This window comes from Cygnus atratus, chromosome 1 (genome assembly GCF_013377495.2).
Source record: "Cygnus atratus isolate AKBS03 ecotype Queensland, Australia chromosome 1, CAtr_DNAZoo_HiC_assembly, whole genome shotgun sequence".
Classification (NCBI taxonomy): Eukaryota; Metazoa; Chordata; class Aves; order Anseriformes; family Anatidae; genus Cygnus; species Cygnus atratus.
Window position 1 is genome coordinate 104,871,824 of NC_066362.1, and position 72,089 is coordinate 104,943,912.

Below are 72,089 nucleotides of genomic sequence, written 5' to 3' on the forward strand. Positions count from 1 at the left end.
CTTAAGATTCGGGAGCACAAGACAGCATTCTCCATAAACAAAATGGTAAGCAATTATACATTTGCAAAACGTAGGTCTAGACTGTAGGTCTCTGCTCCAGTGGATATCTCTTCCCTGTAGAGCAGATTCTGTGTTCAGCTCGGGTCCTTTTTTTTGGGCTTGATCCAAAATGTCAGCATTAGTCGAAATCTGTTCAAAAAGTTTTGAACTTGACCTTTTCCTTTGTGAGTGGAATAGCTTTGGTCATTTTCACAGTTGTGTTTTCCCTCATATTGTTTAGTGTTCCAGGAAGTATAGGCCACTCAAAATTTACAGTGTCATATCCTCTAATAAATTTGGTAGCTTTATGCCCTATTACCCTGACTTTGGTCTGCAGTGAGGAAGCATGGACATTTTTGCTTTTTTTTTTTTTAATTATTATTATTTAAACAATGCATTTTGATGTACTTTTAATTTGCTAGTGTAGGACAATTTTCAGGACTGTGAACACAAGTGCATCAGTATTGCTTTTGATTTAAATGAGACCAGGAATAGGTCTGTCTAGGCTAGACAAAGTGTGGATTTCATGTCTCCTAAATGCAGTACAGTCTTTATTTTAATTACTAGCTAGGATTTATTTCACAGAAGGATGAGCATCTCCATTCTAATGATGAATCATTTTCTCTTTCTGTAATGATTGTGATTGCCTCATTATACTTTCCATGGTATATAATTTCTGTGTTGACACAAGTGGATATACAGCAAAAAACCTCACTCATCCAGTCAGCCTAGGATGCTCAAAACAGATTACCCTTTAAAGCACAAGTCTGTGGCACATATAAAACAACAGATGAAAACAAAATCTGAATATCCCCACTTTGAGGTCCCAGTTCCTTTAAAATAATATTACTTTAATGTTATTTTCTTTTCTGGATAGAGGGGAAAGACAATTCTGTTTTGTCATTAAATAAAATCCCCTGATTTAAAAGCCTATCCTTTATGTAGAGTCTCTAGCATTGTACTGGGGAAGTTTGTTTTTGAAAGATCTAACAGGCACTATGAACTGTCATGCCCTTACAAGATGGAATAAGCAGTACTTAGCTGCACGTTCATGGAAAATAGCAATGCATTTATCCTATTTATCAGAAAAAAAAATAATTAAAGATTGTGAGGTGGTAGGTAAAAGCTGCAGTTTTCTTTACAGCAGCCAACCATTTTGAAAGATGCTAGCTCACATTCACGCATTCGTTACTCCAGCAGAAATGGAGACACCACTACCTGCATCACTAGGAATCCCTGACTGAATGGAGCAACACGTCCTTTATAGCTAAGCAGTCGGGAAAATACCCTAATGATTAGCTGCTCATTTGATCTAAAATTTACAACAAGGGGAAAAAGGACTTTGCTTTTTAAGCTCTCGCCTTCCACACACTCACAGAATATTAATGTATTTGGAGTTTACGTATTATGGGCATCAAAGAAAACGAACGGTAACTCAATTCCTGTAAAGAATGATGTTGGAAACAAGCAATGTTTTGTGTTTGTGTAAATATTTTTATTACGGGCATAGCTTCTCAGCACGGACAGGGCAGCAGGCACATACAAGGACACGCTACCAGCACGACTTATCCCTTCACGAGAATAAGCCATAGCGGCAGAAACCCTCTTATGCCCTCTCAACAGCATTGCTATTACAGTATATACATAAACTACTACATAGTAGTAGCTACTTATGCACAGTAAATGGTTATACCACTGCCAACAGCCGCCACCACCCCACACCTCGGCCGCCAGGGCCCGGAAGTGACGGGCGCTTCACCTGCTGGGCGGGGCGCGCGGGGCGGGGCGGTGCCCGCCCGCGGGGAGTCGTGGGGCCGGAGCAGTTGGTGGCGGTTGCCCGCCCGCTCGCGCTGCGCTATGGAGCCGCCGCTCGCGCCGTCGCTGCCGTCGTTGGCGGTGCTGCTGCTGCTGGCCCTCGCCCTGCTCGGCCCTGCCGGTGGGCGCCGGGACGGGACGGGGCGGGGCGGGCGGGCAGGCAGGCAGGCAGGTGGCGGGGAGGGGAAGGGAATGGAATGGAATGGAATGGAGGGGAAGGGAATGGAGGGGAAGGGAAGGGAATGGAGGGGAGGGGAAGGGAACGGAATGGAATGGAAGGGCAGGGCAGGGCATGGGCTCTGTTGGGCTGGGAGAAGGGGCGGTAGCCGTGGTCCTCGTGGCGGTGCCGGTGTCCCGGCTTCTCCCCCGTGGCTCCGGGGCGGTGGCTGAGGCTCGGAGCCCTGCGGCGGGCGGCGCTGGGCTTTGTTCGCCGCCAGCCGGCGGGGGGCTGCCGCGGTTCGGCTCCCTCTTCCTCCTCGCCGCGTGAAGTCGACCTGCGGGCTTCATTTTTTCTTTTTTCTTTTCTAAATTTTAATTTTTGTCGCTCCTCTCCTTATTGTGTTCATCTTATTTATTTATTTATTTTTAATTAATCTTTAACGTGGTGGTGGTAGGGTGTGTGTGCGCGAGGCTGCCAGCAACGGCCGCAGCAGCTCGGGGCTGGGGAGGGAGCGAGCCATGCCGGGGGAATGGGAGCGAAAAGAAGGGGTGCTTTTAATCAAATTTAATAAAAAAAATTCGAGAGAAATCAGCGCCTAACGCCTCCCCCGACCCTGCATCCAGCCGCGAAGTTGGTCTTGGCGTGGAAGGGGCTGGGTGGCTCGCAGAGCCCTCGCTGCCCAATTGTTCTGGATTCAGTGAGGGCGGTCAGAAGCTCTGGTGGAAAGTTGAGGGAATTCGAGGTGGGAAAAAGCCTCTGCATTACACATACCCAAATTCATTTCATTTTCTTACTGGGAGAGAACAAAGGGGTAGATGTTGTCAAACAACAGCAACAAAAGCATGCCTGGCCTGTTTGAAACAAAAAGTAGGCAAACGCTTGGCTTGGTTGCTAGCATGAACTCGGTTGAACCGCGTGCAATGTCAACGCTTCCTTCAAGTGACTTCGAAAAACATGTTGTGTTCCGCCTAATGGTGGCCCGAATTTATGTGAAACTGTGGAAGGTGACAGAACACCTGAGGAGGTTAAGGTTTATGGCAGAGCATGCATCAGCACTGGCAGGAGGACAGATTTTGTTTCCTGTTGAAATGCTAATGCTGTGTTGATGTCACGGGGGAAATTACTCATGGGATCAAAATTCTGCCTGTTTAACAGAATGATGGGCTCTAATCTCATGCGTAAAGGGATATCGGTAGTTCTGCATTAACTCACTTTCTTTAAGCAGAAGTTGTGCATGAACGATGAATTACAAGTATTTAGTGGCTGGATTAGTGATTAAGGTTTGTACTGAAACACTTCGTGTAACAAAAGCTGGGGAAAAAAGCTTGTCTCGAGCACAATTATTTTATATGCTGTAAATGAGCTGCATTTCTGCTAAGATATCAAATGTTACAATGCTGTAAAACTAGAGATAATTATTATGATGAAACAAAACCAGAACCAGATTTCACACCTCAGCTTTACTGAAGTGTTACAGGTGTCTTCAAACTTCACTGTGAAACTGGATGACTTCCTAAAGAAAGTCATAAATATTCATAGTGTATTTTGATTAGGAATATTTTAGCGTGGTTATTGGGATGACTAGCCTGAAAGATGCACAGATTTCATAGTCCTCCGAAAGAAACAATTTAAAAAATTAGTTTATCATTGGAGTTGATCAGAGCTTCCTTGTGTTTTTTTCTCTATTAAATAGAATTAATATTTCTGTCAGTGGTCCAGACACACATTGTTTCCTTTGAGGAAACAGAGAGCAGTAAGTTGCCTTTCTTTGTATGGACCAAAGTTAGAGGAAGCCATTTGTGTGCAGTTGTGTGAAAGCTGTTGGCAATGGAGCATGGTCTAGCTGCTCAAGTCCTTACTTGAGTTTGTGGGAGTGGAGTAATTTATCGTGGTACTTCAGGGCTCCTACTGAAAGTTCTGGTTTTTTTCCTCCTCCTCTCCTGTAAGTCTAACTTTCCTTGTTTCCACCTTGGTAAAAGTAGAAGATTCAAAATAACTGATTTTGTATAAATCAGGAGGCTTATCTTGACTGTACAAAATAGACCCTCAGCAGGCAACCAGGCTGGGCTATTCTGTGTTGAAAGAGAGAAGTGTCTGGGTTTAAGCTGTCCCTGAACCCACCTCAGGGGTTTAATCTCTCTGCTAAGGTCAATTTCACAGTCATAAATAACCAAATTGGGAGCTTCCCCTTTCCCTTGCAGGAGGGAAGGAGTTCATCCTTGAACACTGGGATACAAGGGGAGAACCATCCTCTTCTACCCTATTGTTGTAACTAGCCTGCATTGATTCTAGCGACTGCCTCTGTGTTAGTTGGCTGTGCAACTGATAAATAACTCATGGTGGTTTCTCTTTGAGTTGGTGCTACTGCAATGTGACCACAGAACTGGTTGGTGTAGTGAAATTGAGTCTTCGGCTGCCTTGTGGTCATACAGTATGAGTTTGTATTTGGATCACTTTTTGTAATCATGAGACCTTTTCTAAAGCTATGTTACTAATTCTTCTCTATCTAAAAATGCACTCCAAACACTGTGGTAAGTGAGACTTGATGGCCATCTGCAAGGTCTGTTGTGTATTTTGGTTAAGTATGATTGGTCACTTCAAGTAGTTGGGGATTCCCAAAATGTGCAAACTCTCTTTAATCTAAATTAACATTGTGTAGCTGTCACCAACAAATCCTTTAGTAGGCTAATCAAAATGATATACTCTTCAGCTCCTGAATATTTTTTTAATGAGAAAATGTATATTAAACTGTTTTCCAAAGGGTAGTGCAGAATTTTGGTTTAAGGAGGTGGTGATTTGTTACCACTGGCAGATCATTTTGTTAGGTCTTATGGTTATGCAACTGTTTTTGATGCATTCTAAGTCCGTCAGCATTTGGTGGCTGGTACACTTTGTCAAGTATGGGTAAGAAGGGACTTAAGCCTGTTCATGTTTTTATGCAGCACCAGGATCTTACAGAAGCTTCAACTAGGAGAAATTTGACTTTTGCATTTTGATACCACAGGATCATTCCCATCCTAGTATCTTTATTGCTAAGCTGCATATGTTTGGTCAGTTGAGGAATAATTTTAACAATTTGCAGGGTTCAAGTTCTTCTTAGCTTTTCATGTCAGTGGACAGTTAAATGATGTTCAGTTCTCCTTTCCTAGATTTCCCAAATCGTAGTATTTTCAAGGCATATGAAAAACTTTAACCAGCAGTAGCTGAGGTTGTTGGGTTTAATTAGTTACTGTTGTGACATTAGCCTTGAGATTTGAATTACAATCATTTTGCTTTATCTAATCTTCTGTTTATCAGAAAGTATTCTATGCATTCAGTGTGCTGCTGCAAAAATGATTATAGCTTGTCACTTTGCTCTCCTTTGGCTGCCTCCCCTTGCTAGCTTCCCCTGCGTTGCATCAAGCATCAGCTGCCTGTCTTCACTTTCAGTGTTTGTCGCAGCATTCTCCAAAGCGGATTCCACTTCAGCAGTGGTAGTTTCATCTCTATATAAATGACTTCTTTTGGCTTCCATTGCTGTTTTCTTTCTTTTTTTTTTTAAAAAAAAAAGTTTCTTATGAGTACTTGTATGCTTTGCCTTTGATTCCATTCACGCTTCAAGAAGTTCCCTGTAACCTTGTAAGCATCTTTGGATCTGTCTTGCTATTGCAGTGTTTTAAAACTCATTTGCCACAGTGACCCAGGAGATGCATACGCAACAGGGAGTTTGTTTTTGGGGCCAGTATTGATTCATAGTACTGCCTAACTAATTTCATCATTTGTTGTTGCTTGCATGTGTTCATCAGCTTTTAATGTCAGGGACTCCCTTTTTGCTCATGTTGCAACTTCTGATTCATTTCATGAAGCTTTTAGATGCTGTGTGAAACATTAAATAAATTTCAACAATTGTGTGTCTCAGCAGCTTGTAAGAATACCTCCCCTGCCAATTACAGCAATTTAGTCACTGCTGGCTAAATATACAGTTAGCTAGCTTATGCTGCCTTTTATTTAAATTCATCTTTTCACTAGTTTGCATCTGACAGGGAGTGGTTATTAAAAGAGCCACTTCTGCCTGTTGTCATGGGAGTAAGTGGCAGTGAAGCTATAGTTATATGGAAACCCCTTTCAGTAGGAGCTTCATCATAGCAAACCCTCCATTCTTGCTGGTAATTTTATTTACTGCACAACTGTCTTAGTTGTGTGGGTGAATGGGTCTGAACTGAGAATCCTTACAGTTTTCATTACCTTTTATTACCTTTTTTTTTTTTTTTAACCAGTTACGATTGCCTGATTTGGAACAAGAAAGAGTTGTGCCAACAATCTGTCCTGCTACAGGGCAGGAATGAGTACCAGGAAGATGGCAGAAGAAGATGAAGTGAAGTGTGTGATCAGTATTCTCCCACGTGAGAAAAATATGTAACCCTGGCCCGGGGAGCTTTTTTGGGGAGTTTGACTACATCACTAAATCAGGCAATTGGTCAGTTGTATGGCTAGGTGTTACCTCAAGGATTATTTTTACAACCCGTTTCAGGTGGTAGCTGGCATTCTTCTGGCTCCATGGTGAGCCTCTTCAGGGAGGTCTAAAGTCAGAAAAACATGAAATTTTTGTAAGGTTTTGTAAGGTTGTACTGTTTACCTGTTCCTTTTCTGGATCCAACTCAATGGGATCGCTAGTCTTAGTTGTAAGCAAAGGATCAGCTGTAACCTCAAACCCGTGTGGGTGGAGTATATAAGTTTGTTTCTGGATGTCATGTGCTTGTTGGATCGGGTATTCTAAAACTGCAGTGTGATAGACAAGTGGGATCTGCAGCTCTGGTGGCTGTAGGCTGCAGCTAGTCCTGAGCTGTTCAGCAGTGACATGATTTCCTTTAGCTGCTTTTGAGAAGCATCTGAAGTGCTCAATGGTCACAAGTTTTGCAGTTCTGCTTGCTGCTACCTTTTTTTTTTTTTAATGTAGCACACAGAGTTGTATCTTTCATGCCCTGCAGCTAAAACCTACATTTGGCATGTTGAAAGATGATTAATCAACAAGAAATATTTGGTGTGTGTGTGTGTGTGTGTAGAAAGAAGGATGAAAATTTCTTAAATTCACAGCTGTTTTAACTAGTGTGGAGTGATATTGTATAGGTAGTTGAAATTTCATATATCTATAGATCCTGCATTTTCTGTTTTTTCCTTCTAGATGTATTAACCACTTAAGCTACGAGGAATGTTCCCTCTCAGTTAAGGTCTATAAAATAATGAATGTGTATACATATAATGACTCATTAACTTTCTGTCTATTTAAGGTGGATATTCTAGTTCTTTGAACACGTTCCTTTCTGGCTATTTCTTGCAGTGGGGAGGAGGGAGGCAAAAACAAGCAGTCACTTTAAAACACCACCACAACAAAGACAACTCACAAAGCAACAGCAACAAAAATATACTACTGAATAAAATAACTTTCAATCTTAATTTAAAACTTGCATGTGCTATGAAAAAACATGGCTCAGTAGCTCGGAAGACTCCAAACCGCTTTACTCAAGTGAAAGTAATATGGCTGCTCAGTTAAGTGCTTGATTGTACTTAAACTCCCTAATGCATTGACTGACAGATGTGCCTAATGCTTTCACACTGCAAAAGGGCTGCTTCATTCATCTTCCTTTTAAATGCCATCAAATTGGCAGGAAAAAAAAAGAATCATGTGACTTGATTGCTTAGTGGCTGTACAACCCTTCAGTATCAGTCGGGTAGCTGGAAAACATGTGACTTGCAGGGCTGAAAGCACAAACCAGCTGCTGCAGTTGGTGTGGACTGGTAGAGGAGAAGCAGGTTTTTGTATGGATAAAGGAGTGTCAGGATTTGTTGTTTTTTTTCTTGTTTTGTCTTTGAAAAAAGTCTCTGTAATGGTTGGACGCCATTTCTTTTTACTCTTCTAAATGGTATGTTGCGATGGTTCCTTAATGCCTCTTAAGTGCAGTGTGAAGGTACAGTTTCACGTTGCACCTAGGTGCATTAAAGATGTGGTGTGGTTACATCTGGTGTGACTGCATGTGTCCATCTAGGCTGTTGCTGCTTCAGTGACGGTTTTGGGTTCCTTCTTCCTCTCCTGCTGTCAGAGTCAGTGTTGTGCAGCTGATTGAATTCACTCAGCTGGTACAACAGAGGACTTACGGAGTGTGTTATTTTCTTACTGGATGAGTTCATTAAGTCAAGACACTCCGTGGCTGTGCAGTGTGGGGATGAGCCCTGCTGCTTACTCTGAGAGCTGGCAGCAGCCTGGCTGGTGTAGGTGTAACGCAAAATTTCTCTATGGGGGTGGGGCTCCATGGCAGTGTAAGCAAACCCTTACTGAGGCTACAACAGCCCCTCAGCTTTTCTGTGTCCAGCTTTGTGCTACTGAAACTTGTGCTTTTTTTCATGAAACCTTTTACTGGCATGAAGGGAGGTGACACTCAGAACTGAGGATGAGAAGGCAGGACCTCAGTAAGTCCGAAGTCATCTGGTTGCCTTTTCCTAAATACTGCAGGTTGAGCAAAGTCGTACTTGACCATTTGAACGTGACCAAGCATTAAAACTCAGAATTCATAGTGGTCTTCTACAGATGTTGGGCTAAACAGTATTCCCATGCTTAAAATTAATCTTAATCCCAATTTTTATTATAATAGCCCTTCCCTTTTTATGTGTGGCTGCCCCCCCACCCCATCCCCCAAGCATATCCTTTAGTTCAGTAATGAGATACAAACTCACCCGCTCCCAACTTGATAAGTACGTCCCTCTTAAGTAAGGTCATCTGCTGCTGTAGTTGCTAGGATACTTGGCTAATGACTTTGGGTTTAGCAACAAGAATAGCTTCAAGAATGTGCTGAGCAAGTTAGGAGCACAAGGACAGTTGGAAAAGGAAAGGAACATGGGGTAGAATCAAATGGGATATCAAGGGAAGAAGTGAAACTTGAGGGAGATGAGTAAAAGATCAGTAAAGCTTTAGCCCATGCTTTTTAGATTTTCCTTGTTGCATAGCTATTCCAATTGATTTCAGTGAATTGCGGTTGGGAATGAAATTAAGATCATGTTATGTATTTACAGGATTAGGGTTGTTTGTAGTTCTGTTTGAGTCTTAGAGCTTAAAAAAAAGTATTAGACTGTGAGAAAGAATAACTTCTAATGTTACTGTGCAGTATGCTTTAAACTGGGGCTTGAGTATGCAACTCTACATGAGCAACTTATTCATATGATCCTGCCACAGAACTCTTGTATTACAAGTAACGTCCAAACTGAAAGAGAATATTTTTGTCTTCAGAAAGGCAGTATGCTTAGCCTGTTTCATGTTGGTTTTAGTGCAGTTTTTCTTTATTTCCATTGTGTAACTTGACAGAGGATTTGGGGATTCAGGTGAACTCAGGTAGAAATTCAGTAATTTAATGGTTATTGTTGAATTGATTTATTTTTGTCAGATTTCTTAGACTAGGCTAATGCAGGATTGTTTCAGTTTCTGTTCAAAGCAGATACCTTTAAGATGTTGTTTGTGGAATTCTGAAGCAGAATCAGTCTTTTTGAGATGTTCTGCAGAAATTGGGAGCTTTGGCTGGCAACAGTCCTCCATTTCTGGAACTGGCCAGATTTCAGGTTCCGTGCTACTTAAAAACACATTTCTGTGAGTCTGGGGATTGGATAGTAGATAAGAAAGTAAGGCTTATTCTTAATAGCAGAGTCCTCTTTAATGTGGAAGCAGATGAGAAGTCAGAAATAAGCAGGGAGAAAGTAAATCCATGTCACCCTGGTTATTTAGAGAGTAAGTGCAACTGGGAGACTTTGGCTGGCAAATGTGCCTCCGATAAGTGGTTCTCCCAACCCTGGCTGCTCAGATGAAGTGAAGTTTGGAAAGACAAACCCACTGTTTGGAGACCCAGCAGGGGTGTAGTTGATTGTCCAGGTGATAGAACTTTGCCGGGATCATTCTGACATGGATTTTTTCCCATGTTGTGCTTTAAGTGCTCCTGCTGTTTCATCAGCTTTCTCTTTGTAGTTTATGGCAGAAACTTCCTCTGTGCTGGTAAACTGCTTCAGCTTGTGTACAGTGTGTCCTGAAAGCTTAACCTAGACCAGATCTCTGGGAGTTTGATCACTCAGCTTCATCCTGCTACTGGGGAGGCAGCTGAGATGAAATGTGAAACAGAAGGGTTTAACATCGTGCCTCTACTAATGCTATCTTGAATTGAAGCTCTTTCAGAAATTGCTTTGTGAATTTATTTTCCTGAGCTACTATATTGAATCTGGGACTAAATAGGCTAGGAAGGAGGAAACAGTGTTTGGAGTGAAGACTGGAAGCCAAATCTCAACTTTTTCTAGGCTAGTGTTTTTATTTTGAGATGTTTACTTTCTCTGGCTCCATAAACTTTGGATCCCTTCTGCATAGTAGAAGGGCTTCAGTAAGTTGTGGGACTGGTTAGCTTGTGGAGCGTTCACCTAGGAGATCAGAGATGCAGGTATGAACATCTGTTCGAATGTTGAGTCTGCTTTCTTCAGGGATTAACAAGTGTTCTGCATGGTGGACTTAGGCTAGTATAGGCAGGCAGGTTTTTATCTTCTCTCTAATCTTTTTTGATTGGGCCTTTTTGAGGTTTAAGTAAAGGCATAGTTTGTTAATGTTGATAATTTTAGAAATACTAGATTTAAGTGTTGGATGCTTTTGCTAAGATGGTGTGGTGGTGGGTTTTTTATTTTCTACTTACTATGAACTGAGCTTATTTTTGAAATCTGTACTGTAGCATTGTACAATAGCCATAGTTAGCATCAAGCACTGCTCTGTAGAACATATTAAATATTAACTTTCTAAAACTAGCTGGATAGTACTTCCTTTGTTAGAAAAGCTTTACGGTTTGCTTTTACCAACAGTTCATTGACTGCTTGCTTGTTTCTGTCCCTCCTTTCTTATTTCTCTTAGCTAAGATGAGGTTGCTGTGCTGGTTAAGTGATCTTCAGTGACCAGGAGTCTGACTAAAAATGTTAAGAAGATGTGTATTGAGTTACTAGGGATTTTGGATACTGTTCTGAAACATCTCATGAGAATCTGTGTGCTGTGGCTGTAAAATAGAATTTTAGAGTTTTATTCTCACATCAGAATTCTCCAAATCTGTTGAATTTCCCTCCCAAAGGGAAGACAACTACTTCTGTGTGTCCTTCTATTAAATCGTAGGTTTTTTTCTTGCCATTGTTTCTGTAATGCTTACTAAGCTTAAAAAAGGCTCCTTAGTGGCCTTTCTTCTGTGTTGTTCTAAGTCATGTCTTCGGAAAAACAGTGAATTTGAGAAAATATATGTGACTAGAGCTGGTTGAAAAGTTGAATTGACTCTCTTCCCTTCATTCACTCCCCCCCCCCCAGTTGATCAGCCTGATTTTTCTGAATCCTGGTAAAACTTCCTCAGAAACTAAGGCAAGGTTAACCCTGTCTTAATCTCTTTCAGACCTCATTATGACTAAGGGACATGATGTTCTCAGGATTTTGCCATGTGTTGAGGCTTGCCAGAAGTTCTAGGGTTTATGACGTGGAAAGATAGACGCAACGAATCTTCATAACACATCTGGCCCAAGTTCTTGAAAGTTTTGGCTATAATGGGCTTCTACTCTTGCTGTTTGAGGCAAGATGCTGGGAAATTGTGAGAACCCAAACCTGAAGCTGGGCTTTGTGGCCCTTGAGGATCACACTGGTAAAACTAGGATTCAGTTTGTGTTGCAGTCAGTTATGATATCATGGGAAAAAACCCTAAGCAAGTTCTGCAGCTTGTGGCCGTGCTGGCTGTACTGATGTGACTTGGATGGTGGGTGCTGTAAAATCACTAAAATTAGTAATATCAAAATCACTAAAAATGAATAATATTAAATATTCTTTTCACTTTATTTTTGGTAAGGCAACTTTTATTCCAGTTCTTCTGTTAGAAGCACCCTGCCTTGCAGAGATGTTCATTGGCATCACTTGAAGATACTAACTCTTTGTGGAGTCAGGAAGCAGAAGATTGTGAGATGGTGACTTCTGGGGATTTGTGCTATGAGGAAGGCTTACAATGTTTGTGTCAGACTGTGCCAGTAAGCAGTGGGAAACTCGCTCTGTTAGGTACTAGTTGGTAAGGACGTTGGTGTAAGTTGACTTTCCAAGTTTTATGGTGTTTTATTTCAGAAATGCAGTTTTGTCAAAGTGGATGTGGGGAAAAAGGGGCAGTTGGCAAATTTTGCTTTATATTATTAGAACTAACTTAAAATAAGAGACTCATTACAGTTGAGAGGCATATTCCGAAGTAAAATGAGTGGGGATTTGATTCTTGAGACTGAAGTCTGTCAAGCAGAAAGATTTGATCACAACTATGCAGACAAACATCACCTATAGACTATACTTGAAAGAAGTGTCTCTTAAGTGAATTTTGTAGCATGCATTTCTGATTGATACTTCTGAAGACCTCATTCTGTGAGGAAACCTTCATGCATTTACAGCCATTTCCTGTTTACGAGCTGCTATTGGCAAACCATAAAGTTTGCGGAGAGCCTGCTAGTACAGGTGAAGTACTGTGCAAATGTAGAATGTATATTGATCAACTATGATTTTAAGTGCAGCAAGATATGTGAGCTCAGCTCTTATTCTATGGAGAAGCAGTCTGTGCTTCTTTGCAGTTGTGTTCTGTAGCAGTTGCTATTTCAGACATTGGTTTGAACCTGGTGGCAGTCCTGCTGTTATGGTGTAGCTTTGCTACTCCTGCCCTCTCTGTATTTCTGTTGCCTTTGCCTTACCTTCTGTGCCAGCTGATGGTTTTTCTCACCTTGCCTGTTTAGAGAGGGATTGTGTTCAGTGGGTTATGCAACACTGCCATAAGATAGTGCTATCTGATTGTCGGAAATGTTCCAGTCAAGCTTAAATTTACACTTCAGTTTGTGTAAGCAAGCAGCCCCAAATTCCAGTGTATGCTGAACTCCTCACGTTTTTAATCTAAAAAATATTTATCATTTCTGCATTTAGTATTTAATGAAAATTTGTCTTCTGTTACTTGTGTTGGAATGGAGAATGCACTGTTACATTTGTTGTGTTTTCTGTTTTGAAAACTCTCTTAAATGATACTAAAAATCACTTTCCATGAAGTTTTATCACATATACCATTTTTCCTAGATTAAAAATTTAATAATGTAGTTTGCTAAACTGTGTTCCACCTGAGTGCTATTTAATGGTATGTCCAAATACTCATAAGGAACTACAGTTTCCTGAAAAATGGTATACTGTTTTGCACTCCTTTAGAAATAATGTGAAAAACTTGTTCAGTCAGTGACTTGCAGTAGGGTCAATTTCTCAGAGGTGGAATTATTTAATTTTCATTGAGAACCTTAAATCTAAATGCTCAGAACCAAAATGTGTATTGACCTCTTACATTCCTCTGAAACTTTTATAAGGGATAATACTAACTAGATCAAGGAATGGTACTCGTCTCTTCTTACCCATTCACAAAGGCTCATTCTTCTGATTATCCCTACTGAATTTGAAATGTTTTTTCCTTGAAAAAGTATTTGGGAATGATATATGTGCGTTTGGACCAATTGCATTTCTATGTTGATAGTTTTCAGTGTTCTTTTTTTTTGAGAATCTGTTACACGCTCCTATTCTTCACAGTGATTTGTTAGCTATAATTAAAAATCAGACAAGTTCATGTTAGCACCTTTGAATAAATGGGTTAGCTAACTTGAGGAATCACCATCTTTCTGGTATGTTCAAAGAAGTCTGGAAAGTCTGAAACTTGATCCATAAAACTCCGCTAACCAAAACAATTTAGGTTAGAAATTAGGAGACGTTTCTTTTCAGAAAGAGTAGTCAGGCATTGGAATGGGTTGCCCAGGGAAGTGGTGGGGTCATCGTCCCTGGGGGTGTTCAAGGAAAGGTTGGACCTGGTGCGTAGGGACATGGTTTAGTGGGTGACATTGGTAGTAGGGCAATGGTTGGACCAGATGATCTTGAAGGTTTTTCCAACCTTAATGATTCTATGAAATACAGATCTTTGCTCAGTCTGATAATGTCATACTAGCACTTAAATGCCACAGATGATCCTCTTATGTTTTGAGGAGTACACTAGGGGGGTGAACAGAAATTGAATCTTTCTGATTTGAATGGAAACTGGAGGAGGTGAGGCTTGGGGAAAGCTTGGAGACAATGCCATCCGATCACTGTGGGCATTAGCTTCGTATAGGTCTTTAATGCAGTTAACTGAATTGTTTGCATTGAGGGTGACCTCAATCATCTAACCTTCTGCTCCAAGCAGAGTCAACAGTGAGTACTTCAATCTTGCCTTATGTCAGCTGTCACTAAATCAACTGCCCTGACTTCCTTTTTGGTTCTTTACAGCTCATGTGCTAGTAGAAGCTTTTCTGGCCAATCCTGCAGCCAATTCACTTGCAGGATCCTTCTCCACAAGCCTTTATTCCTTCACTGCCAGCACTCCCACGTCCTTTTCCTTTGCCCCCAGTTCTGTGGTCAATTTTGACTTATTTCAGTTTGTCTCTGTTAATAGCATGAGTAGGTAGTGGTAATAGTTTAAACGAACAATAACAAAAACACTACTAGTAGTAGTAATGCAATGATAATAGTCCAAGAGTCATAGAAGGTAAGCAGTCTCTTAGCACACCTGCTCTGGCTAAACCTCCTTTGCCAGCGTATCTGGCAGCAGATGGGTGTCTCTTCTGCAGAAGGGGATCTCCAGCTAGTATTAACTGCTACTCCCTCCTAGTGCTAATGCTTGATTCAAGTCCAGCTGGCTCTGACATCTCCTTTGAACTAAGATGCCTGCTGCTTCTGCTTGTCAATCTAATATTGACCAAACAACGGACAGAGTGGAAATATAGCTTTATCTACAAGTGTTCTTAGGATCACAGAACCATAGAATGGTTTGGGTTGGAAGGGACCTTAAAGACCATCCAGTTCCAGCCCCCTTGCCATGGGCAGGGACACCTCCCACCAGACCAGGTTACCCAAAGCCCCATCCAGCTTGGCCTTGAACACCTCCAGGAATGGGACATCCACAGCTTCTCTTGGCAACCCGTTCCAGTGCCTTACCACCCTCTGAGTAAAGAATTTCTTCCTTATGTCTATTCTAAATCTACCCTATTTTGGTTTTAAACCATTACGCATTGTCCTATCACTACCCTCCCTGATAGTTTCTCTTCCGCTTTCATGTAGACCCTCTTTAGGTACTGGAAGGCCACTATGAGGTCTCCCTGGAGCCTTCTCTTCTCCAGGCTGAACAACGCCAGCTCTCTTAGCCTGTCCTCATAGGAGAGGTTCTACGGCACCTTGATCAACTTTTTATGGCCCTCCTCTGGACTTGATCTAATAAGTCCATGTCCTTGTGCTGCGGTACAGTCTGAGTTTCTAGAGTTCAGCTAGAGCTTCTCCACTATATGGAAAAGTGCAAGTTGAATAGTAACATGAGCTAGTGTGAAAGTGCAAGTTAGAGCTTATGTGCACTGTTTGTAATAATTTTTATTATGTCTGAGGCTATAATTCTACAGATGTGCCAAAACAATCTTATTCTTGCTGGACAAGGTTCTTGTGGCCTTTTATCTGTCACTGTAGTGGTAACATCCAAGTGACTACTTCATAGCCACGATGGACAGCAGCCTCAACGTACAAAAATGACTCCAAAAACCTGAACATGATAGCCAGCAAGGTGGACAAAACAGTGGATGTAAAAATGCGAAACCTAGTTCCATAACAAGTCAATGGAGAGTTCTACTTCCTGATTGTGATGTATGTTCCTATACACTTAAGGAGGGAAGCCTATACTTGTTATAAAATAAAGGGAATCTTGCTTCAGGCCTTTCAGCAAGTCTGTTTGGGTCACTATATAGATTATTTTACAGGGTTGAAGTGGGGAAATTCTATTCAGAAACATGTTTTCTTTAGTCACCCATACAGATAAAGATTACACAGCCTTTTTTGAGAAGTAAGTCAAGTAGAAAGGACCAACAAATCTGAAAACTCCCTGAGGTTTTTGAAAGGAATTCATTTGTCCAGTCCTTATAACTCATCACAAAGTAACTTGTCTTGATCTAACACACAGTCCTGGTTGGCTTTGTCACCGTTTCATGCTCTCATTTTATCAATGAGTGACTAGCTTTTGATTAGGTGACTTTTTTTAATTCATTCCAAATGCGTTATTGGAAATACTCTATATTTTCTGTTTTCAATAACTTGAAAATTTTCAGCAGCAGCCTTTTCATTTATTTAGCTTCAAATGGGACTCAAATTGCACAAAAAGACCTTTCAAACAAAGATGCAATTGCCTATGGGATATGATTCCAAACTAAGACTACCCGACTTTGCATTGTGTTCAGTAACATACTGCACAGAATTTCTTAAGCAGCAATAAAAGTTTGAAATGATTTTTAATGATAATTTGACATGATTTTTAAAGTTGATTTCTATACAGGAAGAAACAGTATATGATGGATTTGCTAAAGGAATTGGTATAATTTTTTTTTTTTCTTAAATGAACGTAGGAACTTCAAAAAAGTTGGGCTTTCATTGTGTCGAGATAAGTTTCTAAGATTTTAGCTGTCTGGTTATCTAGGCATTTTGGTTGTACAGAGACTGGTTTTAGGCATTCTGTTCTGGAAAGAATATAGTAATGTCTAAGAGAACATTTGCTGTGGAACTGTGAAGTGATTTTTAAAACATAAAAATATTTTTTTATAGGTCTAACGAGAAGCCTGAGTATAACTTCAGCTGACCAATCAATGTTTGAAAAAGCTCAAGGAGAAAAAGTTACGTTGCCATGTACTTTTGTACTCTCAGAAGAGGATGAAGGCCCACTAGATATTGAGTGGGTCTTGATACCAGCAGATAATCAAAAGAAGGAACAAATAGTAAGTAGAGACTTTTCTGCACGGTTCTAATTAAATTATTAAAGTAAATCAGTATATGAACTTTGGTAGTGACTTTTTTGACTTTGTTAAAATTTTCAAGGTGGGATGCTTGTGGTTTTAAATAACTTTGAAACACCAGTCATATGAAATGTAGTGGAAGTTTTGGAATAATGAGAATGTCATGATATTTTGTACTTAATCTAATAACTAAAGAACTTTAAAAATGCTTCAGAGTACGGAAAACTCTGCTCGTGTATGTGTATTATTTTCCTGGTTGGAAAATTTGAGAATTTTGTATTATGTATTAACTCTTTGTTAGTTATTAAGGCTGTCATTTCTTCTGAAGCCTTATCGGTAAGATGACTTTTTAATAGAGATTTTACAGAATGAAGATCTGAGCAATTTTAAACAGTTTTCTTTAAGCCATAAATCAGTGCTGACATCTCGTTACTTGGGCAGGTGTTGAGTTGGAGTGTTCATTAGACCATTGTATGAGGTGTTACTTTGAAAGTGGAGGTACTACTTGTAGAATCATAGAATGGCTTGAGTTGGAAGGGACCATCAAGATCATCTAATTTCCCGCCCCCCCCCCCCCCCCCAGCCGCATAGGAAAGGATGTCACCCACTAGATCAGGTTGTCCAAGGACCCATCCAGTCGGCCTTGAACACCTCCAGGGATGGGGCATCCACAACTTCTCTGGGCAACCTCTTCCAGTGCCTCACTACCCTTACGTTAAAGAATTTCTTCCTAATGTCTAATCTAAATCTAATCTTTTGGTGTAATACCATTCCTCCTTGTCCTATCCTGAGTAAAGAGTCCTTCTCCATCCTTTAAGTATTGAAAGGCCGCAATGAGGTCTCCTCTCTCTCTCTTTCTTAGGGACATAGTTTAGTGGTTTTGGTGGTAGGAGGATGGTTGGAGCAGATGATCTTGGAGGTCTTTTCCAACCTTTTATGATTCTGTGATTCTCCCAGCAGCTTTCTCTTCTCTAGGCTGAACATCCCCACCTCTCTCAGCCTTTCTTGATGGGAGAGGTGCTCCAGCCTTCTGATCATCTTTGTGATCATCTGTCATGGTTATTTTAAACAGTAGAAAGACACTGTTAGGAATCTGAAGATAATACTTTTTTCAAGTGCTTACATGCCAAGTAGATTTCTGAATCATATTTATTCTTTTATAGATAATTATGTATGCTGTAGACAGAATTTATAATCATTATTATGCTGCTATGACTGGGCGAATGCAGTTTACCAGTTCTGATCCCAGATCTGGTGATGGTTCGTTGGATATCCTGAATTTAAAGTCAGCAGATACCGGCACATACCAGTGCAAAGTGAAGAAAGCTCCTGGAGTTCAAAGCCAAAAAATACAGTTGACTGTACTTGGTAAGCAACTTTTTTTTCTTGAATTTGCAGTGACATTTTTGTGTTTATGCCATCTTATATTTGATATATAAAATGAAAACCTACATAGGGCAAAGGCATCCTGAATCTATCATCCCTTATTGAGACTTCAGGGTGGGCACAGACATTGTTCTGTTTTTTTTTTTGGGGGGGGGGGGGGGGGGCGCAAAGGGAGTAATATTCAAAATAACATGCACTTTAAAAAAATTTAAATCTGGCTTGTATTTCATATAAAACCTCTCCATACTTGCGAAGGCTTTGTTTCACTAACTTTCTTTAGCAAAACGGTCTGACCTACTAGAACATAACTAGCATTTTTGATTGTGACTTATTAATTCAATAATACTTTATTTATTAGTAAAGCCAGCAAGAACTAAATGTTCCATTGAAGGATCACAGGAGATTGGAAAGGACGTTACGTTGAAATGTGCGTCACAAGAAGGATCTCCACTTTTGTCTTATGACTGGAGAAGAGTATCTGGCACACAAGAACTTCCTGCCACGTCCACGCTGAGTACTGTCAAACTTTAATTTTTCAGAATTATAAATAATAAAGATTGTATTCATATTTTTGACATATTTTGACTTGTTAGCATCTCATGCATAGTTTTAGTATAGAGCAGTCTATAGAAGTGTCACTTCTGTCCTTTCACTGGATAATAAAACTGACATTTAAATTAGCTGTTTGAAGTTGAGAAAAATTCTTACCATTAAACTGCAGAACCATGTTCACCCCTGCATGAATGTTTTGACTTCTCTTGCTTTCTGATTCTTGGCTGCTTTCTGCTCAGATGGGCAGCAGGCAAGAGTCAGAATAGTCTAGACCAGTGATTACAGCTGCATTTGGGAAAGTGGAAATAAAAACTTGATTTTCATTAGAGATTGCACAGAAGTTCTCAATTTCTGATCAAGTGATAGAACTTCTTGCTTAAGAGGTTATGTGTCTTTAGGGGGAAAGTTCCTACGCGTAAAGGAGAAGGTTTTCCCTCTTACATTAGCTGACATCCAGGAAAGAATTCAATGTTACAAATTTTGACTGAATTCAGAATTACTGTGGTGGTGTTGATTTTCTTGTGAAAGCTTCATTGTGAAAGTTTATTAGTAAAGCCAGTTTATTAGTAATTTGTGAGTTTTGACTATGTGAAAGTTATTCTGGAATATTTATTAGAATTATAGTTCTCAGTACCAATTCTTGTTGGTCTTTGTAGTTAGAAAAATTTTAATCCTTGGGGGAAGGTATGTTCACCTTGCAGTTGGAGCAGTTTAAGAATCTGCTTACAAAGAGAAGTATTTTAATGTGGAGTGTGCATGGCATATAGGTAAAAGGGTATCATGATACCATGTGTCTAAAAAGTGGATGTCCAGGGAAGAGGGAACAGGAACTTGCGTGGTTCTTCCTCATAGCGGTCTCTTTATCCTCCCTTAATTTATGGTTCAGGAATTTCCAGAGGGAGATGTGGTTCCAGTTTAGTTGATTAGAACAACCTCTGACTTACAGGAACTTCTCCAGTCTACTTAGAACTTCTGTAGTCTCTTAGTATCTGTATATCTTAAGGGTCAGATGGCTCTTCATATACAGTTATTTTTTAAGCATTGTGTTGTTCTTTTTGAACTTTTGCATCCTGGTAGCGCTGTTTATGTCCTATTTCTTTTGACAATGAAGTTAGTCAATAATGTCTCTCTCTTTACCACTCAAGGCCTTAAGTTTCTGTTGTTCTGTTGTTATTCCTTCTTATGCATCCCAAATTTGTCTTATGTTTTGGAGAAAAAAATAAAAAAATAAAAAAATCAATTGATAGTGCTGGACAAGAATTATTTAGGAAGTATGCAAAAGTGGCATTTAATATAATGAAAACAACAGTTGTTTGGGGTTTGTGATTGTAGGTTTGGGAGCATTGAACGTGCTCTCAAGGACCTCTATGCTGCCTAACTTCAGCTGGAAGAGCTAAGTATATGTGTGATTCTTTGTTACCATGAGGTAATCTCTTGGCAGCTTTAGGGTTTAAGTGCTGGTCGCAAATCTATTAGCAATTTAAAAATCTTGCAAAGGTAGCTGTTAATAGCTTTGGAAGCCTTAAGGGAAATGTTCTTCCTGCTTTCACTCTATCAGCATAGCTAGACTTAACTAGTTGCCCATTGGAGTGCAAGGTTTAGGTCAGATTTGTCTTTCATGATGAACATGAGTTCTGCAGACATCTGAGCTGGTTGTGCAGAATTGGTTTCAACACAGAAGAGAAGAGGGTACCTCTGTGATGCAGTTAATCTCTTATATTTTAGTATTCTACATTAAGGTGAGAGAATTGGCCGTTTTAAGCATCTGTTTCTTTCCATTGACAGAGCAATCTGCAGGCTTAGTATTAAAGTCAAATTTTGTGGAATAAGTATTTTTGAAATAATAGTGTTCTGTGGCACAAGTAGAGTTTTGGATTTTTTTTACATGGTATTTTTAAGATTTCATGTATGTGCGGGAATAATAATTCTGTAGCACTGAATAGGAAACTAAACTTTGGTAAATAGTAAACACTTGCTTTCTGTTCCTTGTAGATAGAAATACGGGCGAACTTCTCTTGAAAAATGCGTCTCAAGAGTATTCTGGTGTATACAGTTGTGTTGCTTCAAACCGAGTTGGCGAAGATGAATGTTCTATTGAGCTGAATGTCACCCCTCGTAAGTGTTGACTGTATAGTCATACTGTGTTTTGTGTAACTGAATAACCTTGTTTCTCTAAATTCCTAAAAAGGTTTAAAACAACAAATAAACTGTTATGCAACTGATGGTTGCAGCTTTAAGTCTGTACTTCCCTCCAAATACTGCCTTTTTTATGCAGGAATCTGCAACTCTGTTGTCATTCTAAATCATGGATTGAAGCATATCTGATTTAGTGATATGCTGTTAACCTGGATCATGTGGAAACATACTGTTTTTAATGTTGAGAGAAAAGAAAATGGTCATATAAATTTAACACTGAAAAATATTGTAATTTATCTATTCTAGCTATAAATACAGCTGGTATAATTGCTGGAGCTATTGTAGGAACTCTGCTGGGTCTCTCCTTACTGGCTTTTCTCGTCTTCTGTTGCTGTAAAAAACACAGAGAGAAGAAGTATGAGAAAGAAGTACATCATGATATTAGGTAATGACATACCTAATTTCTGAGTAGTATTATTTGAAAATTAACTTTTAAATGTCTTTCTGTGAGTAAGATACTTAGTGGTTGAGATGTCTGTTTTAATTTGTTTATTAAAACACTAACAGTTTGTCTGAGAACTTGTTGTAAATATGTCATGTTTGTAATTTCAGTTAGGATCTTAAAGGCAACAAATGCTTCATTATTTCAGTTTAAAAAGGCTGCTGTGTTAGAATAGGAAGAAACAAATGGAAAACTCATGTAAGCTCCTGCATAGTAACATTGACTGAATTCTTGTTCTGCAACTGAATTTTTCTTGTATTCCAGAGAAGATGTTCCGCCTCCAAAAAGTCGCAGTTCAACAGCCCGCAGCTACATAGGCAGCAATCGTTCTTCTCTGGGCTCAATGTCTCCCTCAAATATGGAAGGATATACCAAAACTCCATATAGTCAAGTCCCAAGTGAAGACTTTGAACGTACTTCTGGTCAAAACCAAACCTTTCCATCTTCAAAGGTAGCTGCACCTAATTTAAGTAGAATGGGAGCTGTCCCAGTGATGATTCCAGCACAAAGCAAAGATGGATCCATAGTATAGAATATTAATTTAAATCCTGTTTTTTAATAGTTCATTATAAGTATTAGAGAACTACGGTGTTCCATCCTTCATTTAAACAACAGCATGCAATTTTCCTTGAAGAAAACAAAGTTAGTTTGAAAAGCCACCAATTCTCATTTTAAATTTAAAACTTATTAGTGTATAACAGTTGAACTATTTGCTGAAAGCACGGGAGTTCATAAATACCAGACACTGAAGGTGTTTGGACCTCTGGTAGGTTCCTGAAGAGACACTGTCTGTTAATGTGCAGCTCTGAATATGAAACAGTAATACACAATTGAAAAGTAACAAAACCATTTCGTATGTAGACCATGAAGTTCCTCAGAGTTCTTGAAATTTCATCCTCAATTTTGGAGTAATAGAAGTATTTTAATTTGGCCACTGTCTGAAGTTGCAGTGGGGCTGAAATACCGAGGATGGCTTTGAATTCTGTTCAGACTCTGAGTATTTATGCAGCTCTTTAACTTCGTAATGTTTATTTGGAGTGCTTCTTGAGCTTTTATTTCAGGGGCTGCCAGTTATCTGATTGGTTCAGTTAATATAATTGAATCTATCTTGAGTTTAAAATCTCAGTGGCTGGAAATGTGATAGGAGACCTTGTGAGCGCTTTGAAATTCGAATTTTACTGCAATAACTAGTTTTAGTCATGTCAGATAACTTAATATTAAGTTATCTGATGTAAGACATCCTATCAAGTTGTTAGTAGTGGTATCTAAGCTTTAAAATCTGTAGCTCAACTGTTATATTGTCACAGTAAGAATGAATATGTATCTCTACAGGTCTTAAGTTAATTGTAGCTTGTATTTTCCAAATCCTGCTTAGGTTCTAAGGCAGTGTTCTTACTTCTAATAAACCAATTACCTAGAAGTTTCATTGGGCTTTAATAAAGCTGTTAATTAACTGGTATTTGATATCTGTTCTCTTGCTCTCACAGTTCTTCAGAAAAATCTTCTCCACATTCATGTTAAGTGGTAGTTAGCCTTAAGATGATGATACATTTTTACATGAATTTGCAAGGAATTTAAAGCTTACTTCTCCTTGCCTGTTTAATGGCCCTAAATGTTCTTATTAATGGACATTTAGATTTTCACCACCAAAAATTTCATGTGGACAGAATTTAGGAGAAAATAGTTATCCAGAATTGCTGATATGAACATGTTTCAAGCGTCTATAAAAAAAAAAAGAAAGCCTTCCCAGTTTTGCTATCTTAAAGCATTACAGGAGGAATAGAACAATTCCTTATCTTAGTTTCACACCTGCTTAAGGACTTTGAATAGTTTCTGATTACTGAAACTACATATCTGTGGAAGCTAGATTTAAAGTTAAGTGCAGTTTGAATCTTTTTTTCCTTCCTTCCTATTTTCTTATCTCCTTCTCGCCTTGTGCTTCGGTGTGTGTGTGTGGGAGTCCCTTTAGCTTACTCTAGCTATAGATGTTAGGCTACTAATTATTCTGGAAAACTCTAAATGAGTATAGTATGTGGCACAGAGGTTGATGGAGAAAATATCTGAAAGAGCCTGTTGAAAGATGTTAGTATTGTTTGTATGTAGCAACAGTGAGATAAAAGATTTCTCCGAACTTCTAGGCTTAGTGTCAGCTTTCTTGTAGCTGCTTACATCTGTGATAAATTATTTGGCTTACTAGTAAATGTTTCCCCTATCTTGTAGTTATGTGCACCATTTTTGGTTGGCACTGTTAACATAGATAACATACCCTTTATACCGAATTTAGATACTTGAATGGCTACTAAGTATTCTAGACTCTAAAATTTTACATATTTTGGACTTTTTTAGATTGTAAACTGATACTGTTAGAGATCAGATTTTTTTATCTTTCATGTGTGCCTTTTCAATAAACTTTGCTTGATTGTATCTTCAGTTTTTAATGAAATTTCTGGTGCCTGAATTTACTGTTCGGACAGGTGCTTAGATGATGGTACAGTTTTTAAAACACGACACTGTGATCTGATTTTTTTGATTCTTATGTACTATTTATACCTCTTCATGCCTATTTTTGGATGTGATTTCAGTGACTCTCTGTATTGTTCTGTATTTCAAATTGTGGGTTACTCCTTCAATTGGTAGTTATAATGTGTTTATATTCCTGAAAAACTCTTCAGTTGTACTAATGAGATGGATGATTGACTCTCACTTGTGTGGTAAATAATAGGTTTAGTAACTGTGCCAAACTCAAGCTTATGAAGAACAATAGATGAGATGACATTTTGCATCCAATTACTGTGACAGAAGAGACTTTAAAGATATTTTGATCATAAACTGGTTGTTTACCTTGCAACTAAGGCCTTCCTTAATTAAAAGGGTATGGTTATTTGGATCATAAAAACAAGCTGAGTGCAAAACTAGAACTGAATCACAGACTGAGAGATAGCTAGACACCTAAGCAAACAGGCAACAAACCTACTGAATTTGATTCGTAGCCCTCTGTGAACATAATTTGAGATGAGGTGTGGTTTTTGTTTGCTTCTGCTTTTTTTTTTCCTGTCTTGAGACCCTGTGCTTTCCATCAGGTAAGCCCTAGGACGCTCAAATTTCTCACTCAAGCATGCAGAGCAGAGTTTACACATACTTAATGCTTTGTCAGATTGCACAAAACAATAAATGGACAGAATGGAAAGACAGCATGATATGCCCTCAGAGCCTCGCTGTTAGGCTTAGCAGCCTTGACAGTGTCTGTCTATTTATGTAATTGCATGGAAAATAAAAGGAATGGAATCTGACATAGTCCTTATCTGAAATAAAGAATCTCTGACTTGGGGTAAACTTTGCCTCAAGTTGCTATCATCATGCCTTTTTGAATGAATAAAACACTACAATATAAACTTAATACCACTATTATAAATTATTTCTTTAGTCACTAGATTCGTAACTTACACTGGATTATGATTCTGAAAAGCAGCTACTATACTTAGCAATGATTTTTAGTTGTGTAGGACGTGAATTGAGTAAGCACATGAGGTGTCAAATGTTACAAATAAACCTGCTAACAGAACTTTTCTAGGAAGTAGTGGCAGCTGATATACCTGTTAGAAGGTGGCATTCTTAACGTCTCATTTTATTTAAAAAAAGAAAAAAGAAAAGAAAAAAGAATGGGGGTGGGTGGGTGGTGATAGCATTATGTAAATACTCTAAATGAACTGGAGAAATTACTAGTTAATGTCATGACTGTAAACTTGCCTGTTGAGGACTACTATATATAGAAGAAACCCCTGAATTATAGTATGGTGTGAATAAAGTATTAGACTTGTAATACTGTAGAGGTTATGTAACACTTGTCCATACATTACAAGCCTTTTCATAAACTTCTGAAATGGATATTTAAAGATATTTGTGTGAACCTTCCTTACCTGAAAATGAATACTTTTGAATTATGTAGTGCACAGAAATGCCTTGTTGGAGAGGTAAAATGACTTTTGAAGCAAATGTACAGTGCATACATCTTTATCAACCGTGATAGTCACATTCACGTTAGGTGTATGCTTCCTGCTTGATAGTACAAGACTTTTTAATTACAAGCTTTCTCTGTAATAATGTGTATTGTATATTGCTGTTTTCCATGATAGCTTTTTGGTTTTGTTCTTGACTGTGTATGTTCTGGATCACTTTAGATCTCTGTGGCAGTCTAAAGACACAATTCTATTTGTATCACTTAAACCTTGTTTTATACACTTGATAGGTGCTTTATAAGGCCCTTTGGGTGTTGGTCCTCTAGCACTGAGGCACAGCTCAAATGAAATTGGAGCAATAATATTTCCTGGAATCCAAAATCTTATGTTATGCTTCTCATGCACAAAGCATGAACTTGAATATCGATATGAATTCCAGTATGAAGTTTTATATTCACATATTTGGGGGAATGGTATCATAAAATACAAGTATTGTTTGTGAATCTGTAAAAACAAATCTGAAATTTTAAAATGCTGTAGTTCCATGACAGACTCGTGTACTTTTTGAAATAAAACTGTTGGAGAAAACAGTAGTCTGTCTTTATTTTAAAGCAGCACTTACTATGGCTTCAACTTTACTCTTTCTGTAACTGGAAGCGAACTAATAAATATGGATGTGTATACCACACTGGAAATAATAATTTCTTGCCCCCCCCCGATATCTAAGTAAAAGGAAGTAAAACTTTTTATAGATATCTTAGAACATACACTTAATATGGAAATTCTAACTGTAGATAACACAGATGTAGTGATGAATTTAAACATCTGGGCAGCCTCAACAGGAATTCTGAAAAAAGCTGGGAAGGAATTTAATTTTTGTCCTGGTTTTATTTTGTGCAGAACCAAGTATTCCTGAATCTGATAAATTCTTGTTTTTTTAAATTCTTTAAGATTCAAACAAGTAGGCTTATATTTAAAGCATTTTGACAAAATACTTGTTTTTATGTCAACCAACTTGCTTTTTTTTTTTTTATTCAAGTAAAGATGACCTGGGACACCTCCCACCCCTTGGCCTTGCAAACCAATTGCTTTTCTCTCTTTGTAACTTTCTCAAAGACAAATGCAAGTTCTTCAGTGTTGTCTTGGGTGCTTACATTTATTTTCAGGAAACAAGGCCTGGCATGGGTTTGCATTAGTGGCATGTTTTGTATGTTAACACCATAATACCATTAGAAGACAAAATTGCTTACATTCATTCTTAATGAATGCATATCTTCATATGATAATGCATACTTGTGCCATGACATGTCATTTCTTTGTGTATATTTAAAATCTTCTTAATGTGTGTACAGAAGCATATGAAGTTAAGTGTACTAGCAGAAAACCTTTAATTTTTTTTATATTTCAGATTAAGATTTGTGCTTAAATACAAAAGGATACCTAAAAAAAATAAAAGCTCATATTGTTGTTACTTTATAGAACTCCTAAGAAATCTTTCTGCACCTTCATAATGTTAATTTCAAGACTTCTGTCCTTTCCTAATTTAGCAGTTTTTTCTCAAATAGAACTTTCATGCTGCAGCTCTTGTGCTGCTTCTATTTAGAGACAGGTGATTGTGAATCAGAGGAACTGATGAATGTGGGAATTCCAGCAAAGCAACTAGCACTTTGCTGGTAGTGTCATAAAAGAAGAGAGGATGCTCATCATGGAGTTCTACAAAACATTTCTTGTCCTCACATATGTATTAGACAACACCTTGGATAAAGTTTCTTAAAAGGTCTGTCTTGCTGTTTCTTTGCTGAATTTCTTAGACATCCTGGGTACTTTGAGCTTACTATTTCAAATTTTTCTCAGGTGGAGAGACTCTATAATTATGCTGATAGTTAATAAATTATTAGACTGTGTTACAGAAAACACCTAATGCCAGCTACTTAGCTTTGCTTTCTTGTCTGTAAAATCCACAAAACAAAACCTTTTGTACAGAAAATAGCTGATCAAGGAGTAAGAGTTGAATGAAACAAGCTATGAGTGTTGCCTACCTTTCCAAGTCTTACCATATTTTAAAATTACCTTTCACTTGAGGGATAACTGTAGATGATTACCCTGAGAGGAAAAAAAATGTTCTGAAAACAGGGATCGTTTAAAGAATTTATTTTTATGTTGTTCTAAGGCAGTGTTAGTGCCATGTTCCTATGTTGGAGTGTAAAAGTCAGAAGTTTTCAGCTGCCTAGTACTGGCCAGGGTGCTTTGAATAGCAAAGTTAATTCAGTGGCAGCAGCTACTAGTTAGTTTCTCTCACTAGCGGATCAGCATATTCATTGAATTATTTATCAAGCTTGTATTGACTAGATGAAGGACACTTCTACCATAATCTACCATAATATTCAGAAACAAAGGCTTTGCAACTTTTACTAACCTTGTATGATGTTAGGATTACTAGATGGTAGGAATGAGACGGGTATCTTTATAAAGAATTTGAGTAGGTCGGTTACACAACTTGATTACGTAACAATTTTAAAACAGCAATATTAGAATAGACGTTAACATCTGAAAGCACATCATTTTACCTTCAGTAATCTAATTTTTTCTTCAGGGTAAAACCTCTTGGGGCAGTATGCCCACTGGGAAGCTCAGAGAGCTGTGTGATGCAATGACAGTTGTCCCACTTCTCAGGGCTGGAAGCCTCGGTTCTGTAAGTGGCAGGCAGGGTAAAAGTTGAGTGAAGTAGCTGAAGGGCATGGGACTTCTTTCCAGGAGTACTTTTCCAACTTACAAAATGGGAAATGGAAAGTAGCAAGTCTGATCAGCATATTGGGAATTTTGTAGAACGGATATGATTTCTGGAAACAGAAATGAACTGTCCAACCTCTTGAACCCTTTTGCTGCTCTGGTTTCCGGCAATGTCTGATTTGGTGGTTTTCAGACAATCTGCGGCACCTTTTTGTATTTGATTTGTTTAAGCAGTCAGTATATTTTCACTGCTTAAAAATGCAGTGTCAGGTACTCTTCCTACCATGAATAATTTCTGCACCTGATGTCTCTGGTTATATTGTTACTAGTAATACTGTATAAAAAAGCAGTGAGAAATGGTAGGAGCTGCGGTAGACAAAAGTCTCCTGCACAGCCCACGTGGTGCAAGCAATGAGAGCCCAGGTTTCTTGGTGCTCACCAAACATCCCTAGGGATGCAGTGATCGTTTGGGTTACGTAGCAGAACTTGGTGTCAGAATTCAGAATGTGGTATCAAGGAACACTGTATCAGATGATAAAGAGCTATGAAAGTAACTTCATCTAGTACTGTTAGTATACTAGCTTCCAATTGTGTCAGTTTTGCCACTTACGTTCGTAGTGAATTGGGGAGAAACATCTGTCTTTTTGCGGGCAGTTACAAGTAAAGTAACATTTTTCCATAGCTAATGATTATTTAGCCTGCTCCATGATCTATAAGTGAGATTCCCATACAGGAATCTGAATCTCCTTATTTCATATTGTTTGCTAATATCTTAATTGTAAAACAGCAGTCAGAATTAGTCAGATTTCACCAAAGTTAAAAACGTGTAGCAGAGCTTCCATTCTCAGCATTCAAGGTCTCTGTCAGCAACTGGCAGCAGCATCAACTTGCAGCATCTTGCTAGTCCTGTGAATGGACGGTGTTTCTAAGAAACTGTTTTCTGAAGTGAAAACACTTGAGCTGTGCCATACTTAACGATAGGAGATTAAGATAAAATATTTACTTAAGATTTCCATTTACTAGTAGAATAGCTCAGGTGGGAGGGAAACTGATATCCTTAGACCAGAAATAAAGACAGCTGGTGATAAGACAAAACTACTGAATTACTTGTGACTTCTGAACAAGATGACAGCTCTGGGGCACAGCTGGTGGTTTGTGGAACTTGTCAAAAAGCTTATGTTGTGGCTGCTAGCACTGTACTTTTTATCCCAATAAATAGAATGTCCTTTTATGTCACTTCCAATCCTATAACTGTCAAGAGCAGAAACAGTTCGTCTAAGCTGTAAGAGCTGTAAAATATAAAATAAAGCTTGAAGTTGCTTTATTTAATATCTCCTTCCCCATTCCTTCTGTCCTTTTAGTACACTGACTTCTTGGGTACCAACAGCTTCAAATTGACTATTTGTTGTTGCCCTAATTTCGTCCTTGTATTCTATAATGTGAAATTGCTTAGGAATTGCAATGTCTTTCTCTTGCGTTAGACTTGAATGTTGGTTCAAGTAACTTTGCATAAGCTATTTAATTTAATTACCTTGTTATTATTACTTAAGATGGAAAATTCACGGTGTTTAAAACACAACTTGAAAAAGGTTGTCGTCTCCTATGCTGACTCTAGCCTACTCAAGAAAAAAAAAAAAAAATTTGTGGATAAATGGAGTGGTCTGAATTGAAATGAAGTAGTAAATTCTCTGTTTGACAATACCGATTGCCCTCTTGTGGCTGACCTGTAGGCAACTTTAATCCTTTTCTGACTGGCTAAAGGCCACTGTTCTACTGATGGTTGACTGTAGCTTACTAAGAAATGTTTCTCAACAGAAAGCAAAGTGACTCTTAAATAACAGAAAATTATTTTCTTCTTGTTTATTCAGGAGAATAATTTAGGTAAGAAAATTGTTATTCTAATCTGCATCAATTATTTGCAGACACTTTATTTCTCTGCATAAGCTCTGGCATAAAGCTGTAAATTGTACAGATGTCATTAAAAAAATGTACAGCTGAGGTATGAATATAGCTTTTGACAGTTTTGGCTTAAAATACTACTCTTATGTTACCCTGTTGCTACGCTAGAAGTAAAAACTTCTACATCCTTTTCTTAAAAAAAAAAAAAAAAAAAAAAAAAGGCGTAACTGAAACCTGATTGACTAGTATGGGTTAGTCATTGAAATATCTGTTTTCATGAGACTGCAGTTAAGGTCACCAACAATATTTCTTCATTTGCAGAGGTCCTTGGGGAGGGAGAGGATCTCAGACATTTTAATTGCATCTGTAGGCTTTTCTCAGGGGCAAGATAGTGAAAACTGTGATTTTTGGGAAAAAAAAAAAAGTACAGTTCTGATCATGATAGCCTTGTGTAATTGAAAGAGATTGAAGTTCTAAACATTAATTACATCTTAAAATTGTTGTTACATTTCTACTTCAAGTATTTTAGTTGTATTATTTAAATAAGATATACTAATATGATTTTTTTTGTTAATAGCGTGTGATATGGGTGGGCAGGCAGGAGTTTCCAACAACCTGCTAAGACACTTTATTCCTAGATGAAAGAGCTGAAAGGAGCTTTAGAGCCTTTATGCTCAACAGTCCTATTTTGCCCGAATTAGCATAATTTCCCTGCCCCCAGTTATACCTGGGCAAGCTAGGATTTTAATCAGCACTCTAAAAGGGGTATCCAACTGACGGTGGAAATTGGGTCATTACATTACACATGTGAATTTTATCCTAACAACATCCTGTGTCTGTGCCAACCATATTAACTAGCTAACTTGCTGCTGGCTGTATGGTTTGTACACGGGGTGAAAGTGCTGAAAATGCAAGGAACCTTAGGACATGCTTGGTGCTTGACATGGCCAACAGAAATGCTCTCACCTGCAGTAATAACAAAAGATTTCCAAGGCAAGGAAGTCTGTTTAATGAAGTAGAGGGTTAGGGTTGAGGTCCTGGCTATGTCATGATTTAGCCACGTGATCATTATTTTTTCTTTTTTGAATACTGACAGCATCTCCGTATTCCTCAGTTTCCACGTTTGTTAAAATGGAGACAATTCTGTTGAGTTACTGGGACTTTAGAGCTAGACTTTCCATCTCACCACCTCATTTTTTTAAAGCTATCCTTGACCAGTCTTTTTAGTGGTTATCAGCTACCCATCTAATGTTTGCTTTCAATTTGAACTGTCGAATTAAACCTTCAAATGACCAGCACTTAAAGGTAGTTACCTTGGTCAGACCATCTGTAGTTGTCCGCCCCCTACCATTTGCTCTTTGTTAATTCTGTCCTAACAATAATTGCTCTTCCAGTACTTCTGGCACTACTTGGGTATTTCAGGATGTAGTGAAAAGAATCGTAGGTCAGATCTCATTAGGCAACTTCTTCGGGGTGAAGGATCCCCCCAGACCCATTGCCAGTGCAAGGGGAACACTTTTCTTCCAGATGCATTGTCACAGAACCCAGGTTAGATGCCTGCTTGATCACCTTCACAGGAAGCATGCCTCTCTCTCCTTCCCCTGAACTGCATTTAGGAGAGAGTAGTCACGTAGACCAGTGTCCCTTGTTAGTCATCTGGGTCACTTGACGCTCCCTTCCCACCCTTTTCCTCTGCTGCTCACAGGTGTAATGAAAGGTATTCTCAAAATAAGGTAGTTCATCCTATCTATTTTGAAAATACAGAGTTAAGATATATTGAGTACTTCTCTTTATTGTTATTGATGTTGTAGTAATCTAGCCATGTATGCTTACACTGCCAGGCTGAGGTACATAAAGAGGGAAGTAGAGCTCCTTGTCATCATTAGCCCTGTCAGCAATGAATTACTTCTTGGGTTTGCCTTTCTATACATCTTTGCTTTACCTACAGCTCCCCACTTGCACCGATGGCTGACCTTCCACTTTCTTTCTATTGCTACCTGTCTATTTCTGATTGCTGGATTTATTTCACCATTGGAGCAGGATGGATTTTAGGCAGCTTTTCCCTTTTCTGTATGTTGCTATTGAACAAGCTTTTGTGGATGATCATAATTTTTTATTGTTCTTTTCTATCATAGTTTCTGTTCCTAACCAGTTTCACTTGTTTTGTACCGTTTTAGGTATTAGGTACTGTAAACTAAATATACGTAGTATCTTACACGGTCACCTGTTTACTCAGGTTAAACATAAAGCTGTGATCCCAGGTACCTGGGCAGACAGCAGTTTCTAATTAATCAATATTTGTCCTATGAGATCCAAAAGAGTTACCACATTTTGTTTATAAGTTACAACAGCAGTGGGTAGATAGATATTTGTAGATGGTGTTCCTTTATCACAACTGCATGAATAACCTCTAGCTTCATGCTAGGGTTCACTTGCCAGACTTTTCTTTTTTTTTTTTTTTGAGAGAGAGAGATTTACTTAAATGAGAAGGAGAAGAAAACAAAGACTGAAAGTATCAGGACAGTGATCTGGTGATCACTGTCTGGTGACAGTGACTGGGTGATCAAAAGCTATCATCCTGTTCCAGTCTGGTCTCTGTGCACCACACAGCAGACTGTTTTTCATAAGCAGGCTATGTTAATTGTCTCTAAACTCATTTGTGAAAAGGTGTCAACAGGACGGGCTTAATGGAGAGCCCTCCTTGAGTAAGCCCCTACTTATGTGCCTGTTTTATCCTTCAGAATAGCTAGATTTATAAACTTTTTGGCACGTAAGATCTATTTCTTCAGGCTTTTGCAATAGAATGAGATAAGATGAACTGTGGGGGGAGCAGGATAATCTTTTTTAGAAGACTTATGTTTACTAATTATTAACTGGATATATTTGAGAGCTGTTGATGAAAAATGTCAGAAATAGGAGTGCTATGTTAACTGTAGTGCAAAGACAGGAATACAGATTGAAAGGACACTTCTTGCCTCAGTGTACAATTCTAATTAATATGCCTCTTACAGAGTATCAATTAATTCTATCAAATACAATTTCAGGCTGATGGCAGTGTTCTTGTTCCTGTGGTACTAGAGTTGAGCATAGATGCGTTAAGTTAGGGTGGAAAATAAGTTCCAGGAGAGACAAACAAACAAAAAAAAAAGTTGCTAAAACCTTTGCAAATTGAGAGAATAGTAGATAAATGATAATTAAAATTAACTTTGTGACTATTGCATGTTGTTATCCCTTAAAAGAATAACTTTTGAAAACAGACTGTATAAACTGTAAACAGAATAAGGTTGTTGAACAGATCAGTAAATATGGTGATTTAGTGCCAAGTAGTACTTGGCCAAGTAGTACTTGGCACTGCTTTGAATTATGCTTCCAAGCAAGATTTGTGAAGGTGCTCAATTATTTTCACTATCATGTGCAGGTGAAAGATTTATTCAAAGTGTAATTCTAATTGAAATGTGACAGCTTGCGAAGAATGTGAGTTGTTACAGAGATAACCTGAGTCAGTTTTTCAATTAATGGTCTTACAGATGAATTGTCATGGAGTTGAGGCATGTTTTAAATATCTGTCAGTACTGGGACAGCGATACAGAAGCCTTTAATAGGCTGAAATGGAGTAAGAAAGTGGGATTTTTCCAGTAAATGCACTATATACATACACATTTGTGGATTGTTAATTAAGATTTGTTTTGTGTTAGAGTATCAAGTTTTGAAAATGAATATTGGTGACTGTCAGCAAAGTTTGAGTACTAGCAATGTAGAAAAAATAGCTTTGCAGCACAGAGTGGTAGCAAAAATGCTTAGTTATCATTTTTCTTAGAATATCAATCTAGAATATTAGGTCAAAGAATACAGAGCTAGTAAAGAACAGCAACTAGAACAAAGAAATTTTTAATTATGTTTTATTAAGTATGGGTGAGTCATTGGGTAGTTTGAAAAGCCTGTTTGAGTGTTTATAGCACTAAGCAAAAATGTGTGGTTCTTTGGTAATTCAGTTACTGGTATGAAACAGAAAACTGCCATCTAAGCAAACTTTCACAGAAACTTTACAAGTTGACTGTAGTGGGTGTATACTGGGAAATCCATGAGAATTTTCAATAACCTAGGTGAAGATACTAGAAAACTTATGACGAAGTTAAAATCACAGTACTTACTGGATGGCATGGAGAGCAATTTTGTTAGCTGCAGCCAACTGCATTGACTTGAGTGGGAGTTAAAGCATGTTTTAGGCGAAATATCAAATAATTTCTGTTAAAATTAACTAATAAATCAAGTTAGCTTGCTACACTGCTGCACTGGTTTTATGTAAGACACTGGTATGAACTCTAATCGGGATGACCAACATTTGGATGATTATCTGAATCATACATTTAATTACTGTATGTTGAAGTGTCTGGCCCCTCTTTAATATAGATTAATGATATTCTTTTTTTTTATAGTATGGCATCGCACACAAGATTGGTGACGTAACAGTGGTATAAACATGAAGAAACAGGCATCATTTTTTGCATGAATTTCAAGTACAGTGAAACTGAAGTTCATAATGAAGTACTGTTTTTTTTTGTTGTTTGTTTTTTGTTTTTAACTTAATCTCACTTTAGATTCAAGATTGTAAAGTGGGCTGTATTTGGTTTTGTAAGTACCAAATTTTCTTTTATATATATTTTAATGCAAAGTTTACAAAGTGACTACCAGCATTTTTCTTTCTAGTTTTGTATTTTAAAAAGAACGCACAATCACTCCCCGTTGCCCCACCATCACGTAGATTCAAAAATTCATCAAGTTAACAAAATCAACTCAGGTGGTAGAAATACAGCCTTAAGCAGTGGGGCATTGAAAGAGATTTTAATCTTAAATAGAGTAGTTTTTTTTTTTCCTAGCTTTCTGTTCAGCTGATATGATAGGAAGTATATCACCTATTCAATACTGTAGTGCTACTACAGTATTACTGTAATGAGGACTTGCAACCTGTGTTTGAAATGTACTGTATTTTAAGATTGTATATGTTTTCTAACAATAAAATGTATTTGAATGCTACAGTTAATGCACGCTTCAGCATAATCTGTTAATGCAGATGTTGTGGTAATTCATGTTTGTACACAGTCTCGTTCTTTCTGTTCCTCAACTTTTACCCTGCAAAAAAACTGGAGGAAAGAAGAGTGCACTCTTTAAACCAAGCTAGGTACATGGTCTTTTGTAGTCTGTGACATGAGATTTTGAGTACTGATTAAAACTTTGAGTTCATAATAAAAACATTGATCTACCTAACCATGTAAGAATGAAATCACAGTAGACTGATCCTGTGGATCAGAGGTTTTAATAATTCACTTTCTTCTTTGTTTTATTTTAAAGTTGTGGCTAAGATGAAACTGGTGGGAGCCTAGTACCCCACTGATATTCAGGCAGTTTTGAAAACAGTTATTTGGTTATTGTCACAGTCCCCATAAATCAGAGCAACTTAAGGACACTACATCTTTCTCTGCTCTTGAGAAATGCAGAGTGTATGTGCACATACTGTGCTTTTTTGTTTGTTTTTGTTTTACTATTATAATATGTAGTTACTAATTTAAAACTTAATCCAGTGATATCTGCTATGCTGTACTCTGAAGGCAACCATAAACTTTATTGGTGATACTGGTGCTTATAATGCTGAAAAGTATACTACTTACTCAATTATTTTTGCTTCTGTTTTTGTTTTTGAAAGGAACACAGCTAATTCTATTATAAACTCAAACTGAGATGCTTTTGACCAAAAAATCCATACAATCATTTTTGTCACTGCACATAGAAAGAAAATAAATTAAGAAAATAGTTAAAAAAAAAAAAAAAAAGGAAAGAGGAGTTTCTAAATGTCACAGTTGCTTAAGTAGCCATTTTTTTTGGAAGTAATTTCAAATTTTATTTAATTTCAATATTATAATTGCAGAAAAGATACTTTGCCTTTAAGAAACACCTATTTTTATGCCAAAACGTTACATTACTCATCCTCTCTTTGACTCTGTGCTGCCTAAACTTGTCTGTGAGCAAATCTGGCAAGTAATTAATCATGGTAAAATTCCACTGGGAAAGTTGCGTGGTCAAGAAGAACCAATTGCCAGTTTGGTTCCAGCCTGTTTGGTTCCATAAGACTGTCACATAAGACAGTAATATATAAATAAAACTTTTTTCACTAGAGTTTGCTCCAACTAAGATGAATAGATATTCCCTCCCACCCCCACCTCCCCACACACCCCATCATCTTAAGTGATTAACTGCTAGTGTTTTAGGAGAGGGGAGAAATGCAGGAATTACTGTGCAAGCTTATAGTGTCGGCTAGTTGGTTAAAAAATTAGTTTTGTAAAAAGAACTCAGGGAAAGTCTGAAACTTCATGCACGTAAGTATGTCCTTGGAGTGAAAGGAGCCATTTTTATACTCAAATTCCTACCTAAACAAACTTTTAATATATTTTGAGTAAAGAAAAATAACTGTTGCTCTTGAAGTTAAATGTGTGTTGCATTTGTTTTCTTCAAGAAAGCTAGTAGCTGCAGAACTACTTTGTCATGTCTAATCCACGTGACAGTACAGCTCTTCTTACTAGCCTTCCAGATACCAACACAGAGTCTTTCAAAAGGTACTGAATATTGGCTATTTAGTCCAGAAGTCTACCTCAGTGAGATGGCCAAGTAAATGTTAATTTTGTTACCGTGGTGTAAATGTGGTACAAATTTGAAAGCCTGCCTGATATTATATAGACAGGTTGAAGATTGAGACTAACTCTGTCTGCATTCTGCCATCGTGCTCATGCTTAGAAGGTAAAATAATGAAGCCTGGAGATCATGCCTGGATAGATTACTGTGACCTGGTGGCTGTTTATGAATTATATATGTCAGTAGGCATTTTTACTTGGATATGGTTCAAGTCTTCAACCTTTTATCTTTGTATCTAGCATGCAGAATAGCTTACATGGTCAGAGGGTGGAGGAAACACCCTGGCTCTTGTGCCAACACTATTAAATGAGAAGATCTTCTTGCCAGGGCTTGCTTTTCACAAGAAAGTTCAAGCAGCGCTTATTTGGTAACTGAGCTCTTGTCCACACCCAAAAATCTCTGTCTTTCTTTTTCATATGCGAGCTAGCTGACCTGGACAATTGGACAAAGCCTAAGAGCTGCCTATACTCAGCAGCCTGCATCTTTGCCACAAAATGGATGAGCTAACTTGCAGTGCTTTCCCACTGTCCCTGCATAATATGCAGGTCTATTGAATGTGAATTCTTGAATTGAGCTGTTACTGTACTCTATTTAGTTCAGACCTCTTCAGTATAATTTTTCCAACAGCCATTCTAATTATACGCATCTGAAAAATAGCACTGTGCTCATCCATTTTCACACTTGCTGGCATCTTCTCCACGGTTACCAAGCGTTCTAGTCATGCAGACCTTTAGATTTGATGTGTGCTTTGGAAATCATATGTTGCAATCTAAGACCAGAGTTGGTTATGTCGGATCAGACTGCCTGGGTGTTACACCACCTGGAGTCTGAAGCAAGCCAGATCCTTCATGAGATGAACTTTCCTGTGGTCTAGGGGCTGATCCAGATTCAAACTTTGCCCTACAGGCAATATGGCTGCAACAGGCTCAGAAATGGGAACGAGCTATGCCACCACAAGGCAATTTCACATTGCTACAACTCTATCCAGGCCTGAACTTATATCATTGTAATTATTTCCATAAAAATTAGAAACCCCAGACTGTAACTCTAGCATATGCATTTTAAGCGGCAGAACTCAGCATGCTAGAAGCTGAATTGGCCAAGCCCTTCTTGCTCTTGGCTTTTCATTCCTGGCCTTGGGCTATATCTTATCTTTTGTCAGCATAAGCATTGGTGCAGCTGCTGTGAACCACATCAGAGACATGATTTAGTTTAAAATTACTTACATATAGTGTAGTTTAGTTTTAACTCAGATATGTTCATCATTTCAGTTCACCAAGCAGCTGTACCAATATTTGTGCTGACAAAAGGGGAAGAGAAGGAGGCAGTGTGAAAGTGGAAACAGGGATCAAAGTACAAGAGAAAGGTGGGACAGCTTATTTCAGCAGCAGTGCTAAAAGTGCTCTGAGCGGTGAGTTAGACTAGATGTACACCAGAGATGCTGTCCAACTTCAACTATTCTGTGATTCTGTGGAATAGACACACATACCCAAATTCTCCCTGCATCAAAAATGGCGATTCTTAGCAGCCGTGTAAATCTGAAGGTGCTTGAAGGCTACAGTTACCTCTGCTTCCGACTCTGGTGATTCCAGGCACCCTTAACCCTCCTTGCCTGCTCAGAAACCAGCTAGTCTGAATGGGATGCAGGCTGTGTTGTATTGCACGTGCATCCTGTGGGCTACCACATGTACAAACCAGTCTATACAAATGCAGTTTGTTCTCAGGACATCCCGCCCCAGCCAGTGTTGGGACTAAACATGTCAGCAGAAGTTGCCACTTTTAATACTTAAAGGAGATGGTTGTTGATAATGCTAATGTTGTCCTCAATTATGAGCTTGCAAAAATGTATGCAGTTATTTTTTGTGACGGCAAAGTAATTCCAAGTCTCTCCCTAAGGCATCTGGTGAAATAGATTCACTTGGGCAAATCGCCGTTATCTTCAAGGGCAGTGTAGCTAGGTCACTGGTAGTGCAGTTCTCTGTGCAAACTCTAGGTCTACTGTTGTTTACAAGATGTAAAAGGCTCAAGTTCAAGTGAAGAGGAATAATTTACTTCAAACTCAGCTCCAGTAACGTGGAAGGCAAAGAGGGAAAACATTAAAAGAAAAACCAGCATCCCTCTCTACAGTGTGGTGTACCATCCAAATACTGCTTCCTTTAATCCACATACGCAAGGCCCAGCTCATAAAATTTAAACACTGACAGTAAGAGTTGAGTGTGGTTCATTCTAGTTCATTTCTATTCCCCTTATGACTCTCATTGTTTATGGGAAAATGTAATATGTTAAGAATTGCAAGTAATTTATTTTGAATTGTTTGCTTATATAATGCAGGATGCTTTAACGTTGAGGAAGCAGCAAGACATGAGCAGGAGCCTGAGCTGATACTGAATATGTCAACATGCTTACAATGCACTGTATGTACTCTGTTCTGCATAAGTAATTCCCCGGTTACAAAGTAAATTGCATTAATTAAAAATGTCACAACAGAAACTGAAAGTTTTGCTTGACAGAGAAATTATAATGGAATTACTGCCTTCTGTGTTAACACTGTCTCATGCTGCTTTTTTACCATGTCTGAGTGTCTAAATTGTCAATGCCAGGTCTCTGTCCTCACGACTGAGATGTCATTAATGCAACAAGAATGTGTTGTCTTTGCAGAAAAATCCCTGTTCCCTTCACACCTGTCTTTCTCAGCTTTGAACCTTTTCTATGTAGCCCTCTCTATTATCAGAAAACAAACTTTTTCAGAGGTTCTGATAGTCCTACTCTTCATGTTAATGGAAAAGGAGGTGGTAAATTTAATACATCTCTGATCAAATCATGCTTTAACATGGAAATGAAGTGCATGAAATCCTTGCAGAACTGTTTGAAGAATGCTGCATCTGAGTTGCTGAAACTGTGAAATAGAGTACTAACACACTGAGGCCTGTCCTGTGACAGGCAGAAGAGTTTCACACTTTCAAATCCAAATTTATATATATTTTATACCTGTGAGTATGTGACACCAAAACTGCAGAGTGGAAGCCCTGCAGTTAGTGCTGCTGAGTGCCCTCCAGGGCAGTTCTGGTCCCAGTAGTCACGGTGGGGTGGCTCAAGAGCTCTTGGACAGGCAAACCAGGATGGATGTGGCAGTCTTCTTTTCCCTTCAGCCCCTCTCTCAAATCAGAATCTTGCCCTGTCATAAGGTGTCTGAGATTCCAGGCAGTTCTTAGCTCTTGGTCTGTTGCCATGGACTATGTGGTACACAAAGCTGCTGTTACTTTTCTAGGACAGCAGGTGTCTTACATTTGACTCATTTTCATGTTTTTTTTTTTTTTTTTTTTTTTTTTAGTTCCTTGGCTTTTTCTTCTTTTAAAGTAAAAGGTGTCTTTTCTCAGCCCTCAGGGCTGTATTTCAGTGGCCAGGATTTAACCATCAGAGAGGTGTTTGTAGTTCCATAGCTACTGCTTTGGCATCACTGGAATAAACTAAGGATGGTTTAAATTAGCTTGGATTAAGCTTTCACTGGAGGAAATTTTGTGTGTTCATACAATTTCTATTATGCCAGCAGAACTATACGGAAGCAAAAATAAGCTGGTGAGTAGGTAGAAAATATCTGCAGCTCTTACACCTAGATCCAGAAGTGGAGATGCTGTTGGGAAGCATCTATGTAGAGCAAAGAAGTGGTAAGCAACAGATTTAACATCACAATTTCAATTCTAATGACTTGTGCAGAAGTTTCTGTAGAGCTACTATTGGTATAGTTTATATGGTAGTAAGCAATGGAAATACATAAAAAATCTGTATTTTTAGTGTGAAGAACCACACACGCTTTTGTACATAGCTGGTAAGAACAGGAAATTGTAGTAATTTATCCCTAAAAGTTTTGAGACATAAGAAAAAAAACATTGTAATTATTTTAGTAAGGCTTAATCAGCTCTTTTGGTGATTAAGATGGGTTTTTGTTTTGTTTTGTTTAATGTGCTTGCAATGGCAGGCCCTGAATCCCATTGATCCTTATGTGCCAAGCAGCTCACAGGGCTTGACCATGGTTGTGTGGTTTGATTGTACCACAGGCAGGTATTTAGATGCTTTGTGATCTGTAATAGTGGACACTGAGGCTCAGGGACTCAGAGGTCAGCTGAGCACCCTGCTCAAGAATACAGTCGTCATACATGTCCACACAAGGGACTAAGGTAGTATGTTTATGGCTAACTCCTTTTCAGTCTTTCTGGTGTAATATGTCCCCTTATGGACAGCCATTTCCCTGACTACTGATATTCTTAAACTCATGCTAGCAAGAAGGATATCTGACCAAAGGAACCTTTTTGTCTCCTGTAGCGAAATATTATTATTTGTGGAAAGAATGATACAGCTTGAGGCAGCATGGCCACCCACAAGGAATCGGTGCGGGACAATGGCCTCGCCATGGAACCAGTGTGCACGTATGCTTCTGAGCAAAAGAGAAATGGTCAGGGGCACAGGACTTCTGACTGCCCGGGGTGTGTGTGGTGGGGTTCCTCACTTCCTAGTGCTGCTTTGGATGCTCCAGTTGATCTCTCCAGACAGCTCTTCCATAAAATAAAATAAGGAATCAAGGCGGACAAGCTCTAGTGCAGGGAGCAGGCCTTTGCCCTCTTTTTCTTAGTTGTATGTACGTACCCTGAGAACTCCACTGTTCTCTTTAGTTGCAGAGTAAGGCCAACTGTTATTTGGCTTATAATACTATTTTTATTCATAAAATGCTGTGTACACACATAAATTGTTGTCCTATTGTATTATGCTAAAAAGCCAGATTTGGGCTTGTCAGTGGATTGCCTGAAGCAAGAAAATGTATGGAAGAGCATAAACAATACATTGTATGCTGATATTGGTGGTGGCTTTTCTTCCTTTGTGTGCTCTGAATGTGTGTGTTTGGCATTGCGCTGTCATGCAGAAGAATAAGGATTAGATTTGTCCTGCTGTGAGATGATTCATGTATGGAGAATGTGCATATTCAGAAAGAGAGAGATTTCAAGAGTGAATCATTGGAGAGGAGCTGTTGATAGGAATCAATAATAAACTGATAGCTGAGCAGGGAAAAGTGGATTTAATAAAAGAAATTTAACCTAAGTAATTTTAATCAAGCTGTTATGGTTGCTTCTCTGATCATTTCTGTTAAAACTGCTGTTCTTCATTCTTTTTGAAAATACATTTTGTAGGTATACAACTTATTCTTTGATTCTAGGTAATATATACATATCAATGCATATTTATATTAGATGTTATTTTATATGTATGCATACACATATAAAACAAATATTCATCCCCTGAGGTGATTTTCCAATTTTATTATATGATTTTGCTTTAGTACAATTTAAAAGCTTACATAATATTAGAATAGGGCTGGATATTTAAAGTTAAACAGCAACTAGATGTCAAACTGTTACTTCCTTTATGTAAAAATATGTAACATTTTTATTTCAATAATATTTAGCCAAATAAGTGTTTCCCAATATTGATATTATTCATGCTTTCCCAGAGATGTTAACATAACCCTGTAATTGGCATGAATTCTATCCAGCAATGAGCACTGTAGGAAATGCATTTTATATCTGTTCCTTGTTACGTCTTTTTAAGGCAAAGTGGAAATTCATAGGATATAACAAGCTTTGCATTTGGGTTTGGCTGATTTTCTTTCTGTACAACTAATTTATTCTGAAGTAAAAGGGAACATCAAGCTTAACATACTTCTCAGTAGAAAACCTTCTCTGAAAGATTCTCATTTAGATAGATGTGCCTAATTTTCAAATACAGTGCTATGTTAATCTTAAACAGACACTTTCAGAAAATCTACATTTGCACTGTCTCCTTAGGAAAAAGAAAAAAAAAATGCAGTAAATAAGCAGAAAGCTAGAAACAGTTATTCTGCACAGATTTCAGCTCTCATCTTCATTGTGAGCCACCCAGGCATGACTATATTGTTCTGGTATACAAGCCCTGAAAAGTAAGCTTTACAAAGCAAAACCATAAATAATACTGTAGTTGTCTTCAGCTTGTCAGTTTGACTTCTATCTAAGCAGGTAAAAGACAAGTGCTAATGCCACTGGAAGACTGCTTGGCAGAAGCAAACCTCGTAGAGGTTTCTTCTCATTTTGGTTCCCAGTGGCCAGGTAACCTCATCAGAGAGGCACCTTCCTCCAGCTGCTGCAGATCCCTTGATGTGACTGCTGGTTGCTGTTCTGGGTCATCAGTCAGAGGCTACAAGATAGGAGATGCAGTAGATTTTAGTGAGATTAATTCTTAAGTAACTCATCAAGACTTAAATTATAACACTACAGGAGTAAATGTTGGCCACTACTCCAAAAATAAAATACCAAAAGACAAAAAGAGCTCTCTCCTTCCTCCCAAATTATCCTATCAACACTGTCAGCAGAGTTTATCTTTTAAGGGATTTTTTTTTTATTTATTTATTTTATTCTGGGATATTGAGTGTCGTGCACAGGCAGTGACACATAGTGGCATGTGTTGCAAAGGCCACCAGCACCTCTCACAGGGAGAAGGAGGCCAATGAAGAATGGAGATGCTTGTTTGGTCACGTAGCTTTCAGGTGTGTGATTCTTTGTTACGAAAGAAAGCTCGTGTGACTCTGGTTTTGTCAGAGATATGAGCTGATCTCTTGACTAGGACCACTTGTCAGCCTCTTGCACGTTTGGATAAAGCTGCTACTGAGAAGAGGCAATAGCCTGTCAAAGAGGTTTACTTAATGCCAATTTGTAGAAACCGCTGCATGGTGCCTGCTGTTTGCATTTCTGTAACCTTTCATCTTAGCCAGCATTTTCCAGAGCCTCTGTGGTCTTCTTTGCTTTTATTGTGCTTGTGTTTTTTTCGTGGCTTTGTTTCTGCAAACCTGTTGTTATGTCAGGTTCTCATGGGAAACAACTACCCCTGGTGTGGCAATCACCTGTCTTGCCCCCTTTTTGCCTTACCTCTTCTCTTGTGGCTTTTATTTTTTTTATTAGTGAAGAACAAATATAGTGCACAATAAAGTAGCTAACAGTCATTTAAATTCTCAATAAATATTTGCCAATAAGGATATTTTCCATATCCAAATAATATGCAGAGAAGCTTCACAACTAACGTGCAATATTTGCACCCGATTAGCATACTCCAGTCAACACTAAGAGCATCTTAAATGGGAGCAATCAGTAGGGAATTTGAGCAGGTCCTAAACAAAAAGTATAAAGTACCAAAGGAAAAACACAGCAAGAAATAATTGTCATCCCCATCACCTTCATTATTGCCAACTGTTGCACTGCAGAGAGCCACATAAGCCTCTTGGACTCAGTTGCTGTTCTTCCCCTTCCCCCTTGTTATGTTCCTGTCTCTGTCTTTGTTTTTCTTTTATTTTTTATTTTTTAATTTTTCATCTTTCATTATTTGAATATATATGTATATGACGTATACCATATGTACACAATGTATACCATAAGTCATAGATGCTGCTAATGAAGCTCTGCGACTGTAAGCCCATCTCAGCATAGTTTCTGTAGCACGTATTCATTTCATTTCTTTTTTATGTTTCTTGGAGCACAACCTGTGGACTGATGAGGTGTTAAATCAAAGGGAGGTGAGGCTAGAAAAACACTGCATTTTTTTCCTGAACTCTATGCTCTCTGATTTATTTTCTTCATTTAATTTGATTGAGCAAAATTGTGTAACACAGCAATCCAAATTCAAAGTATTGTTGCTCAGGCAACAAGATATAGCTAAGAATGAACACTGCAGCTTCATTAAAAGCAATGCAAAGGATGTAGTACAGTTGCCTGTGGAGATGTGTGTTGATCAGACTCTGAGATCTAACCTGAATGCATTATGAAAACATCAATTTATTTCTACTTCACTGCAGAGGCAGCAAAGCTTGCAATGGGAAGTTGGTTTGTATTAGTTTATATGCATTTGAGCACTGCTGCTCTTTGTAATTTACTGCAGGGAATATCCATTGACTCTGCAATGTATTTTGGCAGACACAGAAGAGAGAAATGTGGTTAATAGCATCTTGCCAATATTCAGTCCTATTGGATATATCGTATGGTCTTTAAGAAATCTGTCAAGCTTCATAAAATTAGCCTCAAGCTAATTAGTAATGTCAATGTTTTTAGAATGATTGTTGTTATTACTGTACATCACTCAGAAACTCATGTGGGGACCAGCAATCTGTGTATTGGCTAGATATTGCAGTATCATGACCATGGATTAAGAACTTTCTGAAATCCAAAAATATTTCTCTCTTTTTACCTCCCCTGTTCTCCCTTGATCTCAGTTTTTGACCCTGACTTATCTTATGGCCTTAGTTATTGTTGACTTAATCTACATAACTGAAGGGGGGAGGGGAGCAGAATACATGCTCAGTTTCCTCCTTACTGATGAATTTTTATGTTATACCTTCTTGGTTATGCTTGGTTGTGGAATGGCACATACAAATATGAAGAAAGCGCTGGATTCTGCAGTCTACTAGAATTATTTAATGAAAGAGCAATTTATGGAGGGGATATTTGATCAAAATTTTAAACTACTATAAAAAATTATATACAAAAACCACACATACATTCACATTTACTTTATGATATAGTTAAGGAACATGAATGTAGTAAAAGAGAAACATACTAATGCTCTTCTTTCAGATGCTGTTTGATTAAACTGTTCAACACGCTTACTCTTACCACTACCAAGTAATTGTGCAGTTGCTATACTTAAGGTAGAGTTGAGTGCACATGTTCCAACCCAGACTGGTCTCACTGGCTTAGACTCTACAGGCCAGCAGTAAAAAAGCAGTCCTGCCACACAAACCTCATAGTCTAAATAGCGAAGACTACCAGCTGATGGAGATACAGGGAAAGGCACATTATTGTCTTTATTCTACAGATAAGGAACTGAGCCCGAGGTCCGTTAAGTAGCACAGACCAAAAAGAAGCCTTGCAAGAGACAGATAGCCCCAGCCCGGGTTACTTGCATAAAAGCCCAGTGCACTCACCAGATCAGCATTCTTCCTGCAGCTGTACGAGTTAAGAAGAGAAGGTACACCTAGGCATTCGCTGAAATGACTGACAGAATTGTAAGTCAGTAGGTAAAAAAAGGAAACTGGAAACCAAAGGGCAGGATTATGGAAAAGCTAAAAGCGAAGCTTTTAACCTGTGAACTTTCCCATATCTATTTGAGGTATGACTGCCAAAATAGGATGTTTATTATAGGTTTATTTCCAGTAAGAGACTTTATAATAACGTGGTTTTCTTCTTTTTTTTTTTTTTTTTTTTTTTTAAGTTGTATTTCATCAGCTGTTGGAAAGACTGTGCTGTCTGTCAGTTTCTGGAGATCAAAGTGTATGCTGTGAAAAATAAAGTAATCTGCCACTTTGGAATAATTTGCGGTAGCAGACATTCTCAGTGCAAATCAGAGTACAAATCAGATCGTGAATCAATGATCTCAAAAGAGGATTAGTTTGGATTAGTTGCCCAATGAAGCAGGCACTTTGTGTGATGCACCAGACAGCTCCAACATGAGCCAATTCACTGGGGATTTTTGTTTGCTTGTTTTTCAAATTTTTAACATCATTTTACCAAATGGATTTTAATACACTAATTAACGTTATTCCGACAGTATTCTGCCTTGATTGTGCATTGCAGTTTGATTTGTGAGACGGTGAGAAGACAACTGGTATCTGACCAGGGTTCAGTCCTGCTGGGTCTCTACTTGTTTAAGTCACTCATATTTTAGTGATGCTTGAAGAAGAGCTTTATTATCATTTCACTGGTATTGTATGTGCCTAATTAATGTTTTTCAGCTTAGTAGGGATGTTGTGATATAAGTAACAAGGTGCTTGGAAACAGCATTTATTTCTGTATAAACAGTAATTTCCTGTTTCTGTAGTTCAATGTTTTACTCCATCGTGCCTATAGCTGCGAGTCATTATTTTACACACATAATAATACTTGAGTTCCTTAAACTAATGGTGCAGCATAAGGAAGCACGTCACATGGACAGACATCTCTTGTCATAATTTTTCCACTCGGGGCCTCCCATTTCTGTGCCAGTAATATATTGCTTGCCTCTGCCAGCAATAAATTGATGTGCCTCCTCCCTGTTGACCCAAGTTCTGGCTGTTGACTGACAGATAAAAAACCATTATTCACTGCATTCCCCATCTCACGAAGTTGATTTACTGGATTAAGAAGAACCAGGGTCTGGGGGGCTTGTAAAAAGGATGTGAAGAGTAATGAAGAACAAGAATGCACTTGGACATCATGTGCTGAAAGAAGGAAAATCTGTGCTTGTTCTATGTATGAAATGGTATCTGGTTTGGTATGCAAATAAGGCAGTCTTTGAAGGAAAGATCAAACTTTGTGGACAGTATAAAATTCCTGGGGAACAAGAGCAGAAGTTAGCCAGCTGTTATTCTGACAAGGGAAATAAGCACTGAAGCTCCAGATCCAGGCAGCTTCTCATTAAGGCAAGTCCAGATCCAGCAGCACTAATGTCTCCTCTGTTTAGACAATAACAGCTTCAGACCATAGTCCTGGCGGTACCTCTAACACGCACACACCCTGGGGAGAGCTGTTTGCAAGCTAAAATTTCAGGATTCACCAATGAAAATCCAATTTGCACCATTGTTTCTGTGGCCAGGGCAAGACTGAACAAACCCTGTGAAACTTGCTCCTTGTTCCAGATAAAGTTCAGTTGTTTGCTCCTGATTCGGTCCCAAACTTAGCATGCTGTTGGAGGCTTCCTCCCCTATGTCATCAGCTTGCTTTCTCCTTTGGACTCTGCAGCAGCCTAGAGTAAGCAAGAGGGCAAGATCACAATTGCTCTTGAAGCTTCTTCTGAAATAAGCAAAAAGATTTTTTCCCTGGTGCATACTGACCTAGGTGAGACACCAATTTGAGCAATGAACAAAGTAATATGAAAAGTGACAGGGAGACTTACAGCTCTAAATTGCTGAGATGGAATGAGGTCAAGTTTAGCAAAATGCATTAAGTCAGCTGCAGAAATCCTTCTTTAAAGTAAGACTATTACTGGCCATGCTATGTATGCATCCTACCCTTCCTGTTCAAAACCTTCACTGAAAGCCATCCTACCCTTCCTGTTCAAAACCTTCACTGAAAGCCTCTCTCCACTGAGGCTGTGACAAAGATGTTCAGGTATGTTTTCACTGAAGGCAGCATAATTACATATTGTCTTTCATGCACATTCATAATACAGCTCTATATATTCTCATTCATCTACAGAGTGCTTCTACTGGACCACATAAATGACCTTTTGGAAACATCAGCAGTTGTCTTTTTAATACAAGAAACACTTCTTCAAAGAAAATATGAGCTCGCAAGAACTGATATAAGAACTATGATACAGGCCTCGAGGTCCTTGATTGCTTTAGGAGTATTGTAAAGCTACATGTAGAATGCATTGTTTAGTAAAACATTAATGACATACTTCAGAAGAAAAATAAATACAACTTCACAAGTTTAGTCTTGTGAGAGATTGCCAGCCTGTAGATGTGTACATGACAGAAAAAGAGGTGACACCCAACTTTTATAAAACTTATTTTCTGGTTTTAAAATTACTCAAACTCATGACAAGGTGCTAAACACATCTGAGAGTTGCACATGCGCTAATTTGTTATTATAAAAAGTAGTAAATTGATTGATTTATAAAATTCCTTCTGTCCCTGCAAATCATTGCAAGACGTCTGGGTACCACTATAGCCAAGTAGTTAAAAAAAAATGTTTACTTTGTATTTATGAACAGTTTACTGAAGTCCTATGCCTGAAGTTCTACATGTGATTTTCCCAGGCAGCTGTTAGTTCCCTATATGGAAAAGTAAAAATGAAATATAATGTATATATAAAACGTTGTATAAAAGACACTGATGTATATGGCAGCCCACTAGCAGTTAGATGCATCTCTGAGCATTAGCAAATTGTATTTCTCTCCAGCCTCTCTCTCCCAGCTTCCTCAGACATGTACACAAAATGTATAACAGGTCAGTGAAATGAGAAAGCAATTCTGTGAAATCTGTTGTTCACATAATATCATGGGGACTAAGTGACAAACCTGCAGTGAATACAGACAAATCTCTGATAAGGACACAGCCATAATATGCCTTTTTGTGTGACCTTTTTTTTTTTTTTTTTCTCCCCATCTTCAGGCATAACTGGGCTGTAGTTGACAAGTTGACAGACAAGTAAATATTATATGCATGCAAGGAAATAACACTGTCAGTTAGGGACAGAAGGATGTTTTTGGTATTGTGTATTTGTGATCTTGTGGATGAGGGTTATTTTGTAGAGCACATTCCCAAAGAGAAGATGCATAGTGTTATTATGTGAAAGGATGGGAAGACATAGTACCTTTATTGCTAGCTTCACTAACATTATTCGTATGATACATAAATCTTCCTCTGATGTAAACTGAACTCAGAAATTGCAGCAAATTTCACAAGCTAAGGATATCTCTTTCCCTCTTCTTTCCTAGGTTGTTTACTTACTCATAGTTATGTTTCCATGTGGGAAGTGGCAATTTAATTTAGAGTGATAGCTGCTCAGCAGTTGGGGATATGTGTAAAAATAGGATTTGAAAGTAAGCATGTTTTCTGCTCCAAGCCTCCTCCTGCAGCTGAAAACATGACCAGTTTATATTTTGCTATGGTAAGAAAGCCTACCTGTAAGAACAAGTAAATCAACAAAATCCAGGGTAGTTTCTATTTTCTGAGCTCCTGAATGTCTTTAGGTTTAATGTGATATGTATCAAGCAGTCATAAACATCAATACACAATGAGTTTTCTGATATCACAGTTTTACATCTAACTTCCAGTTCACCACCTATATGCTATCATATCTCAAGTTTTGCTGTTCAAACAAGCCAGTGCAGTGTTTTCTTTCCTCTGGTGCTGTCACTAGCACACTTTGGGTTTAGTAACATAACAGAGTTAAAATGCCGGCCTGCTTGACATGCCGCAGAAAAAAAGGAGGAAAAAAGAAAACTGTAATTACTGAAATCTACCACCAGAGAGAGCTTTTGTCTTGCTAACATTAACAGAAGATGGCAAAAAAGCTGTACTTCATCTAGTGTCATAATGGAAGTTTTCATAAGTATTGTATTATTCATCTTTAAGTATCAGGAGGGAAATAATGAATCAAAATCGACAGCACCAGCAGAAAACATAAATGCTGTGTGTGCGTGTATGTGTACACATGAATTTTATATTCATTTTAATTGCACACTTGGTCCTGTGACATCTGTCAGGACAGCATAAAACTAGTGTAAATGGGGGCAAACTGGTACTTACTGAATGACTTGTATCTATAAAGGTCCTGACTTGATATCAGTTCCTTGGATTTTAACTTGATCTATTGGCATGGCTGAGAGCAAAGGGTGCTTTGTGAAGGGTAGACCTGCACCCAGAGTTGAACTGAGTTGGGGGTTAAGCCCCACATTTCTCCTTTGCTACAAAATAATGTGCGTAATCTTGCTCTGGAAATATGTCTTTTGGTTTCCACCATTAACATGTGACATAATAACAAGATATTTCTTCCATGTACGTGATAACTTCTTTGCGTTTTAAAAATACCCCTATTGATCACTCTGAATTTTTGAAATAGAAAACCTATCTCTATAAAATGGACACAACTTCAGATAAAATTTTGTTTTGTTTTTTATTTATTTGCTCGGTAGAGCTTGGAGTGTATTTTACCTTATGTCTCATATTGTTTGTGGCAAAAACACCAGCACTGGCTCAGGAAGAACAGCAGGTGGGGCAAAGCTCTGAAGCTGTTTCTGGAACACGTCCTAGTAGATTTGCAGGGTTCCCAGCTTCTGTCCTGGGTCTATGGCATCGCAAATAGGATACCTGTCAAAACAGACCTTTGCTGTTGCCCAGCAGCTCCACCAACTTCGTGATTTCAGATGAAGTAGCCCCCTTTTCACCCTTCCCACATCCAATATCCATTCTCCACTCTTATTGTAAGAGTATTTGCAATTTTGAAGGTGAATGGCTCCATCTTTGAGTGACCCTCCTGAGATCCACGCAGAAATGTATGGAAACTTTCAGTGAAGCGATGTCTTTCATTCTAACAGGAAGACTTTTCTATTTCAATCCTTTTGCTTAACTGTCCCTCACTGGTCCTACTCACATTAAAACTCCGGGGAGTGCAGAGGACTATGCATGTTCGGGCCTGCAAGAAACACTTCTGCAGGTAGAATAATTACATCTGCCTCTACTCTCTTCCAGGAACTGTTTGGTTCCAGGAATGTCTGATCTATGGATTTCTTAGTGTCTTTTAGTTATTATTCATCGTAAAGATCAAGTGTATTCAACGTGTTTTTTGCTTTGTTTTGTTTTTTGAATCAGATCAAAGAGCATATCAAGTAGCCACCAAAGCAATACACATCCTCCAAGTGGGCAAAACACATAACAAAAGTCCACGTGATCTGACCACACATATGTGTGGATATCCAAGAAGCCCTAAAGGAAAAGAGCATACTACAGGTGGTGAATTATTCTGGCAGGCTGCATCAAGCCAACTTAATTATAGGCTGTCTTTAATGCTATGTTCTGGGATTGTGTGTGTGTGTGTGTGTGTGTGTGTGTGTGTGTGTCACTAAATAAATAAATAACAACACTGACAGCCAACAATTTCTGTGAAGTCCTGAAAAACTAAGCTATTAATTTTGGCTTGGGATTCATATAAAAACCCTACAGAGGTTCCTCCTAGTAGTGGTTGACTGTGCTAAAATATCCTGTTAACGAATTAGACTCTGCTTTATTTTGCTTACTCAGAAAAACATCATGAGAGTAGATGTATTCTAATATATTTTCAAAAAAATTATTTTAACAGAAATGTAACTTTGGGCATTCTAAATTTATTCTACCCTAATCTTGACCCCAACATGAGCTCTTTATCCATGAGTGTTGTGTTAGCTGTTTGCTGTGAAAGCTGTGTTATTTTAAACCCTGACATCAATTAGGTCAGGCACATTGCTGCACCATTTGATTGACCAGATATGTAATCAGGGCTGATCATATCAAAAATTCAGCAGTGCCTAGTGAGGTTTTAGAGTTGTTAGAATTCAAGATTGCTTTAGTGAAAAGGTGAAAAATTGTTTTAGATAATAGAGGATTTGACCCTGCAAGATATTGAACACCTTTGATAACGTAAAATTCTCCTCTTAGCCACTTTTGTCATTCAGAATTAATGATAATTAGAGAAGACTTTACTCCTGTCAACAGTCTGCCTTCACAGTCTTCTGCAATCTTTCTGATAATTTCATGAAGGGTTCAGCGTAGGAGCAAAACAGAAGTCCTCCTTCACTCATGACATTAAGTATACAGCTGAGAAAGCACATGCCCCAGGGGATCCCTCACTAGGAAAATAGTCAGGATGCCCTTGGACGTGTCAGCAAGTGTCTGTGTTCAGGGCACCTGGGCGTGCAGCTGCTGAAGTCTCCTGAGGCCACCAGGTTCTTTAGTGATGATGTCAGGGTGCCAAACAAAGCCTGTCAAAACCTCAGCGGACTGACTGTCTAGCTATTTCTGTGGATGCAGTTCAGAGCTATTGCAATTGCTCTGCAATCTCCAGCTGTAAAGTATGGCAAGGTGTGATACTGGAGAGGAATATTACCCAAGGCATGTCCTCTCCCTCTGCCCAATGTCACATTCTCTCAGGCCAGCCATGCCGTGCTGTCCTTTGAAGTAGTGTCGACTCACAATTGTTTGTTGGACTGCACTATGAATCAGCTCAGGGAACTGATTTCCTTGAAAAATAACCCAGCAAAACACAGCGCTGTGGACAGTTGTGCCTACACACCTGCAAAAACCAAAGAGGCTGCACAGGGAAGGAAATGTTGAAAAAAATGGGAAGAAAAGAATCCAGGAAATGCACATAGACCCGCATGTTAAAATGGGCCTCTATGCAAGCAGCATTATGCCTCTTTACGTTGCTTGTTGAAGAGAAGCCAGCACAGTAAGCAAGGTGTGAGCTGGCAGCATATACCTCCTCAGCTGCCCTGTGCTCCAGGCAGGCACAGAGCCTCAGCTGATGAGTGGCACCAGTGCAGCAACTCACTGCTGTTGCCTGCCCTACCTCCCCCACCGTGCCCTGGCTTAGGCATTCCTCTCGCTGCCCCTTTGGCCAGCGGGACCACCACCAAGGCTGCAACTGGTTTTCTGCCTCTCTAATGAGCGGCTCCCTGAAGGGGCTGGCAAAAGCCAGGGCAAAGTCTCCTGCTGCAGGTAGGCAGGGTACTCTGGTGTTGGTGGAAAGGTACTCTTCGTGGCAAGGATGTGTTCACTTGGCTCAGATGCCAAGGAAAGCGCCATGCAGGAGTGGGGTAGCAGGCTTCAACATCTGCCTCACTTGCAAATTCTTGGTTTGCCAAGAGAGTGAGGTATTAGTGGATCAGCATCCTTGTTTGCTGAGGGCTTTTGGACCTGGCTGAGAAAGTATCCTCCATTTGACAGTGGAGAAGAAAAGCCCTGGAAACAACAGAGACTTCAGTTCTCAAGACGTCTTTTCAATTCACTGTCACTCCCAGCGTGTCTGATCTGTCTTGATAGATTTCAACACTTTTCCCTGCCAATGACTCCACCATCATCTCTAACTGTACCTTTGCAGAGTTTATAAAGGGAAAGTGTCACACTAGTCTAGCTGCTCTGCCCTGGTTTCACAAATGCCAGTGCCAGCTTGAGAGTTTACTTTGGATTTTTGAAGCAGAGGACTGAAAAAAAAAACCCAAAACTTTTCTTCCTCTCCTGTCAGTGCTTTAACCCAAGGCTTCCAATTTCTGCATGTTTGTTAGCTCAAGATATGCCACAAGGTAAAAACTGGATCCAGAGAGCAGTGGTTCAGAATAGAAGTGACATACAGCCTTGTGATATCAAATAGCTGATTCACATCAGAGAGAAAAATAGTAGGAATATTTAGAGCTAATTTCATCAGTTGGTGGGTGCGAGGGGGAGAAGAAGGTTATGAGTTTCTAACTACACGGCAACAGAAGCAGATTTACCTCTTTAAGGCGGTGAAAAAGCCATCCTGTTATGTGCAACCAGGCACTGCACTTGGTTGATGACATTTTGTCCAGCAACCCTGCTTTAAAATTTGCAAAAAGTAAGTAGTTGCCGCTGGGTCTCAAGCAATTTTGAATTTATCATAGCAAAGACTGTACTGCACAAAGCAACTTCTGTTCGTGTTCTGGGCTCCACATTTTCTAAGTAAGTCAGCAGAACCCTGCAGTCCATTTCAGAGATTTTCTGGAAGGATTAATCCTCCACAAAGGTGATAAGTAGTGAGTAATGGCATGATTGCATAGCATACAGCTGTAGAGGATCTCAGATGTAAACAAATCAAGCTTTGCAATCAAATTCAGTATTGCCACATTTTGTAGTTGAAAAAAACAAGAACAAATAGTTTTATGGATTTGCATTGTGTCATCATCCAAAATTCAGTAACACAGCTAGAAAGAGAGTTCACAGTTGAAGACAGCTTCTCAGACCTTCTCTGACCACCTTTGGCTCCAATGAGCCAAAGGCCAATGAAAGTGCAGTACAGGAGAGGTACTGGACCAAGTCTAGGGAAAGGCCACAAAGATGATTGCTGGACAAGCCTGAAGCCTAACTTGGGAATTAGGGCTCTGTCAGACTACTCTGAATCTGCCTTTCCCATGAGTGTAAGTAAAGATGTTCGTGTAATAAATGTTCCTGGAAAGATCTGATCAGCAAGAAGAAACTATGACGCAAGAACAAAATAAGTTTTTTTTTTTTTTTTCCCTATTTTAGTTTAAAAATTAAAAGTTTCTTAAAAACAGCAACAAGGCAATGTAGAAAACACAGGACATGCAGCTATGCTTGCGAAATCAGGTATTCTGGTTTGGCAGAGGTAAAGCTAGCAAAGCAGTGCAGTTTGTCTCTTTGTGGTTAGCCAGTGCGAGACAGTCATTGCTGAGATGATCGCATATGTTTTCTTTGTAAGCCTTCCTCCTCCTCCCCCTCATTCTCATGGTAGATGGAGCTCATGGGCAATCAGACACTGTCTTATAACATTATTCATGTTTGATCCAGTCTGTGCACCAGCAGGGCGAAGAAATAACATGGATGGTATTGGGGTCTCATTACTGTTAATAACTTTAGCCTGAGAGTCCACTGGAGTGAGGCCGGTGAAGTCCCACAAAGGTGACTGAGGGACTGGAGTATCTCTTGTTGATAGGGAGAGGCTGGGAGAGCTGGGGTTGTTTGGCCTGGAGCAGAGAAGGTGCAGCAACATCTGATCCACGTGTATAAATATGGCTCTGTTTGCCCTGGCCACCTTCTGACCTCTTTTTTGGGTGACTCCCCTCCTGCAGTCCTCCTTAGCCCTACCTCAACTGCCCATATTCAAGACCAAGTCTGACACAGTGCAGCTGTAAAACCTCAGATCAGATTTCTGTGGAAACAGCCAAGCTGTTAATGTGAGCTGTGCCAGGCCTCAGCTAGGCACCCACCTCTGCACCCACCAGCCAGTGCCTGGGGAGCAGCGTTTGGGCTCAGCCCCAGCCATGCCCATGCCCATACCCATCCATGCACACCTGACCTTTCCAGCCAGGCCCGGGGCCTGCAGGAGGGCCTGGGGATGGCCAGGCTGTGGCAAGCCCCAGTCACCATCCCTAGCATGGCCCAGCACACCTTGCTGCGACTGCAGGATGGGGCTAGTCGGGGACAGAGGCACTGCACCTTCTGGATTGGAAAGCGTGTGCCTCATGGCACTCAGGACTGCAGCACAGGGCTGCAGCCTGGGGAAGCTGGTGGCCGGGAGGGCCTGACGAGGAGCTGGAGCAGGAGCCATCATCCTGGTTTGAGGCTGCCACCCCCTAACACAGGTGTTGGTACAAAGCAGTGTCAGCTGGTGCCCTGCCAGCTCTTTGAGGACAGAAGTGCAATGAGCTGATGACAGTTTTGGGGTGCTTTACTGAGCATCTGCTGGTCCCAGCCATCTCCAGCTGCTTAGTGCAGTCAGGCAGTTGCAGCCTCCTTGGCTTTGCCAGGGTAACAGCCCACATCAGCTAGCCTCTGATGCGTTTGCTTTCTAGATGAGCCAGTTCAATTTTGATGTTATTTAATGCCGGGAATTGTTGCTTTTGTTGCGGGATGGCTGTGAATAGGTTGGGAACAGATGCTCCCCGTCTGTGGCCAAGGTCTGCTGGGGCAGAAGATCCTGTCACCTTTCCGGGCCAAGCCCTGAGTGCACAGGAGATGCAGCTGACCTACATGACCGTGCCTTAGTGCTCCCCAGCCTAACCACACAGCAAACCTCACTCGGATTTCAGCAGGCCTCAGCAGAGCATGGCCAGCCCTGGCAGCCAGGCTCAGTGTTTGTCTCAGACACCAGCATGGAGAACGTGAGCTTTCTCAGAGGTCTGTAAGTTAGCCAGCTTTGGGTGCAGCCTCAGCAGGGTACTGGAAAGCGAATTTCCAAAAAAAGCAAGGTCCCAGGTCTGTTTTTTGTCCTCATGACAATGTAAAAATGCTCTGGAGCTCTTCAGAGCTACTGTCACCAGGATTTGGAAGCAAGAAAGGACATTCTCTAAAGCAGAGACCCGGCATCGAGGAGTTAGTGCCAACCGGATAATGTTTAGCAGCTATGCTAGCAAATGAGGCAGAATGTTATGATTGGGTGAGTTTGAAAATTGTAATGTTAGGCAATACTATTTTCCTTGCTTATATTAAGTAAAATGTAGTTTTGTTTGTTTGTTTTCAAGAGATATTATACAGCTGCAAAGTTTTTTTTTAATGACCTTTTTTAATGACCCTAATTAACCTTTGCCCTAGCCACACTTTAAAATAGGTCTGTGATCAGCAAATGAAGCTAAAATTGCCATATAGCCCTACAGAAAATGGCACTGCATGCTGAAGAATTGATGCAACGAAGTTGAAGGCTGACATAAATAACATAAATGATGATTAAGCCGTTAGCTTTTAGCAGGACGAAAAGCTGCATTTCACATATAAATGTGTTCCCTAGGATTTGCCTCTCTGATAACAACATGAAGAGTACCAAAGTTAAATAGACAAAACCTTGAGCTGACCTTCAGTAGGAAGGAAAACATACCCACAGTGACTTCTGAACGGGGCTTGATGGTATCTTGCTGGAGAGCACACAGCAGCCTGGCTATCACTGCTGGAACTGTTTTAAAGTGCCTTGGCCAGACAAAACATCAAATATACCTGTGATTGAAATTTGATGTTAGCAGAGTGTAGGTGTGATTTATTTACACAAACACTTAACTATTACTGAGTACAAATTATCTGCTTTTAGGAGAATACTTTTGTGATCTGCTATTTCCTGTGTGAAAACCTCATTTGCTAAATGATGTGCAGTTTAAGGTAATAAATACAAAACTAGAACTAACAAGGAGATTAGATTAACTATGTCACACAACTAAAATGTTGAATTTAAACATTAGGCACTTAATTTTGATAAATGCAGTTAATTAACAGATTTGTTGTGATCAAATACAACAGAGCAGAAATAAGAAAAAAGACAAAAGCATCTGGCTACCAGTTTTATTTTTTTGGTACTAAAAGACACTATCACATTACTGGCAGTAATAACTGGTCTGCTTTTGCTGTTGGATCAATGTCTTTGACTTGCATGCCAAAAATCAAATTCTTTTGTAAATGCTGTTATTTTAACAAGTACAAAAATAAATGAGCATAAGCGAACCATGGCTGTTTGCCACAATAAGGAAAACAAGTGGGATTGTTCATGAACAACAGGACAGATCTGCGTAACATCTCTGTGCAAGAGCCAAAGCGCTTCAGCTGCTGCTCTGCACGGCTCCGCTGTGGCGTATTTGAGTCCAGAGTCTGAATGTTATGGTGCAACCCTCACCCAACAGAAAAACATGCCCTGTGTAGAGCCTCTTCTCCGTGTCCAGCCTCCTCCTTGGGCAAGGCCAGGGCCATGTGGGGTGTGCTGCCTGACACCACGCGGTGACAACGGCCCCTCCAGGAGGACAGGCCTGGCTGAGTGAGCCGGCATGCCTGCTGCTCTCAAGCTGAAGTCTCCGGGTCTAGACAGAGCTATTTCACGTGCAGGAGAGTTAGAGCTTAATGTGGGAGGGATGGGGGCTGGAAAAGACCAGACTTCCTCCCAGTCTTGCTCATCTTGCTCCTCTCAGGGGAAAGACTTAGTGGAGCTAGCCACAAAGGCAGTTAACGTTGACATGGGCTTGCTGAAGGCCAGCCCACGCTCCCTGGGGTTCTGTGCTGACAGCTGCTGCTAAGGTTCAATCTAAGATCACCTGCTAGACACTGCAGTGAGGAATCTTGTTAAAATCTTTTAAAAAACAAACAAACAAACCTTTGCCTAGTGTTTTGCTTCCCTTTCCTTTGCTTTGCAAATACATAGCATCACAGTACCTTCAAAAATTACTCCTTTCCCTCTCAAGAGTTGATTATGCAGAGACAATATGATTTTTGAGAACCAAGCAATTTGGTCAGAACTATTGTAACGGAATGTTTTATAAGTACATATACTAATTAAAAAAAAAAGAAAAAAAAAAGAAAAAAAAAGTGTTTATTTGCTGCTGGGAAAACAAAACAAAACAAAACATACGGGATGATTCCATGCTAATGGAGACCAGCTTGACCTGCCTACTGGTTAATATTGTAGGTGAGTGTGTCTTTCCTATGACTGGATTCAGCACTTTTTAAAACTTTAGGGTGTTTTGTTGTTGTTGTTTTTCTCCCAATAGCTATGAATCCACGAAGAGATGACTTTTTTCAAGCATGTCTTTGAAGAAAGAGGGAAGTCATACTTTTTTTTTTTTTTTTTGGGGGGGGTGGGAGGGGAGGAGGGGATGTTAGGGGTGGGAGGGTGGGAAGGAAAAACAAATAGCTTCAGCCATGGCAAACAGGTATGTTACTTGGCCATTGCTGTGCTCCAACTAATCTGCCTAGAAAGAGAGAATAATGTTAGAAATATCCTACTGTGCAAAAGTGTGGTAATTTCAGCCCAGTAGTGTGACCCTACCAGCAGCAAGAGGAGAGGATATTTGGTGAGCTCCCCACGGCGATCAGCACCCTTCCTCTAACCCAGCATCCGCAGCCGCGGTATTCACAGATGCCAGCCGGCACTGCCCTGCACACTGCCTTGTGCTGCACATTGGTGGCAGCAGTAATTATCAAAAGATTGTAGCAAATCATCCTATGTTTGCATGACGGAGCTTTTGGACAAAGAATACAGTCCAGCTTATTCTGAGCAGCAGCTGCACCAGTGTTACGGAGGACACTGTTCCTTATCAAGTCCTTTAAGTCATGATGAGAGAAGAAAAATATTGCATGTTCCCAAGTTGATTGCACATTTGTATTATTATTCCTTCACCTATCTCCATACTGAAAGACCCATCTATCCTTAAATACTGTCACCTGTACAAGAGCCTCATTCCAGACTAGCCACACAAAGAACTTCAAGCAATGGCACTTCAAACAAACCTATAGTTAAACAGAAGTATTGCTATTTTTCAAAAGTGCAGCCCACATTAACATCTATTCACTTTTTAAAAATCACTTTTTTACACATGTTTTTTAACATCTTGAGATGTTTTTTTAACATCTTTCAGATGTTTTAACATCTTTAAGATGTTTTTTAACATCTTGAGAAAGAAATCCCCCGTTGTTTATTTCAATGAGCAACTCTAAACAGAATAATTTGCACTTTATGATCTTTTCATTTGAAAGTCTAGCTGCATTGGATTTGAATTCTAATTGAATTCTAATTAAAAAACCCACTGGAAGCCACAGACTCCTACCTAAACAACAAAAACAACAAAAAAAAACCTTTAAAACTGTTACAGGGTAAACTGTCTTCCCACTGTATTTTTTAGCTTCAGTAGATTAGCAAAAATCATTGAAAAATCAGAAAGCGGGAAAGTATTTCTCAATATTTCATCTTTCTTTAGGAGGATTAAGGAAAGCCTATCACTTAAAGCCAGCATTTGGCTTCACAGAATACTTTTGTTTTTTTTCCTATTATATTAGGAAGGAAAAAATTAAATCTTAAAAAGAGGAATTATTAGAACTATTCTGCTGAGGAGTCTGTACCAAACCAATGTTGCTAACGAAAAGAAGTTAGGCTGCCCTTGGCTGCCTAACCCAATCTTTAGCCCTGTTTCTTCACTTATGGGATATAATGGTCAATGCTTTGCAACAATTACTGTTCTATGTATAATCACGTGCTATATGCAGGGGTATTGTGTATCCTTACCAGAAGCCATTAAATTCTCCTATGTTCTAGACTGACCACAGAACCAACAGGCACACTGATTCCCATGCATGCCAAACACGCAGAAAAGCACAATAAATATTTAAACACTTGCAAATAAGAGGTAGAAAAAAAAGTCTTATTTTCTAATTTTAACTACATGATTTATATCATTCGTTTTATGAATATAGCTGTGCAGATGCCTGCACTCACTCTTCTCCATACTAATATCAATGAACTAAAGCAGCCAAGTGAGAAGTAAAAGAAAAAAAAAAAGTAACAAATTGTTTTAGACTGTACCATGCAACTGAGATTGCAAAAGTTACCTCTAGCCAATAACCTGTTTCTGCTTGGTCCCTCAGCATTGCAATCTACCTCTGCAATATGGATGAAGATGATGATAAAGATCCTGAAACTGTTGTAGCAGAGGTTTACAGACAAGTTGCTCCAGGATCAGTCTTGGTAGGCATTTTGTTACTGCTGAGGATTTTACTCAGAGGCATCTTTATCTGGAGTCAATGAAGCACCCTAGGAATATTTGGGGCTTGGACTGAACTTGCATTAATTACGTTGTTGTGAGTAAAACTAAATGCTATAGTGAGGGTGTGTTTCAAATGCTAGGCTAATACAGAGTACATTTTAAAGAATTGGAAAAGGCATCATTGGGTCCTGTCAGATTTTAAACCTGCTGAGAAATGATGATCCTACAAAACAGTCCAAATTCTCATGGTGTTTTTGCATCAGATTTAAGTACTCTTCTTGTTAATCTCGTTTCTTGTGTGCGACATCCTGAAAAGAAAAGCGTTTAGTGGGACGTACCTCCTGGTAAGTTGGTGTTCCTCTGCCATTCCTTACAGATGGCCAAGGGCAGCTGTGCAAGTTTAACAGAGACTCTGCTGCTGCCGAAGGGCAGCTTAAGTGACGCATCGCTGGTCCACCTAATGCCCCTTTCTGATGGCATGATGACCTATAGATCCAATGCATTCTGAAAAGGTGACATCACAAGGTTGTCTCGGCAACCCAGCAGGAGCTGCCCTGCTGCCGCTTCAACCCGCAGCAGGAAATAGATCAGAAATGCAGTGCATTGGTCTTGGCTTGATGGGACTGCACTTGGGCATGTGAGCATTGGAACATCTCATGATGTCACCACAGTTGCAGCGGTTAAGAAATGAAGCTTTTTTGCTCACTACCTTGTGATGACTCCTTGGGAATATCCCAAACACTGAGCAAAGCTTTCCTTGTGCTTGGGGCACGTGCACACACATGCACGCATGCTCTCCATGTGGATGCTTTGGTGTGACCTTATCCTGCAGACTTTTTTTCCTTCTAAGTGGAACACCTGTAGATGGCTTCATAAAAATCTCCTTGAGTCACATAACCTTGTAAAGATGGTGAGATTTTTAGTTTTCTATTATATTTTTAGCTGTCAATTTTCTATCAAGTAAAATTAGCAAATATTTATAGAATGATAGAATGGCTCTGGTTGGAAGGGACCTTAAAGACCATCCATGGGCAGGGACACCTCCCACCAGACCAGGTTGCCCAGGGCCCCATCCAGCCTGGCCTGAACACCTCCAGGGATGGGGCATCCACAGCTTCCCTGGGCAGCCTGTTCCGGTGTCATGAGCTACTGGGGCAGAATGAGAGAACAGGACAGATGCGCATAGAACTGCATAAGCCTTCCTATGTTAGGTGATTTTTAAGAACACACACACTTTTCATCAGTGCCAAATGCTATCTTCCTGAAAATAATGCAATTTAAACATTTTCTTTAGCTTGCGGGGAGGCTCTTTTTTGTCTTATGATAAACTGCCTGACCTGATCTTCCTTCAGGCACTTCCAGTAGCCAAAGACTATGAAGGAGTATTGCCGTTTTTTCCCCTCTTTTTAATAATAATAAATAATAATAATAACAACAAAGTTGAAGTTTAACCACATAACTTCAAAAGATAAAGAATGCACAAAAAGTGCACGTTAACTCTGCTAGAGTAGGCGCTCGTAGGTACGCTATTGCAAATGAAATATCAAGATTTTTGCTTTTCAGATGCACCAGTAGCACACCTGCTGCATATTTAGTGCCAACTTTAAATTTCACCTTTAGAATATTTTTGTCTCTGTACACAAACAAATTTTAACTTTTTGTAAGAGATCACCTTCACTGCAAACTTGCATGACCCATACATAGCAGTCAGTTTTTTTGTTTGTTTGTTTGTTTTCTGAAGTATTTGACCTGTAGCATGGATATGCATATGTGGCATCAAGGACATCTGCTGCGTGCTTAGCTCAGGTTCAGCCAGCATGAAATAATATACCTGCAAGATGTACCTGCAAGATACCTGCAAACTTACTGTGTTTGTTGTACAAATGCAGACAGCTTTTACTACTTGCGTCAGTGTATTTGGCCAACTGTAGCCCTGCAAATGAGATACACACAACTTAAAGAATAAAGCAATTATTTATTGTTTCTCTCACATGCTTACTGAGCTCCTTGGCTCAGCATCAGCATGACGATGCCCTGGTAAGATGCCCAAAGAGTCTGTGCTGACCAGGCAGGCATCATGCATGGCGGGGGTGGAGGAATGGTGGAGCTGGGAGCAGAGTGGAGCTGCAGAGCATGGGGACTGCTGAGATTGCACGTCCCCCACAGCCACCGATGCTGCCAGCACCACCAACCTGACCAACCCGACGTGGACTTGGCACCCTTCCTTTCTTCAGGATTTTGTACTTTTTCACATTCATGCCTTACTCTTGAATTGTTTAGCTACCAACATGTCACCTGTCAACAGCCCTACCTCAGCCTGTAATTTTACCTCTCCTCTGTCTACAAACTTTCTCACAGCTGTTTCACATGGTGGTGAGGTTTTGAGCTTGTGCCTGGGTTAGGCAGCTGTGCTGGGGACCTGTGGAGAGCTGGTGGGTTACTGAGACGGCAAGTTACGTGTTGGAGAGGCAAAGGGGAAATTAGGTTCAGGTATTACAGTCACTGAGAAGTTAACTATGATTTTGAACTTTTTGTGGTTTGTGCTCACAGAAAAAACATGGTGTTTCTCAGGCTTTTCATGGCAATGGAGAAAGTCAGTACAGGCAAGCACAAGGAGGTGTCAAAAATGTTTACCTTAGGATAGGCCTATGGAAAAGAATTCAACACTTACACAACTGTGCTTTCAACTGGCAAATTAACTTGTTCTCACTAATAGAGGAAAACAATCCTTTTAATAAACTTTTAAGCAGATGGTAGATAAACAAGTGACTACAAGACATTTCTTGCAGGTTTCAGAATTCTCTGGTGATGGGCACTGTATAGGAAATAAATGATGGAGAAAAAAGCAATAAAATTCTGCCTTTCATTTCACAGTGGGATCCACAATTGACTCACGTTATTATTACACTACCAAACAACAGTAATTTAGCAGCATCTTTGTTTTTTCCCCCTACTGCAGAATTTAATCTGCCTAGAGAACTACTGCTTCCTGCATTCCTACTTCCCTTTATCCAAATACCAATTCTTAATGTAACATATTCTTATGAAATCAACATTTAAAAATCTTGAACCAAGAGATGCAAAGATTTAATCACTGCAAAACAGATGGATGCTTCCCACAACACAATAAAAAGAATTTTTTATAAAAAACACATTTTTTAGTCTTTGTAAGTTTAACCCCTTTCTTTCTTTAGCTAGAAAATGATGATTTTGAGACATTTTAAAACCAGAGCTATCCTGTGGAAGTTTTCTTATGACCCAACTTAATTTGAAAGCTTTATTGCAGTTAATAGAGTTTCCTTAATGTTGCTTCAGCTGTACATCACTGACTTTATATTCAGTAAAACCTAGAAAATTAACATTTTATTCATTTTAAAAAACAACAATTGTGGGGAAAAAACAATAAAGCAAGCAATATGTTAATATGAAAATAAATTAACTGATTGCTTTATTATTTTTTCCTCAAAATTAAGTCTCAGTATTTAAATAAGTCAACCTAAATCTTACAACTGCAAAACCAATTTTACCGTCCTTGCAATCTAATACATATTTACTATATGTAATTTGCATTTCCAATTTTGACATGAACAGTTGCATTATCTAGAAAACATTATATGGAAGAAATATTTCTAGCAAAAACAAAAAAATCAATTCTGCTCCTAGGGTTTGATTAATATAATAATATAATAAAAAGCAGCAACAAGCCCCAACCCCCTGCCCACTTTCTGGAAATGGCTTGTTGGCATGGAAACCAGAGCATGCATTACCATTCGGGGTGCTAACTGAATATCAAGCCCAACATGAGAACTCAACCAAGGAAAAAGGGAGAGAGCAATGTTTTCATAATGCGGTTACTGAGTTGGTCCTAAAAAAAAAATAAAATAAAAAAAAAATCTGCATGGAAATAACAGATTAAGCTCTTAAATGGATCTAACTTTGTGGTCTGCTCTTTTATACTCATAAGGATCTCATTTTGATCAAACAAGACTCCTCCTCATGAATTTAATTACTGTCTTACTGAGCCTTAGATCCAGCTGTGTTCTCATTGTTGGGGTCTCCAGGCACTGCAATACAAATAAAGTAACAAAAGGTTTTCAGATTCAGTTTCAGTGAACATTTTTACCAGTAATGCATCCCTTTGTAAAAGGAAAAAACAAAGGAAACAAAAACAAAATGACATTCCCTCCGTCCCCCTCAAAAACAAACAAAAAAACACAGTTTTTGCCCTTTACTACTAGGAATTGGCTGGGGAGGAGGAATCAGTAGCAATTCTGCTTGTTTTGAGAGAGCACTTCATGAAGGTTTTTTTTTTTTTTTTTTATAAAGTACACCATTTTCCAGGCAGTTTTTGCTACCGTTTTCAGTAAGCAATAGTTTGCAGTGCAAATAAAAACCAGTAAATTTTAAGCTGCTAAGACTCTCACACTGGCTATTTATTATTTGATAGGTGTTCATAGCCACAAACACCACTTTTGCAAACACAATTGTTTTTTTCCCCTTAGGTAAAGCTTGTTTACCACTCACTCAAAATGCATAACCTTGTGACTGAATACCCTAAGGATCTACATTTCTTGTAGAGAAACAATTCAAAATTTGAAGCAAGATTTACACCAGATAGATTTCTCAGTGAAAGTCAGGGAAGTCATGAGGAAAGAAATCCCATGCATGTGATGGTGTGAGCACTTTCTTACAGCACTTTATTTTGAACCCGAACACCCAAGAGCACAACCACATCTATCTTCTTGAACTCCTTTGGGGCTACAGAAAAATGATACACGGCAGCAATTCCAGGTCAGAGCTGCCAGGCAGCTGGGGCACACGCTAACCCCTCTGAACCTGCAGCATTTCCCTTTGGGCTTAAGAAACAGCAGCGGCAGCTAACCTATAGGTAGGTTTTCTTTTAAGCACATATGCTGGGATTCGGAGAACAAGTCTTATGAGGAGTGGCTGAGGGAGCTGGGATTGTTCAGCCTGGAGAAGAGGAGGCTCAGGGGTGACCTTATCGCACTCTATAGGTACCTTAAAGGAGGCTGTAGCGAGGTGGGGGTTGGTCTATTCTCCCATGTGCCTGGTGACAGGACGAGGGGGAATGGGCTAAACTTGCGCCAGGGGAAGTTTAGGTTGGATATTAGGAAGAACTTCTTTACAGAAAGGGTTGTTAGGCATTGGAATGGGCTGCCCAGGGAAGTGGTTGAGTCGCCATCCCTGGAGGTCTTTAAAAGACGTTTAGATGTTGAGCTTAGTGATATGGTTTAGTGGAGGACTTGTTAGTGTTAGGTCAGAGGTTGGACTAGGTGATCTTGGAGGTCTCTTCCAACCTAGACGATTCTGTGATTCTGCTTTCCTCTTCCCCTGACTCACAGTCAGATCAAGGGCAAAGTATAAAAACAGTACATGTGTTTCCATGGCTTCTGGGCCCTAGAAGTTATCCTTCCTTGTGATAATCTACCTTAAAAACAAAATAATTCCCCTCACCTTGCTTTCAACAAAAAGCTAATCTAATGTAACAAAAATAAAATACATGGAAAGATAGTAGGAAGGACTCCATGTGGATGCTATGCTTCTAATTCCTACAGAAGGAAACATCAAGAGTGGAAGTACAACTTACTCCTTCAGAGCCCCTCATTACCATGTGAACCGAAATTCAAATCCTCATCACAGTCTAATCAGACAGCTGGGAATGTTTAGATTCAGTCTGTTTCAGATTGTGATGATTGTTTTCACAGATGTAAGCAATGATGGTATTTCTGCTCTCACATTATACTTGCAGCCATCTTAGTATTGTATTAATAGACTTGCATATGGAGATTAATCCATCCTCTGAGAACCACAATCACAGATTAGCTAGTACACGTTTACTTATATAGGACCACTTTTGCATGCAAGCAATACACAACCACCCGTATTTTCCCCTCCTACACCATTAAATACTTGGAGAGACAAGTTCAAGTCCCTGCATCCTCTCTCATGCTGCTCCAAAATCCTCAGAGGGCCCATCCAGAACTGCATTACAAGGAAAGCATTAATAAACCTGTCCTATGTAGTTCAGATGTCAGGTAGAGCAATCAAAAAAAAGTGCAAATTAAGCTAAAGTTTAAGTTAAAACCAAATCTAAACCTTTCTTCCTGCTAAACATTCCCTGCTTTCACATGAAGTCATTAAAGTCTGAAAGCACAAAGACTACATTTGGGGGAAGGGGGAGTCTCTGCCCTCCATCCCTGACTTTTTCAGGTTAACTCTCTAACTTTCATTTATACAAATATAACTCTCCAGTCTTTTCAGCAAAGATTAACTTGAATTTTTCAGTATGATTAACTGATACAAGTTATAAAACAGAATAGTCTCTGCTTTTTTAGAATGTAAAAATGAAAGTCCTATCACACTTGGATCCAACGTTATAGAAAACACAACACGGATTTGTAGTATTACAAATTTATTTAGTTTCTTTGAAATCATTTTTTCAGCATTGAAAATTTCACACATACAAAAACAACTTTTATGTATTAAATCCAAAGTATGGATTTTTTTTTTTTAACGGAAGTGCTGTGCTTTTTCTCTTTTTTTTTTAAACATCTCATGAACTAAATTCTTCACTTCATTTATAAATTTGATAAAAAATAAGTGATGCACATGTGAAATTCATGTGAATTAACATGTGAAATTCATCTCTTTGGGAAACAAGATTTTTTTTTTTAATTGTATCATGAAAGATACTGACCTGAAAAAGGATAAACAATCATACACAAGGTATAAACATTACACAGAGTAATTCAAACATTTTATAAAGAGATCTGGAAAAGTACCTAAAATAGTAATATTTAGTATAAAATTTCAATAATAAAATATTGCTTGTAATAAATAAGAAAATGTGTTTCATTAATACTGTTCTTCCCTTAAAGCTCTCTTGGATGTAACATGATCAGATCTGATCAAAACTCATTTTTTTCCTCTGTATAAAGTAGGCAGATTTACAGGCTTCAGGTCATTCCTTGTTAGAAACAATTTTATTATCAACAAAACAAAAGTCAGTTCAAGCCTCATGCGTCTTTATGGGCAAAAAAAAAAAAAAAAATCCAGAGTGGGAATAGGCCTTATTACAGTGATTTTAATACCTATGATATTTGCCTATTCTGTTAAAACCAAAGTGGTAAAATAAGACTCCTTATGGATTAGGAATGCAAAGAGCAAGCTGCCCAAGTTTCCTCAAAAGCTTCTAAATATTTGTGTAGCAGTTACCAAAGCCATCAGGGAAAGTTAGCTATACAGGGGATACGAGTTGTATTCCCATTATATGGGGACATTTGTTTTCATTCCTGCACGGCCCATTTGTAGACATGGCAATTTGGAGTAGTTCTTCAGCAGCTGCTCAATAGCAATGTGACGGACATTCAGTTCTGAGGCCAAAGAGTCCTTTTCTTGGACTTGCTGCGTCAGCTCCTCAAACACATCTGCAAGAACATTATTAGGTTAATGCACTTCATCACTCTACTTTTATAGGGATAACAAGTAATGGTGAACATTACTATTAAAAAGGCACAGATATTTAAGTGGCTCACTCACAAGAACATTGTTTAGTTCCAGCACAGCTTGGTATATGCATTGTAAACTGAACAGGATCTCCAGTTTTGTTTTAGGTGACCCAAGTCAAGGTGGAACAATTTGTAACTTGAAACGAAATTGAATCCATGGCAAAAAAATACATATATAACAAAAATACACATTAAGTGCAAATCTGTTTCACCCAGTAAGGTTACACAATAAAAGCACACAGAAGCTTCTTGCTTTATGTAGGAATTAGATGTAATGAGATCTCAATTCCAAACTTAACTGATAGCAAAGCCATTACAGATTCTTTTTAAACAAGATTTTATTTACCACAAAGCAGCACAAAGGCAAAACAAAGAGTACCAAAAAATTCTCACCCTGGATTTGCTTGAGAAGTTTTTCATTAAGTTGCTTTAACTCTCCAGGAGTCATCATATTCACTGTAAGAATAAAATCCGTTATCACTTCCAAAGTAACATAAGTACCTCTAAACAGATTGCCATTTTATCAAATTGTTTTTATTTGCTTTCAAATGATCAACAGGTGTGTGACAGTAAATTAGAGGCCACACTGTTTATTAGCAATTTTGGAAAGTTTGAAAATTTTCTTATGCTGACATAGACAAGTATCTATTCCATAGGAAAGCCCCTTCCTTGGCATCAAGAAGATGCAAGCTCAGGCACTCAAAATACAAGTGTCTAGAATGAGAATTGCTTATCCCCTTTTAACACTTCTTGGACTTCAGTTCTGACAGCAAAACATGTTTTCCACAGTGTTATCCCTGCAAGTACATCTGTTTAATTGCAGGCAAGTGGACAACTACTGAAGCGAGTCCTGCTTCATTTGCAAGCCCTTAGAAAATTGCTTCTGAACAGACTTTTCAGCATGCAGCTACATCTGTTACCTATTAAGTTTTGTGCCTTATGCATATAGAAATACTGTATACAGTTTCCATACTGTAACTCGGTGATAAACAATGAAGAAAATATAAAGTTTACTTCTCACTTTCTTCTGCTACATTCCTAATGAGAACTAAAAGACCCTCTGCATCATTCAAAACTCCTCCTATATATATAAGACTATTCTAAGACACGCACGCTGCTCATCCTCGGAGAAAATGCACTTTAAACCTCAAAGGAGGGAATTTCGAAAGTATTCTACACAGATCTCAATCAACAGTAGCAAGCAAAGCAGCAAAGGCCTCCTTCCTAATAGTCCCTCAACCCAGGTGTGGTGGGCAGAGCTTGGTGCCACATCTACTGCTGAAATGCCCCAGGGCAGGATGGTAAAAACTGACAAGCCTGGCCAACACAGGAGGTTACGGGATGCTGAAACAAACTTTAAGACCTTGTAAATCCTGCCCCTGAGTGCTGCAGCTTAGCAAAGCTCACTGCACACCTCAGGGCGGGGACCATACTGCAATCACACAGCTTTTGTTCAGGGATTTTTGAACACCAGAAGTTTCTGTATTGTTAATTTTAAAACAAGTTCTGACGAGGCTGACTTTTACTTACCCAAAAGACTATTCTGTTATGCTAAGCCTTCTCTTCCAATCTTTCTCACATCTCGCAATTGTGGTTATTAACTTTCTCTTGTTCTTGCCAAACTAAAGAATTTGGCAACAGCTAAGATAGCCTGCTTGTAGCTGCTCAAGACATAAGGCCACTTAACAGAAGAACAGATCCACCTGTCTCCTCCAACAGCCGATTACAGCAGAGCTCCTCCTAACCTTCAGCTCAATAGAACAGATTTTCTCACAAATCACCATACTTTAAGTTGATGCGTTTTAAGGTCCATGAAAGGTCTGATCAGATTTAATACGGTAATTAATAATTAAAAAGGAACAAAAAAAAAATCAATAAGTCTTCCCTTCTTTCTATACCCAGGGGTAAGAAGTCACTTTCTATTTCATTATTTTCATCAACATTTCATTAGCTGCAGCAGGTAGGCAGGTTCACACATTTCCCCCCTCTTTACCTATATCAGGACAGGTCTTTGTTATGTCACATAACTCTGATACAGGAACAGAATACTAAATTTAAGTAAGTTTTTCTATGCACAGCTGAGGAAATTTAAGAAATACTGACCAAGCTATGTACAGTTACATTAACAATATTTTTTAAATAGAATGTTACGCTGTTACAGTGCTGGTGCTGCAATAAGAATGGACCTAATTTTGGCATAGAAAGTCCTACTAGATTTTTCTCTAAAATAAACTTTATATAAGCACAAAGTTTCCAAATGAATATCTTACAAGGCAGAAAAGATAAATAATGTTAAAATTAATTACTTAAAACACAAAGCAAAAATGCCTTAAAAGTATATGATGCAGTCATAGCAGATAGGAAAAAAAATGTTATTGCGCTCAAAAAGAGTTTTATATTCCTCTGTCCTAAGATCAGAGAGATAAATTCAAAGTGACTAACTTCAGTTAGATAACCCCATAAACCAGGTCAAGCTTTCATAATTCCTCTGTTAAATGCTGTTCTGATTTATTTAATTCCAATTTATGACTCCAGAGGACAGGTGGTCAAACAGCACAGCATATCTGGTTTGATTTATGGCACTGCGACTGCTAATTTACTACAAATGCAATAAAAAACATCATACAGCAGTTAAAATTGTCTTGTAAGGAATGAGAAATAACCAAACTTTACAAGGACAAGTTCTGTTAGTTTATTAAAAGTGGGAGTCTAAAGAAACCAATTCCAAATTTTACAGCACCCCTTTCTCTCACTCTCTCATTCCAAATTCTGTTGTTACCTTTTTTTCCATTATCTAAGTTTTCCACTGAACATTTTACTAGCTTTTTCATCTTCTTTCTTGGGTCTTTTGAAATTCAGAAACATTCTCCAATTACTTTCCTCATTTACAAAAGTAAGAGTTAATGTATGCTAGTTTAGGACTAAGAACTGTTCAGAAACATCAAGGTAACTGAATGGATCTGTAGGAACTTGCACTTGACACATCTTATGTAACTTGGTTCTAAAGACTACAATAACCTAAATGTATGTCTGAAGACTCTTCCAGTGACCTTCTTCTGAAATAACAGGAAAACTTATTTTTTTTTCTTATGCTCAACAGGCAGAAGAAAAAAAATCTAGAAGTGCACATGGAGAATCTACTTTAAGAACGTTGAATTCTATATGTTGCTTCACAGGTTTGCTCTGCTACTTTACCTCTAGTTTCCTCTATTGTTTAGGGCAGCTCTATCCAAAAGGTAGCTCCAGACACTACTGATGTTCAACAAGATGGTTGCTTTCAGGAGTTTAATAGTCTGCATAAGCAGGAGCGTGACTGTCACAATTGACGTATTAAAGACTGACTGCAATCAACTGTATCCTTTCTTTAAAACATAAATTAGACAGACCGTGTATCGCTTTGGTGTATAACTATCAGGAAAGTTAAAAAAAACAGAAAGTGAACAAAAACCCACCTTTCCACCCACAAAAACTATCTACTTAACTACGTAACCACATTTTCCCACAGATTTCACAGTAATTCTGAACTGTTAAAAGATGCATTTCTGGCTGTGAATTAATGCCCTGTGGTAACATACAGTGGTCAAGAGATATTTCAGAAGGTGCCCCCCGGCTTGCGAGGCTGCATGTAAATAGATATATACTTACATTCTTCCCTGCTGTAATGAGGATGCCTGTGATGAGGAACACCAGTGCATGAATCACTTTCAGCTTTTTCTGGTTTTTGGGCTTGGCTGTGATTAGACCACAAAACATTGTTGCAGCAGAATGTAGCACCTGTTTCTTGTAACATACCAAGTCTGAAATCAGAGGATTCTCTTTGTTCTAAAAGATTTTGTGAGCAGCTTGAGATGTTTCCGGAATTTCCATCTATCCATTTTGCAGAGTATCTAGGTACTGGGGAGTCAAACTGTGGGAGTAATTTTCTATCAGTCTGATGTCTGAAGTTAAAAAACGGGTGTTGGGATGTTTTTGAGCTTTCAGTGTCAGAGTCTAAATCCTTGTTTTGTGCATACTGTATGATCCAGTTAATTTTTTTGCTCAAGATATTTTTTACTTCTGCATATGTACTTTTAGCGAGCTTTGACCGCGGACAGTCCTGATTTGCT

General features: G+C 39.0%; 2 protein-coding genes across 4 annotated transcripts in view; one reads left to right on the plus strand and one right to left on the minus strand.

Annotated features, from left to right (window-relative positions):
• Positions 1-1,835: 1,835 nt before the first annotated feature.
• Positions 1,836-35,082, plus strand: CXADR (CXADR Ig-like cell adhesion molecule). Of its 2 annotated transcripts, XM_035545752.1 has the most exons (8): positions 1,844-1,975; positions 16,695-16,864; positions 18,046-18,250; positions 18,627-18,782; positions 20,813-20,935; positions 21,263-21,401; positions 21,723-21,909; positions 34,480-35,082. In XM_035545752.1, the coding sequence occupies exons 1-8, from the start codon at positions 1,897-1,899 to the stop codon at positions 34,519-34,521; spliced, it is 1,101 nt and encodes a 366-aa protein (XP_035401645.1). In that variant the 5' UTR covers positions 1,844-1,896; the 3' UTR covers positions 34,522-35,082. The 2 variants fall into 2 exon arrangements, with proteins under 2 accessions (XP_035401644.1, XP_035401645.1); XM_035545751.2 differs by lacking the exon at positions 34,480-35,082 and having other exon boundaries at positions 1,836-1,975; positions 21,723-25,082.
• A 31,786-nt stretch (positions 35,083-66,868) lies between these two features.
• The window catches only part of C1H21orf91 (chromosome 1 C21orf91 homolog), a 17,546-nt gene continuing 12,325 nt past the window's right edge, over positions 66,869-72,089 (minus strand). Inside the window, exons 3-5 of one of the 2 annotated variants that reach the window (XM_035545886.2) lie at positions 71,629-72,089; positions 68,377-68,439; positions 66,869-67,902 (exon numbers count right to left, since the gene is read on the minus strand). The exon at positions 71,629-72,089 is cut by the window's right edge and continues 76 nt beyond it. In XM_035545886.2, coding sequence (XP_035401779.1) covers positions 67,742-67,902; positions 68,377-68,439; positions 71,629-72,089 — 685 coding nt within the window. In that variant the 3' untranslated portion in view covers positions 66,869-67,741. The remainder of the gene's footprint in view (positions 67,903-68,376; positions 68,440-71,628) is intronic. The other variant, XM_035545887.2, reaches the window with a different exon arrangement.

Bases quoted from the DNA above. Each gene is read 5' to 3' on its own strand.
- CXADR (XM_035545751.2), top strand. From the start codon at position 1,897: ATGGAGCCGCCGCTCGCGCCGTCGCTGCCGTCGTTGGCGGTGCTGCTG. The intron at 16,865-18,045 runs GTAAGTAGAGAC...ATTCTTTTATAG, and splicing joins ATCAAAAGAAGGAACAAATA to ATAATTATGTATGCTGTAGA. The intron at 20,936-21,262 runs GTAAGTGTTGAC...TATCTATTCTAG, and splicing joins TGAGCTGAATGTCACCCCTC to CTATAAATACAGCTGGTATA.